At 42.9% G+C, this 72,089-nt stretch overlaps 1 protein-coding gene across 4 annotated transcripts; it reads left to right on the top strand.

The window, feature by feature from the left end:
- Window positions 1–29,518: 29,518 nt before the first annotated feature.
- On the top strand, window positions 29,519–71,776 carry LOC121585064 (NMDA receptor synaptonuclear signaling and neuronal migration factor-like). 4 transcript variants are annotated; one of them, XM_045225770.1, is made up of 15 exons: window positions 29,519–29,888; window positions 40,662–40,718; window positions 41,191–41,904; window positions 42,587–42,659; window positions 43,578–43,583; window positions 61,254–61,318; window positions 62,387–62,476; window positions 63,139–63,266; window positions 63,564–63,647; window positions 64,154–64,187; window positions 64,326–64,396; window positions 64,560–64,639; window positions 64,774–64,876; window positions 67,240–67,315; window positions 67,887–71,776. In XM_045225770.1, the coding sequence occupies exons 1-15, from the start codon at window positions 29,858–29,860 to the stop codon at window positions 67,982–67,984; spliced, it is 1,710 nt and encodes a 569-aa protein (XP_045081705.1). In that variant the 5' UTR covers window positions 29,519–29,857; the 3' UTR covers window positions 67,985–71,776. The 4 variants fall into 4 exon arrangements, with proteins under 4 accessions (XP_045081705.1, XP_045081704.1, XP_045081703.1 ...); XM_045225769.1 differs by having other exon boundaries at window positions 40,657–40,718; window positions 61,254–61,306; XM_045225768.1 differs by having other exon boundaries at window positions 40,657–40,718.
- The last annotated feature ends 313 nt before the right edge of the window (window positions 71,777–72,089 follow it).

Genomic DNA, 72,089 nt, shown 5'->3' with positions numbered 1-72,089 from the left:
AGGCTGGTTGAAGCCGTTTATTGGAGATGATACACAGGGATACTTCCTGTATTGTAAAGCTGATTTAGTCTACGCCAAACTTAGTGATGTAAAAAAACACACTCAAAAACATACTCAAAAGGCAAAGCCTTATAACAGTTCCACCCAAAAGAAGCTGCCATTTATGGTTAAAAAAATTGACTCTGCAAAAAAGGCTGAGGCCACCATGGCATTAGCTATCGCTGAACACTGTTCCATGCTGGCATGTGATCACATTGGAGAAACATGTAGAGCTGCTTTCTCAGACTCCACTGCTGCTACCCACTTCAAAATGCACAGGACAAAGTGCACAGAAATGAATGGTGTTCTAGCACCATACTTTCTGAAAAAGTTGGTCGCAGATGTGGGTGACCAGCGTTTCAGCCTCCTCCTCGATGAGTCCATGGATGTAAGTGTTTCTAAGTACCTGGGGGTTGTGATAAGGTACTTTAGTGACACCAAGCAGACAATTGTATCAATATTTCTGGGGCTTGTTGAGTTGGAGGGAGGAGATGCCAAATCTATAGCCCGTGCTATTGTGGCTTTCCTCGAGAAGTGGTCTTAAAAAAGAGAAACTCCTGGGGATATGGACTGACAATGCCTCTATTATGACGGTGATTAACAATGGGGTCTGTAAAGTGCTGAAGGAGGAGTATGGCCTCAAAGATCTGGTTCTTATTCGCTGTGTGTGCCACTCTCTGCAGCTTGCTGTAAGTCATGCTTCCAATGACACCATCCCCCGTAGTGTGGAGTACTCGGTACGAGAGACTTATAACTGGTTTTCAGTGTCTCCAAAGCGCAGGGAGGCCTACAAGGCCATATATGAGACCATCAACTGTGGGGAGAAACCTTTACAGATAACCAAGGTGTGTGCCACATGTTGGCTCTCCATTGAACCCACGGTTTCACACATTTTGGACCAGTGGGAGGAGCTTAGGCTGCATTTCGCAGTCACCAAGTCCAGTGAACACTGCTACACGGCTGAGGTTTTATACTCCATGTACAGTGATCCTCAAAACATATTGTATCGGACTTTTTTGAAGTCAGTGCTGGGTGAGGTACAGTTGGCCATCAAGGCTTTTGAGGGAGAGCAAGTAGATCCTCTTAAGCTACTTGACAGCTTGGTTAGCCTGATCAAGTCTGTGAGCAGCAGGGTGCTGAATCCACTGGCAAATGTTGATGTACTCAAAGGGCCAATAGATGGATACAACAGTCCCAAACCATACCTTGGTTACCTTTTTGAGTCAAAGGCAGCTTGTGCCTGAGGATGAAAACAATGTCCAAAAGTGGTGTGTAGCCTTCACCATCTCCCTCACTAATGAGTTGAGGGTGAGACTGCCGGACAACATCGAAGCATTGCAGTACATGTCCATTTTCAATGTGGAGGAAACTCTAAAGCACAATAAGAGCCCTGGAGAAATAGAAAAAATTGCCAAGCTCCTTGGCTACTCCCCTGCAGAGATAGACAAGATTGTACAGCAATGGCGTGCCATCCATCTTAGTAAATGGAATGAGACAAAAAACACACTGGGCTTATGGAGTGAGATTTGGAAGTTCAGGGATGCAGCTGATATCAACCCGTTTCAAGAACTTGCCATGGCTGCTGTGTCTGTGTTGTCCTTGTCACACTCGAATGCTGAAGTCGAGAGAGTTTTCAGCCAGAAGAGTGTGGTAAAAAGCAAACTTAGAAATCGGATGTCCTTGCAGACCCTTAACTCCATCCTGTACATTCGATATGGACTGAAGCTGTCTAGTGAGGCTTGCTATGAGCATCAGCTGCCTGAAAATGTTTTACAGCTTTTTGGCACAACAGCTGCATACTCATTTAAGTCAGCTCCCTCAGTTGCTGAACCTGCCATAGAGAGCCTTGACCAAAATGACGATGACCCACTCTTTCTGTGAGCCAGCACAGCCTGTGTGTGTGTGGAGGGGGGTCTGAATTTTTATTTTTTTTACCTGAATTAGGGCCAGACTAGTTACCATAATTTTCTCACATTGCCATTGTCTCTTTTTGGTCCATTTAGATTGTTAATGTAGTTTGTATACAAAAAAACTTTTAAAATGTTCATGTTTTACTGTGACTTGTTGCAGGCTCCTAAGTGGACCATAAGGTTAAAAACTAAACCAAACTTAAGAAAACTAAAATATATATATATATATATATATATATATAGACACCCTATAACCCACACCTACACACTCGTGTGTCAATCTGATTAATGGATTGTGTTGTGCAGTAAGCAGTCTCAGGTGTATAACTGTGGCTCCTTCCACCTTCAAAGAATAGACAAGAGGACCAACCATGGAGAATAGTAAGACACTTCATTATTTCTATTTATATAACTACGCTATATTGTTTGTCCTCGTGTGTCTGTGCATGTTTTTCAGTATAAAGTACTCTGCAGCCACTTAGTGTGGACACCAGGTGAGGCCACACACACAGATTCCTGTTGAACACTGTCTCTTCAACTACCTTATTTTCTCAATAACAGTCTCTCTCCTTCACTTCATCCCTCTCCCCCCTTCTCCCTAAATCCTCTAGGTTATATCAGCTGTGTCGGTGAACCCCTTTCTTATATGAACTGGCTACATAGAGGGCACAGCATGATCAGAGGTGAGAGGTCACTTGGTCGGGTCAACAGGAAGTATTATTAAAGAGATGCTTGACATTCAAATACAGATAGAGATGTAGTAGTCCCAGAGTTAATGATCCAAGGTCAGTTTTGCATTTCACCTCCTGATGATTATGATGACTGACAGTGTTAGAATACAAAAACACAAGGCTTAATCTTGCTATCTCTCTCGCCATCCGTCTCTCGTTTGCAGGTATGTTTTGATGTGAGAGAGGATGCCAACCCCCAGTGTTTAGTAGCACTGTAATTAATTAATCACATGCTGTCTTCCCTGCTCCTCTGTTCTTCCCTCTTTCCTTTTCTGTCTTTTATACTCTTTCTCACACCTCTCTCCCCACCTCCTCTTTCTCACACCTCTCTCCCCACCACCTCTTTCTCACACCTCTCTCCCCACCTCCTCTTTCTCACACCTCTCTCCCCACCTCCTCTTTCTCACACCTCTCTCACCACCACCTCTTTCTCACACCTCTCTCCCTACCTCCTCTTTCTCACACCTCTCTCCCCACCTCCTCTTTCTCACACCTCTCTCCCCACCACCTCTTTCTTCCTCTGTTTTTATAATGCACACCAGATGTGCATTGAAGTACAGATTGAACTTGTATTTATAATATATTACAATTATAATATTTATAATGCATGTATTATGTATTTATAACACTTGGATAATGAACTTCTTTCAAAAAAGTGTTTCACATTCTCTACTGGTTGAAGTTAAGTCTGTCATTTTATGAAATACTACACCTATCCTGTGTCCTCAGATCAGTGCAGATGAAGGAAATTAGATATTGAGATTAACCGGTTTAGATTATTTACATGATGCATAGAAAGTGTAGTGCACTGATTTTTTAATTCTGTTTCTGTATATATGAATTACAAATCAGCCTTTAACTAGTTAAATCATGTTTATAGTCTATTGCATAGTTACAGTGTGTAACCATTGATGTCCCAGGACCAGGATTGGTAAACATTGTTGAAGTGTATAATTGTAATACATACATGCAGCATCATTCAAAGACTGGAGTTTGATAATTCTGGTATTGGAAATTACAGAAAAAAAAATGTCTCACAGGCATTCATACCTGAACCGCACCTTTATTTTCCAAGGTAGAGTACATGATCAGTGAATATATTCAATGAACAGGCTACAATGTGGGGATCGCATGCTTGGTAATAATTACATGTATATACGACTTGCATCCTTGCCACAATAAAGTTATATTATATTGTACTCAATCCATTTGCTTCATTAATGCCATTCAGATAGTTTTGAAGTCGATGCAACCAGCTATGATAGCTGAGGTTCATAGCTAGGTTCTGAACTAATATTTATACCAAACGTTTTAGGTTCCATACACAGATCGGCTACATAGCTGGCTACATAGCTAACTACACATCCATAGGCATACAGGTATTTTTATCCTCCATTACACAATAAGAAATAAACTAGTTACTTCAGCTGCATTGCATGGCAAATATCAGCAAGGAAGGCTTCCAATATTGTACATTCAATTTGCAGTAAATGCTTTAGCTAGCTAATATCTTTACATCCACTGTTTCACAAGACGACAGGTTTTCCCTAAAACATTAAACAACACGAATTACAATTTCATACTCATGTCACAATGCCCATGAAGCTAGCTAGTTAGCTGGCTGGCTAATGTTAGCTAGTCACTAGTGTCGTAGTAAATATATAATGTTATAGCTTGGTCTGACTAAAATCTTGTGCATGACCCATTTTGTGTTGGGCGTTTGTTTTCAATACAATGGACAAAAGGGTCCTATCTTGTCAGCCTTGTCAGCAGGTGGCCAAGGACAACACCCACGCCATAGGTCTCTCAGTTCTTCCAACTCACGAGTTCTTGCTCTGAGGACACACACACACACACACACACACACACACACACACACACACACACACACACACACACACACACACACACACACACACTCATCACTGATAACACACACACACACACACACACACACATCATCACTGTTAAACACACACACACACACACACACACACACACACACACACACACACACACACACACACACACACACACACACACACACACATCATCACTGTTAAACACACACACACACACACACACACACACACAAAAATCCCCTTCTCTTAGGCTGAACATTTGAAGACAGAGAACCCGACTCAGAGCCAAATGCAACAGTGACACTAGCCTGAAGGGGACCTCGCCCAACTCATCAGGACCAATCAGAAGATCAGAACTACTAGATTCAACCTACTTCATTTATTGCATAAAATGTCTGCACACAATGTTTCGGGGCTCTCTTCTGATAAACTCCCTACGAGTTTGACGAACGAGTCCGTGCACGCTATTCCAGATATCTTTACCTCTGAATAAACTGCCTTATATTATACAATTATCCACCTTGTCCAAAAGTCTCTACTTGGTCTCGGTTCTCCAGTAAACTTGTGATCATCAACACTAGCTTGCTAAATACCGATTTTCGTAAATTAACTTCCTGACAAAAAATATGCATAATCGTTTGTCTCTACATTAACCAACATATTCCTCTCAACTGTAATTTTTTTTGCATGATTCGTTATGACGTTGAGGACAGCGCTCCTTATGTGGAATTCGCAATGGTCTTAGTAAGTGGTGTGCCAATCGCTGTGTTCAGAACAACTGGGAACTGGGAACTCGTAAATCTCCGACTTCTGACTTCAGTGCATTCAAGACAACTGGGAAAAAACGAGCTCCGACTGGGAAAAATTGTTTACAATGGTCATCCAATTCGGAATTTCAAGTCGGAAACTCAAGCATCTTTCTAGAGTTCCGACTTTCCGATCATGATTTGACCTCGTTTTTTTCCCAAGTTCCCATTTTGCATGATGCTTCCTTGACTAGACTACTGACATTACACAACATTCTAAAGGCATTAAGGCACATTTCTGCATTTGTCCCAAATTCAAAGTTTTTACTTACCGTTTCATACACATCTACAGTGGGGAGAACAAGTATTTGATACAAAATCGGCAGTGTATCAAATACTTGTTCTCCCCACTGTATGTGCTTTTACGAAGAAAAAAAACATGTAGGCTATGAGGATTATACGTTTATATTCGTAGCTACATCCATCGTAACAGGAAATAGATGACAATGGTGGTCATGTCAACTAGTTGTATTTTTTCCCCAAGTGCTATGACTACTTAGTGGTGCAGTACACTAAAACAGTTGGTTTATAGATCAATGGTTAAGAGTGCTAATCCTACATGGGGCAGATATCCCTTTTTTTCAAATCCTTTATTTACAATATTCATCCACACAGCCGCATGAAGTAGGGGTGCTGAGGGTGCTGCAGCACCCCCTGAGAAATCTCAGCACCCCCACACCCAAACATCTTCCCGCGGCTATGTTCATCCCGTGCCCACACACTTCTAATTCTGAAAAGTGAATGCATACCTGTGAGAGGGGTCGCCCTGGTATTAGTTGTAGGTTTTTATACAGTACCCAAGACCAATCTGTGAGTTAATTTGACCATTGAAGAAAGAGCTAATGCGTAAATACTGCAATGCGGGTTGGATTGAATTGAGCATCTAATCTTCACCTAGCTACCTAGCTAACGTTAGCCACAACAAATTGGAATTCGTAACATATACGTTTTGCTAATTCGCAACATATTGTATGTTTTGCAAATTCGATACATGTACGATTTGTAATTCGTAACATATCATACGACATGGATGATGGGCATCCACAAATTAATACATACCATAAGAAACGTAACATATCATACTAAATGGAATGTCCCGGATTTACGTAAAGAATAACTTGAAATGCTCTCACACCAAATCAAATCAAATCAAATGTATTGGTCACATACACATGGTTAGCAGATGTTATTGCGAGTGGAGCGAAATGCTTGTGCTTCTAGTTCCAACAGTGCAACAAGATCTAGCAAGTAATATCTAACAGTTTCACAACAAAAACCTAATACACACAAATCTAAGTAAAGGAATGGAATAAGAATATATAAATATATGGATGAGCAATGTCATTATCAGAGTGGCATAGGCTAAGATGCAATAGATAATATAGAATACAGTATATACATATGAGATGGGTAATGCAAGATATGTAAACATTATTCAAGTGGCAATATTAAATTGACTAGTGTTCCATTTATTAAAGTGGCCAGTGATTTTCAAGTCTGTATGTAGGCAGCAGCCTCTCTGTGCTAGTGATGGCTGTTTAACAGTCTGATGGCCTTGAGATAGAAGCTGTTTTTCAGTCTCTCGGTCCCAGCTTTGATGCACCTGTACTGACCTCCCCTTCTGGATGATAGCAGGGTGAACAGGCAGTGGCTCGGGTGGTAGTTGTCCTTGATTATCTTTTTGGCCTTCCTGTGACATCGGGTGCTGTAGTTGTCCTGGAGGGCAGGTAGTTTGCCCCCAGTGATGCGTTGTGCAGACCGCACCACCCTCTGGAGAGCCCTGCGGTTGTGGGCGGTGCAGTTGCCGTACCAGGCGGTGATACAGCCCGACAGGATGCTATCAATTGTCCATCTGTAAAAGTTTTTGAGGGTTTTAGGTGACAGGCCAAATTTCTTCAGCCTCCTGAGGTTGAAGAGACGCTGTTGCGCCTTCTTCACCACACTGTCTGTGTGGGTGGACCATTTAAGTTTGTCAGTGATATGTACGCTGAGGAACTTAAAACTTTCCACCTTCTCCACTGCTGTCCCATCGATGTGGATAGGGGGGTGTTCCCTCTGCTGTTTCCTGAAGTCCATGATCATCTCCTTTGTTTTGTTTTACGTTGAGTGAGAGGTTATTTTCCTGACACCACACTCCCAAAGCCCTCACCTCCTCCCTGTAGGCTGTCTCATAATTGTTGGTAAGCAAGCCTACTACTGTTGTGTCATCTGCAAACTTGATGATTGAGTTGGATGTGTGCATGGCTACACAGTCATGGGTGAACAGGAGGGGGCTGAGCACAAACCCTTGTGGGGCCCCAGTGTTGAGGATCAGCGAAGTGGAGATGTTTCCTACCTTCACCACCTAGGGGCGGCCTGTCAGGAAGTCCAGGACCCAATTGCACAGGGCGGGGTTGAGACCCAGGACCTCAAGCTTGATGATGAGCTTGGAGGGTACTATGGTGTTGAATGCTGAGCTATAGTCAATGAACAGCATTCATACATAGGTGTTCCTCTTGTCCAGATGGGATAGGGCAGTGTGCAGTGTGATTGCGATTGCATCGTCTGTGGACCTATTGGGGCGGTATGCAAATTGAAGTGGGTCTAGGGTGACAGGTAAGGTGGAGGTGATATGATCCTTGACCAAGGGTAGGTTACGAATCTATGTTGTGCCTTTAGATTTCGAGAAAATTAACAACTTAGGAAGATTTTTTCACTTCTCTCGTTGACTTGTCAAACCTCAAACCCCAGCCTGGTCTGTTTGGTTTGTTGCCGGAAGTCCTCCTGTAGCTCAGTTGGTAGAGCTTGGCACTTGCAACGCCAGGGTTGTGGGTTCAATTCCCACGGGGGGCCAGTATGAAAAATGTATGCACTCACTAACTGTAAGTCGCTCTGGATAAGAGCGTCTGCTAAATGACTAAAATGTAAACGTAAGTCTCACGATGTTGCGCCTCTGGTTTTAGAAACTCAGTGATACCGCAATAAATGTGAGTCCACATTTCAAAATAATTATTTTTTAAATTTACAACACAAGTGGCAATAGATGTCAGAACTAGGCACCTTACCACTGTGAGCTAACTGTCTAAAACAGTATTTAATCGTACTGCACATCATTTTATTATCAGAGCGTGCTAGTAGACTTCTGGTAAGTGATGGGACCCTGATTTGCATACTGCTTCTTCTGCTTTTTAGGCTTAAAACAAACTTTTTCTGCAGATAAGTTACAAAATAATTATTTAAAGAGGGTGAATCCTTACTGCAGAAACAATACATAGTGGGGAGAGTGTATTATTCTGGTCCAAACTAATTATTTCAGTGCGGAAAAAAAAGGCAAATTTGACCAGGTAAAAATATATTTGAACGCACATTTCACGATCAGACATAATGGTAGCCTACCTTTTGGGCTTTACATTGGAGATTTGCAAAGAAAAATGATGGTTCTAGGTCGATTTTTAAGCATTTTGAACAAAGAGCTGTTTGCGAAACAAATTAGCCAGCTCTTTTACATGAACAGAGCCAAATGAGAGCCGGTTCACCAAAAAGACTCGGAATGCCCATCACTACTTCTGGTAAGTATGCTTTATTGAGAAAGTGTTGGGATCAGGTACAACTACGTTTACCCACCCCCAAATGTTTTATTTATGAGCAACTCCCCCAACCCACAACTTCTCACCTGAATTATTATAATTTTTTAATTTGAAGTGGTTGGGCAAAGGCTGAAATTAGGGTTGAGAGTTACCCTTTAAAACTGCTAAATGTTTTCTCCACTGCCAAGATGATGACTGACCACGCCCATTGCCACGCCCACCAGCTAAGCCCCTTTTTGAACCAGAAAAAAACCCTAATAATTTCATAATTATACAGTACATTTCTTTAAATTGTTCACAAGAAGCCATACTCAAATCTACATTCAGTTACATTTTTGAAGAAGAGGGTATTATTAATCCATTTTTGACTTATTCTTAGGTCTGCAGTGGGGAACCGTGAGGGTCTTCTATGCCTTCAGAGAAGGCCTAAGGATTTATAAAAAAAATTGTTGTAGTTTTAAAATATACATTTCGTTTTAATTTCTATTTAATCTTTTCAATAATATTTAAATGGTATTCTAATTATATTATTATTTTCAATGATTCAATCAGGTATTTTCTTTGGTGGTCTCTGGGGAGATAAATCTAGCTAGCTAAGCTAAGTCAGCAATTGGCTAGGCCCTCAGAAGCTAGATAGAACTGTATTAAACTGTATTAGGGCAGAATTTATGCCCTCCTAGTTTTGTATCCCCATAAACATAACAAATGGTATATGAATTACCCTGCCCGGGCCTGCCAATAGCAAAGAGGATATGTGCGGGGTGTGCGCTCATGAACTGAGGAGGGGTGAGGGGGGATATAATAATGTAATATTTAGTAGTTCAAATCCAAAAATGCATTCTGATTGGGCACCTAGCCATGCAATGTCATAAGGTACCGCCTTCATTATCATGTTTAGGAAGCTCATTGGGTACCAGGGCGCTTTTTTTCTCTCACTGTAGCTAGGTTTCCATCCAATTTGTGACCGATTTTCATGCGAATTTACTAAAATCTGCATAAAACAATATGCACATTTTCCATCAAACAGACTTTTTGTGGATAAAAGGCTGTGCGTGATGACATAGTGCACATAAAAATTACTTTTACCGTAAAATGTACCAAATGGTAAATACAAGTTAAATGGGTTTCCATCGCATTTTCAACTCTACAGATTTTTTTGTCACAAACACTGTTGCGTTATATAGCAAATGTGCACACTCTGGTCTCAGCACATGTGCTCTAGCCAACAGCTCGCGGATACAGTGCGGGTAGGCTACCTAGACTATGAGATTATTATGGATAAGAGCGATATTATTTGTATTTGTCAAACAGCAGCCAAGCATTGATCATCATGTCACCAGAATAAGACCCTCAATATTTATTGGAAAGGAGTGTCGTGGAAATTCTACATGATGTCGTGGAAATTACCACTAGGGACACTCAAAGTCAATCTTAAATGAATAATTGTTTATTGTCAGCATGCTGGAGAGGTTCCAACCAACTCAATGCACCATATGTACACATGTCGACCAGGAGCTCTGCTGCAGCCGTCGCAGCAGTTGTCTTATATACGGCTATACACAGACAAGTTATATTTGCATGATTTAGCATAATAAATTCATCATTACTGTTTTGTTTCATTAATGTGACCGACCAATACTGGTTCATAACATGTGACAGACCAATACCTCATGAGGCTTCTTCTCTCTAAGCTGAGACCTTGAAACTGAGATATCGTTCATTCTCAAAACAAGGTCTGGGCGTACTGCCAAATACTGATAAGTGAGGATTCATCCGATCAGTCACTTGCATGAAGACAGAAATTGGTTATTAGAACAGCACATTAATAGAACATAGAAATGTATAGAATAGAAAAGCACCAACATTAACATTTCCATCACATTCCATCCTCTTATCACTTGTGTGATAATAATCATTACATTTTAATGTAAGCATTTAGATTTTAGCTTCTATATCAAAATATTCTATACTCCTATTAAAGTAAGGGAAATCAACACAGAAAAAAACCAGACACTTCATAATTTCAAGCCTTTCATTCTGGGTTGTACAATCCAATTAGTATGGTAATACAATAATCATAATAAAGGTTATACTTATATTAATGGGAGTAAGTATCAAAAATACACACACATACTCAAGGGATCGGTAGATTCAGAGGTGAATAAATCTCTCAATGTTAACCATTGTTTCCATATCTCTTACCACAATCGGGTTAGATTGATGTATGTTTTTCACTAACTTTCCCTGTGACATCAACTTAGTCAAAATATAAAACCCTGTTGTTTAACAATTCTACTAAGACCTTCAAAAGGTTGGTGCTGGCTCACCAGCTCAGTGTTCCACATAATGTAAACAGGTTAAAGGTTCAGATGACATTACCCTCAACTTGTTATACGAAAACAACCTTCAATCATTACTCATCGTCCGTATCTACAGGGGGAAATGGGAGCTCATCCAGAGTTAGCAGCTCATTAGTTTCACCATCCTCTGGAGGAGCAGAAAACATGATAGCTGCTGAAATCTTATCAGCCAGAGAGGCACAGATCGCCTTACAGCATGTTAATAACATTTCACAGGGAAGAGAGAGAGAACACATGTTATAACAGTTTCACACCAACCTTGATAAGAATGAGATTCGGGCAAGGTTAGCCGAAGTTACAATCTAGTGGCTCTCCACACAATTTAGGGGCATAGAAGCCTCGCCTTTCCAAATCATAATTATAACTATTGATAAATTATCCAACCCAAATTTAGAATGACAGTCCTTAGTGCTTCACGTTGGTTCTATCACTTTAATTTAAGACCCTCAATTTAGCACACACTGATACTGGCAGAATGTACATTTACATTGTCATACAGTATATCCATCTCATCATTTCTAGCATTAACTTTTCTCATCACTTGTGGAAATGACAGATTGGTATCTCAACGCATTCTTACTCTAAATTACTATATATTTCACAGTGTGCAGACCTCCACAATCAACCTGCTACCCCAAATAAACAATTTTGGATAAGCCTAAATCAATTATGGGCACGGTTGACCACCCTCCTCCGTCCCGGCACTGATCCTTCTGGCGTTTCTTCATGTTCTTCTTCAGATAGTGTTTCAGTTCGTCTTTTTAATGGCACATGTTCAAAGTGGATGGCCTCTGATAATGTCTCTCACCTGAGCCGCCACTGTCCTTTACAGTCCATTATGTCTTTGTCCATTTTCCTACCAGTATACCAGCAGCAAGAGAGAAGCTTGGATGGGATCTCTCTCCATGCTCCCTCCATGTGGACTCCTGTCGCACTCCTGAGAGAAAAAGGCATGAGAGAAAAGGCAGTTGATAGCTTCGACTGGATGCTGTGTACTTTTTGCTGGCTCGGACTCAGGTCCGAGCCATACTGAACGCCATTTTTGCCATTCTTCAGCCGGTTAGAGGGGGTGAGGTTCACACTGTTCTGGGCCGAATGATCTTCCATTCATCTAGATACCATCTGTGGTCACCTTCGCCATAATCTCGAGAGAGGACAGACCAGAAAAACAGTTTAGTTTAGGGCATTTCTGATTCAGGAAATCCAGATTTCTAAAACAAATGTCAAAGAGAATAACAACACACAGTTGAAACCATTTATTTTTTCCCCAAATTGGCTTATACTCCCCTATCATCTTGGCGATCTCACTGCAGAGTTACAGGTCAGGGAGTTAGAGGGCTAATCCTTAGGGAGAAATCCTGACCATCCAGCAGACCCAATCTGGTGAGATTTGTTATTGAAGCAAGACAAAAACAAACAAACAAACAAACAACACAACAACAGCAATACTAATTCATATAAAACTAGAGGTGGGGAAAACTTCAATCCATTTGTAGTAACTATCAACCATTACCAACATATCTTTCTTCTTTTATAGGCTGGCATGTGAACAAAATCTATTTGCTTATTTACCAAAGGGCAAAGGGCCCCAGAGGACTGGTAATTCCCCCTTTGGACACACAAAAAAACAACAACACTGTCTGTTAAATCAAAAATAAACAAATGTGAATAACACATCAAATTAGAATTACAACTCTTGATAACTCCATAAGGAAATGATTGTATCCCATAAGGTAATGGTAAAATATACTAGAGACAGGTGTCCCTCCAGGGCCAGCGCTCTCTCTCTGTCCTTCTCGTGGTCCGATTCACACATAGGACTATTGATAAATTATAAACGTATTCTAATTATTAGTGTTTACATAACCCATTTAAATCTCACCCAATGTCTCTAGGCTCTCTAGTGAAGGAGATCAGGCCTCACCAGAAAGTCAGAACAGAGGTCAGAGGTCATTCAACCCCATTAAGTGAGTGTCTCTTTCCCTTTTCTTCCCCTGTCCCTCAGACATTATTTAAAGACATTTCAAACATTTCAAACATTTTGTGTACCAGGTTTACATTGGGTTTTTCAGTACATTTCTTATCAGGATCATTTACATGTGTGCATCCAAAACTCTGACAATAGAAACGTCAAAACATTTCATTTGTGTACAGCATCCTTTCTAACCCGTGAAAACCCTACTAAAAAAGACACCTCTACATCAAACAGAGTATTAAACACTAACAAATATTCATTAACAGGTGGGTTGTGTGTGGGTGCTGGCGTGTGTGTGGCAAAAATCATAGAGTAAACACAAACAAAATGGCCTTGCTTAATTTGGGAGGTCCCTTAACAGCTGGATCCAGATACTTTTGACTGCTCTCCTAAGGCACTTGCCTTAGGAAGCCTTTCAAAGGGAGAGATGCAGAATCATTGATAAACATGTAAAAACAAACTTGGTAGCGGACATGCATCAGTCCTGGAAGAAAGAAAATAAACATGATCGAGTTTACTGCATCTTGGGCAGGGAGTCTTAATAAACCCATGCGTATACAGAATTATACTTCAGACACATCAGATGATACGGTGTCCCTTAAAGCTGAATTAGGCACCTTCCAAAGTAAACAATCCCAGAGCCCCTCTTAAATCCCTGGTGCTACCCAAACTATAGAATTGAGAAATAAATAGTGTCTTATTCAAAAAAACGTGTCTTATTCAATTATTCACCTCTGTCCCAAATTTCCCACTGAGTTATATTGAGTTATTTAATGAGATGTAAGGACAAATATCAAATTAGACAATGACATGGTGCTATGATTCAAAACAGGGTGTGTTCAGAGTAATGAATAAAAACAACAGAGGATAAACGAGTGGGTGCAGGAATTCCCTTAATGTGTAAGGCATTATAAAGAGTGAGTGGGGTTTATTCCATTAATGTTTAAAGTACATTATAAAAAGATTGGGCGCAGGCATCCCTTAGTGTATAGAGACATTATTACGAGATAGGTTACGGGCCTTTGATGAGTAGTATCATCATAAAAGGAATAGGTTACGGGCCTTTGATGTGGTAAATCATCACAAAAAGAAGTACAGAATTAGTCCTTTGTGAATTACTCAAAATGGTCAGGAGAGAGAGAAAACAATAACTCACATGGTATAAAGAATCAAGCAGATGAAATGTAACATATTGAAACATGGCACCATGACTAAATAGAAAAGCGTAATTTAAAAAAAGATCAAGGTGGGGATTTGATTAAAGTATTTATTTACTAACATTGCATGAACTAATAATACAAAACAATGTGCAACCACATCTCAGTGATGTATCAGCATGGACAGATAATGAGTATCCTCAAGAAGTTATTTTTAAAAGGGATAAGTTACAGATAGCGCGATAATATATCATTGACTATATCGCCGTAGGAAACACGAAATGCGATTTAATGAGCGCAGGATGGCCTGGAAATATAATGAATAAGGAGAAAAGGTCAGCTAACGACGTTAAGTAATTGAATGGAACAACATAGGCTATCTTATGAACAAAGAGCAGAAAGTAATTTTAATTTGAAGTGTGCATAATAAGTCATAGAAATGTGTATGATAATTTGATATAAGTTTGGATAATAAGTTACGATATATAACAGACTTAGGTCATAGAAGATCAAGGAGTGGTATTGAGAGCGGAATGGTGTTTTACAAAGTAGTAGAAAGTCGGTCTTTTCTGGGAGGATCCCATGACAGGCAGGGTAGTGTCCGGAAAACTAAAGTCTGTTTTTTGGTTCTGCTGGGAGTATGTTTGAAGAAGCTGATGTGTGGCAATGGAGAATCATTAAACACGCGAATTGATTGGTTGATGTGAATATATGACGATATGGTGAATTTTATGTGCGTGTAATCGATTACTAGAGATTTGATAAAGTTAAGCATTATATGACTGTCTCTCATTGCGGAGCTTAGGTGATGAAGTGAAGGAATTTCATTATGGATCAGATGTTAAGACGACAAACCATTGTAATTGTGCTATTTGCGGGATTTCTTTGTCATTTCAATAGCATTGGGTCAATGGCATAGGAGAATCTGGGTTTCTGAGTGTAATTCAACTGTGGGTATGTGTTGCTTAGACAGATACTGCAGCCAGTGTTTGTTTTGTGATGTAGACTGGACGATTTAGTCAATTTTTGTGTGGCCTAATAGTTTGCTAGCTTAAACGACTGAGAATGGGGTAGTAATGTCAATCAATAGATTTAATATTAATAATATGGATATAAATTGAATGTTTGATTGTCCAAAAACAGTAGATGTTTATTTTACTACCTGTAGCCTAATTAGATGGGACAGTTACAGTGAGGGAAAAAAGTATTTGATCCCCTGCTGATTTTGTACATTTGCCCACTGACAAAGACATGATCAGTCTATAATTTTAATGGTAGGTTTATTTAAACAGTGAGAGACAGAATAACAACAAAGAAATCCAGAAAAACGCATGTCAAAAATGTTATAAATTGATTTGCATTTTAATGAGGGAAATAAGTATTTGACCCCTCTGCAAAACAATAGTACTTGGTGGCAAAACCCTTGTTGGCAATCACAGAGGTCAGACGTTTCTTGTAGTTGGCCACCAGGTTTGCACACATCTCAGGAGGGATTTTGTTCCACTCCTTTTTGCAGATCTTCTCCAAGTCATTAAGGTTTCGAGGCTGACGTTTGGCAACTCGAACCTTCAGCTCCCTCCACATATTTTCTATAGGATTAAGGTCTGGAGACTGGCTAGGCCACTCCAGGACCTTAATGTGCTTCTTCTTGAGCCACTCCTTTGTTGCCTTGGCCGTGTGTTTTGGGTCATTGTCATGCTGGAATACCCATCCACGACCCATTTTCAATGCCCTGGCTGAGGGAAGGAGGTTCTCACCCAAGATTTGACGGTACATGGCCCCGTCCATCGTCCCTTTGATGCGGTGAAGTTGTCCTGTCCCCTTAGCAGAAAAACACCCCCAAATCATAATGTTTCCACCTCCATGTTTGACGGTGGGGATGGTGTTCTTGGGGTCATAGGCAGCATTCCTCCTCCTCCAAACACGGCGAGTTGAGTTGATGCCGAAGAGCTCCATTTTGGTCTCATCTGACCACAACACTTTCACCCAGTTCTCCTCTGAATCATTCAGATGTTCATTGGCAAACTTCAGATGGCCCTGTATATGTGCTTTCTTGAGCAGGGGGACCTTGTGGGCGCTGCAGGATTTCAGTCCTTCACGGCGTAGTGTGTTACCAATTGACAAGATCCTCCCGTGTAGTTCTGGGCTGATTCCTCACCGTTCTCATGATCATTGCAACTCCACGAGGTGAGATCTTGCATGGAGCCCCAGGCCGAGGGAGATTGACAGTTCTTTTGTGTTTCTTCCATTTGCGAATAATCGCACCAACTGTTGTCCTCTGTAGCTCAGCTGGTAGAGCACGGCGCTTCTAACGCCAAGGTAGTGGGTTCGATCCCCGGGACCACCCATACACAAAAAAAAATGTATGCACGCATGACTGTAAGTCGCTTTGGATAAAAGCGTCTGCTAAATGGCATATTATATTATTATTATATTATTGTCACCTTCTCACCAAGCTGCTTGGCGATGGTCTTGTAGCCCATTCCAGTCTTTTGTAGGTCTACAATCTTGTCCCTGACATCCTTGGAGAGCTCTTTGGTCTTGGCCATGGTGGAGAGTTTGGAATCTGATTGATTGATTGTTTCTGTGGACAGGTGTCTTTTATACAGGTAACAAGCTGAGATTAGGAGCACTCCCTTTAAGAGTGTGCTCCTAATCTCAGCTCGTTACCTGTGTAAAAGACACCTGGGAGCAAGAAATCTTTCTGATTGAGAGGGGGTCAAATACTTATTTCCCTCATTAAAATGCAAATCAATTTATAACATTTTTGACATGCGTTTTTCTGGATTTGTTTGTTGTTATTCTGTCTCTCACTGTTCAAATAAACCTACCAAATTATAGACTGATCATTTCTTTGTCAGTGGGCAAACATACAAAATCAGCAGGGGATCAAATACTTTTTTCCCTCACTGTACATACAGTTGAAGTCGGAAGTTTACATACACTTAGGTTGGAGTCATTAAAACTCGTTTTTCAACCACTCCACAAATTTCTTGTTAACAAGCTTCAGTTCTTCCCACAAATGTTCTATAGGATTGTGGTCAGGGCTTTGTGATGGCCACTCCAATTCCTTGACTTTGTTGTGCTTAAGTAATTTTGCCACAACTTTGGAAGTATGCTTGGAGTCATTGTCCATTTGGAAGACCCATTTGCGACCAAGCTTTAACTTCCTGACTGATGTCTTGAGATGTTGCTTCAATATATCCACATAATTTTCCTTCCTCATGATGCCATCTATTTTGTGAAGTGCACCAGTCCCTCCTGCAGCAAAGCACCCCCACAGCATGATGCTGCCACCCCCGTGCTTCACGGTTGGGATGGTGTTCTTCGGCTTGCAAGCGTCCCCCTTTTTCCTTCAAACATAACGATGGTCATTATGGCCAAACAGTTCTAATTTTGTTTCATCAGACCAGAGGACATTTCTCCAAAAAGTACGATCTTTGTCCCCATGTGCAGTTGCAAACCGTAGTCTGGCTTTTTTATGGCGGTTTTTCAGCAGTGGCTTCTTCCTTGCTGAGCGGCCTTTCAGGTTATGTCGATATAGGACTCGTTTTACTGTGGATATAGATACTTTGGTACCTGTTTCCTCCAGCATCTTTAGAAGGTCCTTTGCTGTTGTTCTGGGATTGATTTGCACTTTTCACACCAAAGTACGTTCATCTCTAGGAGACAGAACACGTTTCCTTCCTGAGTGGTATGACGGCTGCATGATCCCGTGGTGTTTATACTTGCGTACTATTGTTTGTACAGATGAACGTGGTACCTTCAGGCGTTTGGAAATTGCTCCCAAGGATGAACCAGACTTGTGGAGGTCTACAATGTTTTTCTGAGGTCTTGCCTGATTTCTTTTGATTTTCCCATGATGTCAAGCAAAGAGGCACTGAGTTTGAAGGTCTTGAAATACATCCACAGGTACAACTCCAATTGACTCAAATTATGTCAATTAGCCTACCAGAAGCTTCTAAAGCCATGCCATAATTTTCTGGAATTTTCCAAGCTGTTTAAAGGCACAGTCAACTGTATGTAAACTTCTGACCCACTGGAATTGTGATACAGTGAATTGTAAGTTAAATAATCTGTCTGTAAACAATTGTTGGAAAAATGACTTGTGTCATGCACAAAGTAGATGTCCTAACCGACTTGCCAAAACTTTAGTTTGTTAACAAGAAATTTGTGGAGTGGTTGAAAAACGAGTTTTAATGACTCCAACCTAAGTGTATGTAAACTTCCGACTTCAATTGTATCTATACTACTGATTGGAGAACATTTTAGTTGATATGAAGTTTTATGTGGCTCACACATTCTTGCAAAGTGAAATTGCCACCACAGCCAGCAACAACAAATGGATCCCACTCAGTGCTCTTCACTACAGCGGGCCTTTGTAAGCAATGCCGACTGTGCTGTTGGCACTGAAACATGATTAACATTTTGGGGGCATCTACAGCAATGTGCAAAAATTCGTTCTCTACCCTGAATAACATATTCAGTGAACACAGACTCTGAACACAGAGCATATTACATCAACAAAAAGTCCAGCTTGTCCAGCTGGCATTTGAGATGGACCTGACAAGTATATTTCACCAGGAAGGAGAATGGAATCAGATACTTCTCATGAGGTTCAAAACAGCATCGAGAAGCCTGCAACTCTTTGGTAAGCTACAAGCTTTTATGGACATGGATGCCGTGCCAGAATGATTTATTCATAGTTTTTTTCAAATGTAAGCCTACCGGTTGTTTGGCTCTTTTTTTAAATGTAATGTACACTTAGTGTACAAAACATTAGGAACACCTTCCTAATATTGAGTTTCACCCCCTTTTCCCCTCAAATCAGCCTCAATTCGTCGGGGCATGGACTACAAGGTATCGAAAGCGTTTCACAGGGATGCTGGCCTATGTTGACTCCAATGCGTCCCACAGTTGTGTCAAGTTGGCTGGATGTCCTTTGGGTCGTGGACCATTCTTGATACACACGGGAAACTGTTGAGTATGAAAAGCCCAGCAGCGTTGCAGTTCTTGACACACTTAAATCAGTGCGCCTGGCACATACTACCATATCCTGTTCAAAGGCACAAATCTCTTGTCTGAGAGGCAGGTAGCCTAGCAGTTAAGAGCATTGGGCCAGTAACTGAAAGGTTGCTGGTTCGAATCCCTGAGATGACTAGGTGAAAAATATGTTGATGAGCCCTTGAGTAAGGCACTTAACCTTAAATGCTCTGGATAAGAGTGTTTGCTAAAATGTCCAGTGGCGAACCGGCAGCCCCACCTGTTTAGCTAAAAAAACGAAGAAATAAAACCATATTTTTGCCTGTTTTGCATGTTATTTTGGCATTAATACGTGTCACATATCAGTTTGCAAACAAGTAAAAAATAAATATTTGAGTTAATAAAGCCGCATACAAGCATGGTCTCTTTTTTGCTTTCTTGGGTAAGGCAGCTCCAAAATGCAGGTGTTTCAGCCTAGCTCAGTGCTTTCTGTGGTGGTGGGGCAGCCAGCCGAAAATACGGAGCGTAGGGGTTGGTAATGTTCTCTAGTTGTGCCGTGATTGGCTTAGTGTTCTGTCACTCATGGGGATACTACGTCACCGCAGAATCTTCGGGGAGAGCTCGAAAATTCAAGCCCCTTGGATGCTACCATAGAGTTACATTAGAAGTGCACATCCAAGAATTGGCCACAGATTAAATGATGTCAAATCATGTTATATGTCCAGTAGCTTTGATTGGACTGATCATGTCAACATCATACTTTCAAAATCTTAGCTAGCAAGCTAGCAGTCATCATCATGAATCAAGTCGACAATCTACTGGCAAATCCTTTTCAATCCTTGTCATATGAAGAGAAATTATAGATAAAATGTATCGGCCATTGGACATAAACATTACACAACAAGTTGGAAATCGCAAATTCAACAATGAGCGGTTTGGAAGGAATGAGTGGCTAACTGCAAGCATTGCAAAGCAATCACTAGCCTGCTATTCAGTGGAGTGGAAGTGTGGTCCAAGTCTGGGTTTAAGGGTCTCTTTTCCAAGCTTAAAATGATAAATATTCAACATTGGCCATGCTGTCAATCCAGCATGACTTCTGCTGCTTTCAAAACAACTGGAAACTTGGAACTGGGAAATCTCAGACTTCAGTGAGTTCAAGACAACTGGGAACTCAGGCAAAAACGAGTTCCGGCTTGGAAAATAAGTTTTGAACGATCATCCAACTCGGAATTCCAAGTTGGGAACTCTGTCCTCTTTCTAGAGTGACCTGAAGATCACTAACGTCATCATTCGACCATGTTTTTTTCAGAGTTCCCAGTTGTCTTGAAAGCACAATAAATCCAGAGAATGCCAGACTTTGATGACAAATTTTGATGACAAAATTTGCCCACGAAGGACCGCCGCGCCACCTGTTCAAGTGAGTACAGCACAACGAGGTGAGTCCAAAAATGTATTGTATTCTGCTGCATAAATGATGTAATATGCCAGGGAGATATGTATACTGTGGCTAAGAAATGTATACTAAGTGTATGTTGTATAGCAAGCTATTAGTAGCCCATGTGCCTCACCCTAATAATTTGTTCCCTTTTTCCCCTCATAATTTAGCCTACTGTTCTGACTTGGTGGTGCACATGTAGCTTATAGCCTGTTTTAGAGAAATGTCATCACCAAATATTGTAAAAGCTTTCATTCACTGCTTATATGCCCCCTTTATTTACCCTACGGTTCTGACTTGGTGTACAGAGAGAATACTGTAAGAACGGCCCATGTTCTGAATTCTGTCGCTGTACATTTCAAAAGTGCTGAACAAATCGTTATATTGACTACGTCCGTCCTAGCTTGCTCATTAATGTCTTAATCGAAATGACGGATTGCCTCTTATCCGCTCGTCGTCCCCTTATGCCATAGTTTGTACATCTCAATTGTCAGTAGAAACCACATGTGTTTAAGCAAGTCAGCCATATCAGACATGTTTTTTTTAAAGGCAGTAAATTAGGCTGAATTAACTGTTCCGCTGCCAGATAAGGCTCCTCTGAAAGCCAGGTGTAACAGTGGTAAGGTGTTGGGACTGCTGTTGGGACTCTGCTGTTGGGACAGCGTTATGTACTGTAAGCCCTAACAGTTTGTGGACACCGTTTGTCACCGTTATAGTCCAATTAATGTATTATTTAGTGTTGTGTTGTGTGGTGGCTTTGCTGGCATGCATTGTATATATATATATATATATATATATATATATATATATATATATATATATATATATATTGTTTTGCCCCACCAACATTTACATGCTAAAATCGCCACTGAAAAGGTCTTGGCCATTCACCCTCTGAATAGCATACATACACAGTCCATGTCTCAAGGATTGAAAAACCTTCTTTAACCTGTCTCCTCCCCATTCATCTACACTGATTGCAGTGGATTTAACAGGTGACATCAATAAGGGATCATAGCTTTCACCTGGTCAGTCTATGTCATGGAAAGAGCAGGTGTTCCTAATGTTTTGTATAGTTTAGGCCTTTGCTTTTTACTTCAATGCATCTTTTAGATTTATCTACGATTCTTCATGTCATTAAGCTACTTGCTTTTGCGTGTCTAATTGCTATTGATAGATATACAACTTTGTGTGATTTGATGGGCATAGGGCAGTGGAGGCTGCTGAGGGGAGGACGGCTCATAATAATGGCTGGAACGGAGCGAATGGAATGGCATCACACACGGAAACCATGTGTTTGATGTATTCGATACCATTGCACTGATTCCAATCCAGCCATTACCACGAGCCCGTCCTCCCCAATTAAGGTGCCACCGACCTCCTGTCGTATAGGGACAATGACCAATGAAGCCTAATTGGTTGTGCTCTGAGGTGAGCCCTGGCACAGTGCTCCTGTTGTCCTGGCTGTCTACTCCGGTGGTGCTGAAATTGGCAGGCATCTAACGTTATCCTTTCATCGCGATGACTGGCGGTAGCCTTCTGTCCATAGTCCTGATTCGATGGTTACGGTGTGTGGTGTGTGTTGTTTTAATGAGCGCATCTTGGGCTATCAGTCTTCGTGGGCCTTCTCTTCAACATCACATGCTTTCTTGTGTGCAAAATGACAGTTGTTGTGTATATGGCTGCATTGTACTGTGTGTCGCAGTAGTAGGACCAATCCCGTATGTAGCTTACTAAAAGAAGTAAACATTCACTCTGTCATCATTAATAGCAATGTAGCCTATAGTTGTAATTATTGAAGTTGAAGCTATCAAGCCTGTAAGAATATTTGATAGCCTAGTGGTGCTCATTCTGTCAAGCTGATCTGTTTGTGTTGGTAGGCGCAAATTATGTGTAGGGTTACTGCAGCTACAGCTGCATTTCAGATGTTGTATGTTGTTAGTGGAGAGCTTTCTTGTGTTATTCTATAAAACTACGGTTGTTGATGTGTACGCTACATTTCAGATACATGTTTGTACATTTGAACAGTAGTAGGACCAATCTACCTTGTTCTATTAGGGCTCTAACGCAATAATAGTTGTGCCCCACCATGGATTTAAAATACCCCCTCAGGCATGTCATCCTGGAGCCGGGCCTGCCTGGGAGGGACAGAGCACTTGTGCTGAGAGCTGCTCCTAACTTTATGACACATCCCTCTGTCTTCACTTGTTCACTTCTCAACTCAGCCTTCTTCTTTGTGTAGGGTTGCAAAATTCCAGTAACTCGCAAAATTCCCAGGTTTTCCAAAAATCCTGGTTGGAGGATTCCAGAGTTCCTAATTATTCCCTTCTCATTCTGGGAATATTACAACTGGGATTTCTGGAAAACTAGGAAAATGTGGGGAAATTACCATAATTTGCCAACCCTATCTCTGTGCTAGCATAGTGTAGTGTTTCTGCTGGAGTAACCTAACGTAGCAGGCATAAAAGAAACGCCTGAGTGGTGTTTCTTCTTTCTTGTTCTGATGAGAAAAAATAACTGTTGGGGGAGGTTCTCTTCTGCACTGTTGAACCAATCCAGTAAATGTGGAGGAGGAGTTAAGACGGCGTGTCACCTTGTTAACGTCCAAAAGCGGAAGTCATGTCATAGACTTTTATTTCCCCTGAAAACCGGCACCAATAATATTAGAATGAAACCGTTAGAGGTCACCATGCGCAACATAACTTCCGCGTGTAACTTAGCTAGAAAGATGCGTTGGCATCGAGTAATTGTCTCTGGCCCCCTCCCAGTTAGGGGGAGTAATGAGTTCTACAGCAGACTCGCAACAACTCAATCGCTGTTTTCTGCCCCTCCCAAAAGATAACATTTGTAGATAACTGGCCCTCTTTCTGGGATTTACCCACAAACAGGACCAAGCCTGGCCTGCTGAGGAGTGATGAACTCCATCCAAGCTGGAGGGGTGCGCTCATCTTATCTATCAACATCGACAGGGCTCTAACTCCTCTAGCTCTACAATGAGATAGGGTGCAGACCAGGCAGCAGGCTGTTAGCCAGCCTGCCAGCTTTGTGGAGTCTGCCACTAGCACAGTAAGTGTAGTCAGCTCAGCTTTCCCCATTGAGACCGTGTCTGTGCCTCGATCTAGGTCAGACATTATAGTCATGGCAGATAATATAAAATGTTTTGGTGACTTCAATATTCACATGGAGAAGTCCACAGACCCACTCCAAAAGGCTTTCAGAGCCATCATCGACTCAGTGGGTTTTGTCCAACATGTCTCGGGACCTACGCATTGCCACAATCATACCCTAGATCTAGTTTTGTCCTGTGGAGTAGATATTGTGGATCTAAATCTTTTTCCTCATAATCCTGGACTATTCTTATTATGTTTTCAATCGCAACAAATAATTTGCTCAGACCCCAAACCAAAGATTCCTAGATGCCCTTCCAGACACCCTCCACCTACCCAAGGACGCCGGAGTACAAACATCAGTTAACCACTTAACCGAGGATCTAAATGTAACCTTGCGTAATACCCTAGATGCAGTCGCACTGCTGGAAAGACAGTACTGTGCAATATCGAAAAGCCCTCACAGCTGCTTGATCAGCCTACTTTTCCAACCTGATTGAGGAGAATAAAAACAATATATTTTTGAAAGCTAACTAAAAAGCAGCATTCCTCAAGTGAGGATGGCCTTCACTTCAGCAGTGATGAATTCATGTACTTCTTCGACGAAAAGATCATGATCATTAGAAAGCAAATTACGGACTTGTTGAATATGCGTATTTCAACAAAACTCAGTTGTCCTGAGTCTGCACAGAACTGCCAGGACCTCGGATCAATGGAGACACTATTTCCCCCCCCTGTATCTTTGAATGATGTCAGACCAAGGCTCTGCTTCTGTCCTCGTGCTCCTAGACCATAGTGCCGCTTTCAACACCATCGATCACCACATTCTTTTGGAAAGAATGGAAACTGTAATTGGTCTACACGGACAGGTTTTTGCCTGGTTTACATATTTTCTGTGGGAAAGATATCAGTTCGTCTCTGTGGATGGTTTGTCCTCTGAAAAATAAATGGTACGTTTCGGTGTTCCTCAAGGTTCTGTTTTAGGACCACTATTGTTTTCACTGTACACTGAGTATACAAAACATTAAGAACACCTGATCCTTCCATGACATAGACTGACCAGGTGAATCAAGGTGAAAGCTATGATCCCTTATTGATGTCACTTGATCAATCCACTTCAATCAGTGTAGATGAAGGGAAGGAGACAGGTTAACAAAGTTTTTTTAAGCCTTGAGACAATTGAGACATGGATTATGTATGTGTGCCATTCAGACGGTGAATGGGTAAGACAAAAGATTTAAGTGCATTTGAACAGGCAACAATATGTTAATGAACAAGAAACAACAATACCATGCATTCACTAGTGGTCAAAAATGGTTTTTGGCACTCCATAAATACAGTATGGTACTGTATTCTGTGGGATGGAATTACAGATACCTGCATGATCGAAATGAAGAGCCCCGCACTCTTGGCCTAGCACGCTAGCAGTGAAAATGTAGCAGAAACATAACGCTATGTTGCATATCTCACTGTTTTCTTCCATGCGCTGTGGTCTCCTGACAACAAATAATCAACACTACTTAATATTTATTCAATGAATTGTGGTCAGTAAGCCCATGGAATATTGTGTTAGGTAATTGCGTAGCTACTGTTGCAATAATATTTATAAAACTATATTAGCAAGTACAAATTACAAGTGCATACCTAGATTATAATTTTACATGCAGAGAAATTGTTGGAAAAATTATTTTTTTATCATTATTTTGTTGCAATGTTTTCATAAACATTTTAGGTTTGGAATATCATTTGATGTTAAGAGTTAATGCTAAAAAAACGCTTGAACACCCTCTGGAGTCACATACCTAACACAGACTGCCAGCCGTTCAAGGATTTGCCCTTGTGTTCACGGAAAGTGTCCAGAGCTCTCTTCCAATTTTGGCATCTGGTGGTTATCAAACCACCAGATGCCAAACCGGTTCTGTGTTCTCTCTCCCTCTGTTCTCCTGAACACTCCTCTGTCTGTCTTGTGTGTGCCTCCCATCTCTCTCCCTATGTTTTCCTGTGTTCTCCTCTCTCTGTCCTGTCTGCTCCACTCTCTCACTCCCCTCTCTTCCTTGCTGTCTGAAGTTCTGCTTTCCTGGATCCCCTATATTATTACAGAGACAGAATAGTATCAGTGCCGTAGCAATATGGAATATTCTAAACACACACACACACACACACACACACACACACACACACACACACACACACACAGAAGCAATATGAACAACAGGCAAATAATATGTTTACCTGAAGTAAAGGTCAAATCTGGGATCATTTCTGTTCCTTAAAATAATAGCAGTTCACTCAATCTTAAGCCTGAATAACATTCAACTCTCATATTTGGAGAGCAGTTGGATTCAGTGTCCAGATAGCTAATTAATTACTGTTACAACCGTGCTCATAAAATTTGCTGGGTAGTCCCTAGTTAGCTAGCTAGCTAGCTTAACGTTATATGTCAGTGCAGCTTTTGAGTCAACATGTAAGTTACTCAAATCTGGCTTATCATGGGCTAACAAAACATATCGTTTTTAAAATCAAAATTAGCTATAGTAGTAGCAAGCTAACAAAGAATACCTCCGGTTCTCCTTCTCATCTTTGCGCGCTCTCCCTCTGAGAAAGAACAGTCGCCTGCGCACGCCAAAATAGAATTTCTCTGGAGGAATCAAAAATGACTTTGGAAAACCGCTTTGACTCTGCCTCCTAAAGTGCCACCGTACACAGAAATACTGGTTTTAGGCAGCACTAAAAAGGCAGGTCGGGGCTCATGATTGGAGTATATATTGCAGTGTGTAATGCAGTGTAGCCTAGTTTGTTTTACACCATCCCAGCAGCACAAAAGACTTGAGGCTGAGCTAAAATAATTTGTGGCTAAAGCCCTGAAAGCCCGGGTCTGGTGACGCCACTGCCTGTAGGTCTGGGCAGACAGACAAGTACCCACCATGCTTACCAAGGCACATTTTACTAAAGCAATAGAGGGGTCTCTTCTCTCTGATGATCTAGCAACCATTTTGATAATTTATAAAGGGCTAAAAACTCTCAAAAATACCTAAACCTCTCCAACAAAGCCAATTCTGTCCCTGGCTAATTTTGGGGTCTGAAACTCTCCCACTATCTGCCCATTGCACTCACAGACACACCCACAGGCCACTGTCTTAACTACTCATATTTTGGCTGCAAATCTGAAGAGAACTCGCTAGTGCTCTAAGCATTTTTTTTGTTCTCTAGCATCTCCACATGGAACTGTGAAAAAACATTGACAAAACTTAATGGGAAACAAATCACACAGACGTTTCAGCGTCAACCTCCTTCAGAGTGTGTAACTGAACCATACTTCCCCTGCTTCTCTACCCATCTCCACATCCCTTGGTCTCTGTCCGAGATAATGAAGCAGGTGGGAAGTCATTCAGTCCTGTGGATCCAAAGATAAAGGTTGCATCCCAAATGGCACCCTATCCCCTAGTGCATTACTTACCCTATGGGCCCTGGTCAGAAGTAGTACACTATATAGGGAATAGGGTGCCATTTAGGATTCAGCCACATATATTTTTTTACGTTGCTCAGATGGTGGTGGAGAATAGTCTGCTCCATGCTTACAATGCTGTATACTGTATGTATAGATGCTGCAGCTTTTTGCCAGGGGACTCTATTGGAGTCATGTGTGGCAAGTGAACTGAAGCTCTGAACTGAAGCAATAACGCTATGTACCAATCCCATTGTCTCAAAGGATACACTGAAGGCACACTGAAGAACACTTATCTTTTTCTCCAAAATGTCTTCATATTTGTCCATATCAAACCAATTATAACCCTTTATCCAGGTCCTCCTATCTCTTTCTCTCCATCTCTTTCAGTTCAACTCTTTTTACCCAACACCTCTTTGGCCTACCTACGATGTCTTCCTAAGGTGTGTGCCCCAAATGGCACCCTATTCCCTATATAGTGCACTACTATTGACCAGATCCCTATGAGCCCTAGTCAAAAGTAGTGCACTATATTGGGAATAGGGTGCCATTTGGGACACAATGTGTCAAAAGAGACACAGTCAGGCAAGAATGTTATCTGGTGTGAACTTTACCATATAGCAGCCATTCAGGTCCTGTCTGAGTCAGTCAGCTGTACCCCTGCTGCTAATGTGTCGAAGACTCTGGACATCCATCCTAACAAAGGTTCTGGGCTGCATGCCAAATGGCACCCTATTCCCTATATTCCCTACACTGACCAGGGCCCCTTTATAGTGGACTACTTTTGACCAGGGCCCCTAAGGTGCCATTTGGGACACAGACCATGACAAAAGTTCTGGATTCTTATTGAGAATCTCAACTTCGTATTGTTTGGGGTGAAAAGATTGTAAATGGATTGCACTGCAGTTGACACGGTCTGCATTTCTGTCATAGACGCTGTCCGTGGTGCTGAAAGAGCTGTTTTTGTGGCGAGAGGAGTAGGAGTTGTCCATGGTACTGAAATAGCTGTTGGCGCTTGGGATGTTGTCCACAGCACTAAACCACATCTGTCAATAGAATTTGATCAGATGGATGGTATGCTTGGTCAATGATGTCACCTCGGTATATAATGTGTTGATGATGATGACAAGCTGACCAAGATGGGTGATTCAGGCTTTGCTTTGAGACAAGGGCTGACTTACTTCATCTTTACAAATAAATGTTTTGCTAGTAGCCTACCCACAGTTTACTGGTACACTGTAAAGGGGTTACCATGAATTTGACAGTAGCATACAGGCAGCTCAGTGGCAAGTAAAATTCAGTACTTCACATTACAGTACACCTACTGTAATGTAAATATGGTATCAAAGCACGTACTGTGTAATGACACACAGTACAATACCGTAAAATTGACTGTATTTTACTGTAAAAAAGTAAATACTACCGTAACCGGAATGAATGAATGGATGAATGAAATTCATTGCAGGGTTGGGTTTGCATTTCAGAGTATTATACTGTAATTACAATGGATTGGTGCAAGCAGGTTGGCTTCTATGTAAATGTTTACACATTATAGCATATTAATGAAAATGAGTTGTTTTATATCGCTTGCACTTCTAATGACCTTAACAAAGGCTTCCAAACTAGCAGCGACTACAGGGCAAAACAGACCAAAAGGACATGGCAAAATGCTCAACCATTTAATGTTCAAGACTTGCTATCACTCCAATCTCTCCCCTATACATTTTTTATTGATGGGGCACTATAACACCATATGAGTTAAATTGGTACAGCAACAAATATTGCTTCTTACAAGGCAGGCCTCAAAATACTGTATGTTAAGAAACTAATTGATTCAAAAGAAGCGGGGTCGTCACTAGTTACCACAGCCACAAAGTCATAAACCCCGCCTATTTCTACAATTTATCTTCTTAAAATCAGATTTTAAACCTAACCCTAACCTTAACCCTAATTTTAACCACACTGCTAACCTTATGTCTAACCCAAATCTAAATTAAGATAAAAAAGCAAAACAATTTTTGTGGAATTTTTACGATATAGCCAATTTTGACTTTGTCGTTGTATTAACTAGTGGAAGCCTTTTGACCACTAGTGGGTGCATGGTATAGGAGTTCAGCGCAAGGGGCATGCAGGAAACCTAGCGATACGAGCCTGGCATGTTTTCTGCTCTCAGAGTCACCAGTGCTGTTGCTGCGCTCGCAGTCACACACTACAAGCTTTCCATAGTTACCAAGAGCTTTTTAGATTGAACGTAATTGAGTAGGCTATAAAATTACAAAACTGGTTCTATTTTTTCTACAACTCAAGAAAAAGGGGGAGTTTTCCCAGTTGCCGTGGTTCCGCTTTACCTCCGTGTTTTTGACGAGCTTTTATTTCCTTCATATCTGATCGCCCATCAGTGTAATGATCTGGCTTTTTTCTTGTGTCGTTTCCACTTCAGCATGGGAACTGCTGTGTCCAAAAGGAAGACTTTAAGGAACGATGCAATATCTTCTGTGGCCGCAAAAGTTAGGTGAGTGCCCGGCCGGGGGCTCCTCCGTAGCTGGCAGGTATAGTGATCAGATGCTGGGTGTAAGCAGGTGCATGTTGCGGCGCTGATAACTGTTGGAAACGCGTTTAAGGGTGAATAGCGACTCGGCTTTATTGTTCAATCAGTAATTCCAAACTAACTAAAACCTTAAATCTATATTACAATGATATATCAATGATAGCCTGTGGGGTTGTTTGATCAAATATCTGCTTTGCAAAAGTATTTGCAATTATTTATTTCATTTTATGGATAAATCTGCTATCATATCAGCCCATAATTTATATTCCTCGAATGTATTTTATTTTTATTGGGCTAGCTACAATGATAATGCATCTTTTCAATTCATTGGACAGCCATGGGAATTTATAACAGCTATTTTGGAAACAGAACAGCTGTTATGGATTTTGGCATCATGCTTTGAGCAATAAGAGTTAGTAAAACCACTCAGATATTTATTTGTATGCTATACTCCTTATATGGGCGATTTTGCAATTATGTTAAGAAAAAAAGTTTTTTCTTTTACACATATAAGTTGACACTAAAATAAGCTTAAACGTTTTGTTCATTTTTCAAATATGTTTTTTTAATCATTTTCAAAAGTATTTTATTTCTGGATTTCACTGTTTTGCATTGAGAAGGCAATTGTCCCACACCCATACTTTTTATCTTCTGCTATGTATTTCAACATGAAAATGATCATTTTAGAATATTTAAAGCACTTGGTTAGAAAAGGTGTCAAATAAATGAAAGCTATATAGATTTTGAATGTGTCATAAGTCCCACAGTTTTACATCATTACCATTACACTGAACAAAATGATAAATTATAGTGTTTTTATCATAAGTCACACAAGAACTGGGAACTGACCGTGGAGAACAAGGATATGCCATGGAGAGTGTATTATATTATATCTCTTCAAGAAAAGTCACTTTGAATATGTCAAGATCAGAGAATATTCTGAGTCATTACAGCAAAGGCTCTAACTCATTTAGATTGTCCTCTATTTGAAAGAAAACATTTCATTATGTTATGGTTGGAATTTATCAAATGATAGCTGGTCATATTAACCAAGTAAACTTTATGGCCTGGCAGGTAAATCCATACATTTTGCATATTGTCATTACCAACACGGTCATTACAGCACAAAATGTGTTGGTAATGACGATTTCCAGATTATTACCATTACAAAGTAGCAACTATTTGTATAAATGTTGTACAAAATGGGTATACCCCTGCTCAACACTTCTTATCAAATGATATTTTCCTGTCTTTGTAGCAATCAATGATATTGTAAATATCTATTTCCACTCACTTATTTTAAACAACTAATGCACCACAATGTACACATATTTCTTAAGAAAAAATAAATGTAACCGTTAAATATCACACGTCTGTCTACTTCAAGTGTAAAGCACTTACTTGTTCCCAATATAACTAATGTAAAAATTATAAATATCTAAATATATTAATTACATTGTTGATGGTAGCCTCCGTGCAGGTATACACGCACAGCCAGCAATGGCCCATATTTATGGATTAAGGAATTAAAATAATTATTTATAAATGTGGTGGTACCAAATCCTATAGACAGATAAACCAAATAATCAAAAAACCCATTGTGTTTTTCAATCAGTTTTAAACTAAAATCGAATGTTTTATGATTCAAAGGTAATGAGTTGTTCAGAAGGTGTTTTGGGGAAATGTAGTATAATCCATGTATTGTCAAATAAAATGGTCACAGGCATTACCAGTTTATGGTTCCTGATAAAATGAGAAAAGTATTTCTGTTAATACATTTATTTTTCTAAAAACATGTACAAAAAAAATAAAATAACAAAAGTTCCCATAGTTGCAAAATCACCCATTTATGTACTGTAGGCTATTGTATTGTTCCTCAAGCAGTACCCTTTGTACTATCAAGCTTCTTAATGCCCAGTAGCCAAGAGGGGGTAATGATTTTTAACATATTTGATCAAATGATCAATTATTTACACTCTTAGAAAAAAGGGTTCCAAAAGGGCTTTTTGCGCAGGGATAGGCTTCTACCAATAACCGTTTTGATCTGAAGAACCCCTTTTGGAAGACAAGGGTTCTTTGTAAGGGAAAGGGTTCTACCTAGAACCTTTAACGTCCTAAGAACCGTTTTTAGAAGAAAGGGTTCTTTGATGATTCTTTGGAAGGCAAGAAGGGTTCTACATAGAACCATATACAGTGGGGAGAACAAGTATTTGATACACTGCCGATTTTACAGGTTTTCCTACTTACAAAGCATGTAGAGGTCTGTAATTTTTATCATAGGTACACTTCAACTGCGAGAGACGGAATCTAAAACAAAAATCCAGAAAATCACATTGTATGATTTTTAAGTAATTAATTTGCATTTTATTGCATGACATAAGTATTTGATACATCAGAAAATCAGAACTTAATATTTGGTACAGAAACCTTTGTTTGCAATTACAGAGATCATACGTTTCCTGTAGGTCTTGACCAGGTTTGCACACACTGCAGCAGGGATTTTGGCCCACTCCTCCATACAGACCTTCTCCAGATCCTTCAGGTTTCGGGGCTGTTGCTGGGCAATACGGACTTTCAGCTCCCTCCAAAGATTTTCTATTGGGTTCAGGTCTGGAGACTGGCTAGGCCACTCCAGGACCTTGAGATGCTTCTTACAGAGCCACTCCTTAGTTGCCCTGGCTGTGTGTTTCGGGTCGTTGTCATGCTGGAAGACCCAGCCACGACCCATCTTCAATGCACTTACTGAGGGAAGGAGGTTGTTGGCCAAGATCTCGCGATACATGGCCCCATCCATCCTCCCCTCAATACGGTGCAGTCGTCCTGTCCCCTTTGCAGAAAAGCATCCCCAAAGAATGATGTTTCCACCTCCATGCTTCACGGTTGGGATGGTGTTCTTGGGGTTGTGCTCATCCTTCTTCTTCCTCCAAACACGGCGAGTGGAGTTTAGACCAAAAAGCTCTATTTTTGTCTCATCAGACCACATGACCTTCTCCCATTCCTCCTCTGGATCATCCAGATGATCATTGGTAAACTTCAGACGGGCCTGGACATGCGCTGGCTTGAGCAGGGGGACCTTGCGTGCGCTGCAGGCTTTTAATCCATGACGGCGTAGTGTGTTACTAATGGTTTTCTTTGAGACTGTGGTCCCAGCTCTCTTCAGGTCATTGACCAGGTCCTGCCGTGTAGTTCTGGGCTGATCCCTCACCTTCCTCATGATCATTGATGCCCCACGAGGTGAGATCTTGCATGGCGCCCCAGACCGAGGGTGATTGACCGTCATCTTGAACTTCTTCAATTTTCTAATAATTGCGCCAACAGTTGTTGCCTTCTCACCAAGCTGCTTGTCTATTGTCCTGTAGCCCATCCCAGCCTTGTGCAGGTCTACAATTTTATCCCTGATGTCCTTACACAGCTCTCTGGTCTTGGCCATTGTGGAGAGGTTGGAGTCTGTTTGATTGAGTGTGTGGACAGGTGTGTTTTATACAGGTAACGAGTTCAAACAGGTGCAGTTAATACAGGTAATGAGTGGAGAACAGGAGGGCTTCTTAAAGAATAACTAAAGGTCTGTGAGAGCCGGAATTCTTACTGGTTGGTAGGTGATCAAATACTTATGTCATGCAATAAAATGCAAATTAATTACTTAAAAATCATAAAATGTGATTTTCTGGATTTTTGTTTTAGATTCTGTCTCTCACAGTTGAAGTGTACCTATTATAAAAATTACAGACCTCTACATGCTTTGTAAGTAGGAAAACCTGCAAAATCGGCAGTGTATCAAATACTTGTTCTCCCCACTGTATCATATTTCCCAGCATGCTCTATTGCAGGGTGATTTTCAGAATTGTTTTTAAAATCTGTGTTTTTGCATGATTAATTTTATGCTACACAAAGTTAAATATCTTCTTTCTAAACAAATCAAATTGTTAGTAGTAGTTTAGATGATTGTGGTAGTCTCAGTATTCAGTCTTCTCTACCCTGGCAGTCATTCTGACTGCAGGTTGTGGGTGATTAAAAATAACACTTGCTGGATATCCTAACTCTAGCTAGATTCCAATAGGAATTAAACATCACTTTGCAAGCCAGCATAATGTGACTTGCAGGCCTGATGTGGCCTCTAAACCAGGAGTTTCCTAATACCACTGTGTTATGGTTATAACTAGGCCCTCAAAGAAAGGCATTAGGATATATGTAATATGTATTGTCATAAATAATTGTATTTTAGAGGCTAATAACGCTGGTGGAACCGTTCATAGAGGGTTCTAGGAAGAACCTTTAGATGATAAATGGTTATTGGTAGAACCCTTCATAGAGGGTTCTAGGTAGAACCATATACAGGGGGTTCTATGAAGGACCCTACATAAAGGGCTCTAGGGAGAACCCTCTGCAAAGGGTTCTACCTAGCACCAAAAAGGGTTCCCCTATGGGAACAAACCGAAGAACCCTATATGTGTGAATGTGTGATCTGAAATGAAAAGGCATATGAAATGCCACCAATCGACTGCACACAAAATTGAATCCTAAACCCTTGATTGTAAATGGCATGTAGCACGTAGGCAACAACACATTTCTAAAAAGTTTCAATCATTTTAAGCTTTCCAACCAACAGGCTCTGGCATCTACGGTGTGTCAGAAAATGTATTACACTCTCGCTTTCTCTCTCTCTCTCCTCTCTTTCTATCTCGCTCTTTCCTCTCTTTCTCTCTCTCTCCTCTCACACATCACAGAGGAGTGAAACATGCTGACCTTTACATCCACTTACACAGACTCAACCACATACACACACACACTCTTTTTATCTCTTTCTGTTACACTCTGTCATACACAGACTCACTCTCTCTATCCCCCCTCTTTCTACCTCTTTCTCTCTCACTCACTCACTCACTCACTCACTCACTCACTCACTCACTCACTCACTCACTCACTCACTCACACATACACACACACAATCTCTTTCTGTATTACACACTCTCATTCTCCTCTCCTCTGTTTCTCATTTTAGTCTTTCTGTCTCTCTAACACACACCATCAATCAAACTGATCACATTATCAAAGACACATATTATTGGACTGAAGCCCAAGAGCTGTGTTTTCCACTTTTTCTATGACAGATTTTGAGACATATTCTGGTATTTTCTATTATTTATCTTGCTTGGCTAGACTGGACGGTCGCTGTAATATCAGGTTTCATCAGTAGAATGGGGTATCTAGGAGTGTTGTACATCCGAGCAGACACAGGACTGAGGCTGGTTTCAGCCAAGAGGTCTATCCATGCCCTCAAAGTAAATGGACTTATCTGTGTATCTGAAAATGCACTGGAACAAAATATTGATGCATTTGGCCTGGTAACATTGGAATAAGTGTATACTTGGCTACACTGGGTCTTTAGTAGAATTAGGAGGAATATTATTGCAGGTGGATTGAAGTTAGCTTTCTCCCCAAAATATATATATTTTAGTTTATAGTTTTTTTGTATTCTGAATCCTCTCACTGTATTTCTCATGAGACCGAATTTGTCTGTTTAATATCTCCCAGTGCAGTGTGAGTTTAGGGTGCATGGGGGAGAAAGCACCGTCTGATGGGCCCACTGATCTGCTGCCTGTTGACAACTGCAGCATAATTAAATATAAATCATTCTGGTTTGATTTGTATACATATATTTATCAAGTACTTTTTCATGTTTACATTCCAAATGCAACATTAATTGTCATACCATAAATGTTTAAAGATGTTTGATTTGTAAGGAAACTAATACATCATGACATTCAATGTAGCCTTCTAATGTTGGAATCCTAAGTCTAGAACAGTTGGCTATACAACTCAATAGAACTCCTGAAGTGTTGACGAAACTGTTTAATCTGTTGTACAATGTCATTTCATGGCTATCATACCAGGCATAATGTATTGTGTGGCCACTTGCAGAACAGTGCTGACCAGTGACTGTATTGCTGAACACAGCAGAGAGAGCACAGTGGAGGTTAGCACCATTACAGTCACGATTCGCCCTTTCTGGTTATTACTGCACATCTTGGCTTCTCTCCTAATTATTCTACATCCACATTACAGGCCTGAAACACATCTGGTACCATGACATTGATATGAGGAATAGCTGGTTCAACAGCCTCTTGGTGTATTCCATTAGGATATTGTACATTGGCGTTGGGGTGGGTGCGTCCGAACTGGCACCCTATTCCCTATATAGTGCACTACTTTTGACCAGAGCCCTCTGGTCAAAAGTAGTGCACTATATAGGGAGTAGGGTGCCATTTGGGACGCAACCTTGGTATCACACACTGCCCTAGTGCTGAACCTACAGCCACTTCTGACAGAGGTAATTGTCTGCCTGACACCTAGTATTTATTGTCTGAATCTCAGGCCATCTCAGTACTAATGTATCTTAATTAAGCCACCAGCCTTTTCACCCAACCGGTGTTCAATTTTCTCGCTGTGCTCTCAGGCAGTCAGAGTGACACAGAGACATATCCAGGGAGGACAAATACTTCAGATTAGGGCTTCCAGATTATAATAGAGTGGGTGCTCTCCCCCCCCCACCCCCACCCCCTCCCTCTGTATGGCAAGGATTACAGTGCAGAGGGGAGGTAGCCTATCTGTGGTATCTAGCTGCTGTAATTACTGATTACAGCCTGTAGAGCGAGCCTGGACTGGAATGATACAGGGAGGCAGTGAAACAGGGGCGGCTGCCTGGCCCTCATTGATCTGAGTAATTACGCCTGTGTCACTGTTGGACCAACGGCAGACGGAACAGCCGAATGGAAAGCAGGATACAGTGGGTCAGAAACTAACACTGCACACTCAACGGCTGGGTGGCTACGGTGGTCACGCTTAGCATAACTCATCATGTTATGCAAAGTAGGTCTAAGGTTGCGTCCCAAATGGCACCCTGTTCCCAATAGAGGCCCTGGTCAAAAGTAGTGCACTATGTAGGGAATATGGTGCCATAGGCTGAGACTGTCTGCATGTGGTCAAAATACTGATTAAGCTTACTTGGCGTTAACTACCCAGTGATATCCTACATTTTTTTACATTTTAGTCATTTAGCAGACGCTCTTATCCAGAGCGACTTACAGTTAGTGAGTGCATACTTTTTTCATATTACATCTGGTATTGTTGTTGTTGTTTAATCCAACTACAAAGCAATAATTCTTACGGACTCTGATAAACATAAATTTAATCACCTAAGTACCACAGTGTAGAGAGTGAAACTGAGAAAGCAGCCAGCAGGGATTTGGGAGGCCTGCTAAATTAGAGATTTCCATTTGACCTCCAGAGAGAGAGAGCAATTGAGGACAAGAAATTAAGACGCTAAGTGGCCACTTTGATGTTTGCTGTGTCATCTTGTCATTTCACTCAATTTGAAATATTTGTATTGGAGAGAGAACAGAGTCGAGAGGAGAAGGCGAGAGAGAGAGAGGGACTGTTTGAGACAGAGAGGGAGAGAGGAAGACAGAGAGGAGAGAGGGAAGGTGAAAAAGATGGGGAGAGGGAGATATATGGGGTGTCTCAGAAAGAGGTCATCCTCTCAGTTAGGAGATCTGAGTGATGAGATTCAGTGGCTGAGGAGGAACACTCTGTGCCCTTCTTTCCCAAATTACTCTGACACATTATAAAAGAGCCCGGTTTGGTGTCAATGAGACACCCAGTAACTGGGCTACACTCATGCTTTTCACTAACACACCCAGGGCCAGAACACAGAATACTGTCTTTTTGACACAGGTAGGAGAAAGAGGCTTCAGACAGTCACTTCAGGCACTACCTCATTGAGCTGAACTCTACTACCTTTCTTTCTTCATGTTTAACGGCCAGGATTCCTTCCTGATTACCTGAAGAGGAACAACTCTAGTTTTTCCTGGTCAGGTTACCCTACTCATGTCCTCTATTAAGGCCCCTAATGCATTTTGTCGTCACAGCCGCACACACATCAGTATAATGCCTTTACATTGCACCACACTGTATGCATATGTCCCCAGACACAGCAGCTTAATGTATAGGCTTGACTACATTATTCATGCCTGACGACACCACTGTATACATGAGTGTGTTTACTTCCCTATACATTACAGCACCACTGACAAAAGCGAAGGCATTTGCTCTGCTTTCACAGAACATGCAGTTCTGGTTTACATCTCCTTTCTTCAATCCTTTTCTCATCTTTCTTTCTTTAATACGCCTCCCTCATCCTCTCTTCTTTCTATTTTTGTTGTTTAAACACATCTCCCCCCTGTCATTGTCTTTCCGTTTCCCCGGCCCACTCTTCTTACACTCTTTCTCTCCATACCCCCCCCTTTCCCTCGCTTCATATCAGCCCCCACCTCTTCTCCCCCTCCTCTTCCTCCCCATCACATGGCTGAAAACATGCAGGATGCTTTGCGGCCAAAAAGCACAATACAACCTGCCAGACAGTAGAGCAGGCAGCATGAGGTCAGTCAGAGCAAGCAAGGCAAATGAAAGTAGGAAGCCACCGACGTGAGTGGAGACATAGAGATCCTATAATTGAGGATTCTATAAGTAATTCTATGAGTTGGGGGAGGTACATGTTGAAATGGGTTTACTGCTGCTGGGCATGATTGCAATCCAGGCAGAGCTAGGAACAGGGAGATATCAGTTGGTGTTGTATCGGACCGTTGTAGTTCCACAAAGAGATTGGCTCCATGCCAGTAGCTAGTTTGTCCTCTGGAAGTGGTTGTTGTGAATGTGTTTTGTCATCCCCATGGCCTTTTACACACATCCCTTTAGAATGTGTATAGGAAGGAGTGGAGAGCCAGAGAGATGAGGGATGATAACGTCCTCTCCTCTCCTCTCCTCTCCTCTCCCTCTCTCTATCAGTTACTGGGACTTTTCAGGGCAGGTTGTCGTTTATTGGGATGAAGCGATTTCCACTAGCTTGGCCAGCTGCAGAGTCAAAATTAGCTAAACAATGGTTTATGAAAACACAAATTAGCTTTTTGGTCTTAATTTAAGGTTAGGGTTAGGCATACGGTTAGCAGTGTGGTTAAGGTTAGGGTTTGGTTTAAAATCGGATTGTATGACTTTGTGGCTGTGCCAGCTAGTGACTACAGAGCTGCCTCCAGTACAGGAGTCATCCCAATAAATGCCAACCTGCGTTTTCAGGGAGAGAGCTGCTGCACGTGTTGTCTCATATTTAATGAGTTTGAGTGTGTGTGTCGTAGCAGGGAGAGGGTCATGGCTGCAACAACACAGCAATCCCATTTCATAGCAGCATCCCCCAGAGATGTGTACAGACTGTACAACGCCAGCCAGCACCACTGACTGGGGGGAGGATTATAGCCCTGTGTTTCTATGTAGGTGTGTGTGCGCGCGCGCATGCGTGTCATATGTGTGTAAATATGTGCGTACGTGCTCTGCTTGTGTTAGCCTATATCCTCTGTGTCTCTAGCCTATATTATGTGCAGTCTGCATAGCTATATGGGTGTGCTTAGAAATGTGTTTCTAGAAATGTGTTTGTATTGGAGAGTTTATCTAATTACCAGTATTACACCACTTAGTACTGCTGACCATGATATTTTCTGTTGCCATTTAAGAGAGCAAGTACAATAGCTCTAGCTACTAAATAAAATTGGGAAAAGGATCCATTTTTGCCTTATAAAATATTATCCTTTTTGATGTTGAATAATTAAAATGTAATTGATGATAATATTTCATAACCCACCCTATTAGGTTTTAAGTATTCATAAAGATGTTCTGTATGAAATCCTTTGTCAGAGGATTGGTCATGGGAGCCGCAGATTGTGCAGGCTTTTGTTCCTGCCCAGCACTTAAAACCTATTTCAACAAGGGTCTTGATTGTTAGTTCAATCTGGTATTTCAGCACTGAGTTCGAACAAAAAGTCTGCACAGCTTACAGCCTTCACATGACCATGTCTGAAGCACTGTACACATTCCAAGTTGGCCAGTTGTAAGGGAAATGTAAGCCTCTGATTGTGTCCCAAATGGCACCCTATGCCCTATATAGTGCACTACTTCTGACAAAAGCCCCATGGGCCCTGGTCAAAGTTAGTGCACTATTAGGAAATACTGTAGGGTGCCATTTGGGAGACACATTTCTCACAAAAGTCTAAAAGCTATTGAAATTACCCTGCTACTGTGTGTAGTACAGCACATGTAGGATTCAACCTGGAGAAGAGAATTGCACACGTCTTTTGTTTCATTTTGCAAATCTATCCTCAGACCTCCGCGAGTAAACCATAGGGGAGATTGAATTTGCGTGAAGAATCATATCAAACCTGTCTGGAACACGCTGCATATTGGATTTCACCTTCTGTAGGAGAGAACGATGGTCAATGTGTAGGACACTTGAAAATGTTTGCGATGTATAGATTGACTAGCAACGTGAAGTGACCTTCTCGAGTAGTTTAGGCTTAAGAAGATAGTTTCTTAGAGAAATCAGAGTAAAGCCAAGTCAATGAGACAAATGTTCAGGTTAATCAATGATTCTGCGAGACAATCATAAAACATTGCTTGCGTCCCAAATGGAACCCTATTTCCTATATAGTGCACTACTTTTAACCAGAACCCTATCGGCCCTGGTCAAAAGTAGGACACTATAGGGAATCGGATGCTATTTGGGACGTAGGTAGCTACTGATTAGGAGAAGCCTTGAAATGGTGAGTGGTGAGTCACTCTCAGTTGGAGTCAGCAGGAAGGCAGGCAGCCAGTGGTCCAGTGCTAATCAGTGTTGTTGTGCTTCTTTTTGCAGAGCAGCCAGAGCTTTTGGAGATTACCTGTCTCACACACACCCTGAGAACCGTGCCGGCTCAGGTAGGTAACCTCTTCACCTGTGCCCAGCCTCATCTGGTAGCCTACATCCCAACCTCATCTAGTACATTACATAGCTTTCCTTATCACATGGCTTCACATTTCCTATAACTTTCCACATCACACGGCCTTCCTCTCATCCCACTGTATAGCAGTTAGAAGCAGAGAATGCTCTGAAAACTTGATATCTGGCATATTTTACTGTGAGAGGGTGTATCTTCCCGAGGCCCAGGACCAAGTAAGAATGCCAAACCCCTTTTATCCTCCAACTCATCCTCTCAAAATCCCTCCTAATTCTCCTACCCTCACTCATTCCCCTTCTCCGTCATCCATCCCTTCACATCTCTTTCCCCCTCTCATCTCCCAAAAGCTTTGTTGGCTCCCTGATGTTTGCTCAAATGTTGCCAAGGCCTTGAGAGCACAAGACGAACAGCTCATCTCTTTGTACCCCCCCCCCCTCTCTCTCTCTCTCCAGATCACCTGCTGTCTGATACCTTTATCGGCCAAGACACAGACTCCCCTGACATCAGTCGTCTCCACAACAACCTGCACCCTCAGAACCAGGCACACAGTCTCCAGCCCCAGCCCAGCACCCTGCAGCCAGGCACTCTGCAGCCCACAGGCCCCTCCAAGAGCAGGCTCTCAGCAGGGCTCTTAGTGGAGCACAGTTTCTCCTCTGAGGAGCAGCAGCCGCCTCCCAGGTCTGCTGAGGGAAGCCTGACCGGCCTGAAGCCAGCTGCCCAGCGGGTCTACACCATCACCAGGGAGGGAGGCATGCTAGGGGGCCGAGGCAGTGAGGAGAGCCTGGAGCTGGAGGTGCTGAAGCAGCCCCTGTCCCCTCCTCCCTCCGCCAACCAGCCCTCGTTCACCAATCAACAACCACCAGGCAGCAAACACCACCGTGGCGATGGCAACCATCACCGTGGCAACCATAACCATGGCCCACAGAACCACAGGTCCCAGCCCCTGCAGAGCTCGGGGAGCGCCCATAACATCCGGGACTGGGGGGTGCGGAGAGGGGGCTCGCGGGAGGACTGCACCCCAGAGTGTGTGACCTGCATCAGGGCCCCGTGTCAGAGCCAGCGCTCCCTGGATCTGGAGACGTCCCCGCGAGACGGAGGCAAACCGAGGAAGAAGCTGGAGAGGATGTACAGCGAGGACCGAGACAGAGACAGAGGAGAGGAGAGAGGTGAGGAGGAGGAGGGGGAGGATGGAGTGGGGTGGAGAGGTGTCTCTTTATCTCCATCCCTTCTCCACTATGATACGATTAATTTGCAACAGAATGTTTTTCTCAAACGCAAAGCACTTAAAGTTGGAATCCGTATCGGTGAAACTGCCATGTCCGTTTGCAATATTACAACAACAAAGATGTTACTTCAAACAATGAACACTGTTGTTTGTATTTATTTATCTGACATTATTGCACGCGCGATAGAACAGCAGAGTATGTACTACTTATCTTTTACCATGATGATGGAGCACCTCGCAGTCATTTAATACAGAGTTTCTTAAAATGGGGCCTGCTGAGGTACTGCAGGGGGTCCGCGGCTAGATCTCTCTCTCGCTCTCTCTCTCTCTTTTCTTTTCTTTTCTTTTATTTTCTCTTATTTATATATATACAGTACCAGTCAAAAGTTTGGACACCTACTCATTCCAGGGTTTTTCTTTATTTTTACTATTTTCTACATTGTAGAATAATGGTGAAGACATCAAAACTATGGAATCATGTAATAACCAAAAAAGTGTTAAACAAAATATATTTTATATTTGAGATTCTTCAAATAGCCACCCTTTGCCTTGATGACAGCTTTGCACACAGTTGAATTATTATGTTGTGGGCTAAACTGCCGCTTTGTTTCCTTGGTATGTAGAGGACAACCCTAATAGCTGGTTCCCCAAAGAGAATATGTTCAGCTTCCAGACGGCAACCACAACAATGCAGGCGTGAGTATAGGATACGTCCAGCCCAGATATAACACACTCCTACTGAACATGACATGGCTTCCTCAAGTTCTTTGTTCTCAACACGGATCTAAAGATAGATGAGAGTTTAGAGTGCCTCCCAAATATGCACCTTATTCCCTACAGTATATAGTGCTCTATAAAGGGAAAAGAGTGCCATTTGGGACGTAGCCTTAGACTCCTTTACATGGCTCTGCCCTGGACACAGTTGGAGGCCAGTAGTTTGAGAGAGACTCTGTCATACTGTACAGAAGGGCTAATGACTGTGCAGGGCCTTCGGACCTTGGGGACTCTGTGTTCCTTGAGCAGGTTCATTATTCTCCACACATACGCACACAAGGCACACACTAACACACACACACACACACACAAACACACACTCTGCTGACTGATTAATTATCACCTGTCTGGTTGAACTAGTAATTACGGCCCACACACACCCTGCCCTCCCAGCGGGCCACTGTCATTCTCCCTGCTCCCTCTCTCGCTCCACTCATCTCTCCACTCCTCTCCTATCTGGCCGTCCCCCTAGATCCCACGCTCTCTCTCTCCCTCGCTCCCTCTCTGTGCACATCTGTCAATGTCTTTGTTTATTTTTCTTCTCCATCTGTCTCTGTCCCTCCATCCCTCTGCGTCATCTGTCCTCCCCTCATACTCCTCATGGATCCACACCACGTGGCAGAGGCCCTGCGCTATATTCCCTATATAGTGCACTACTTTTGACCAGGGCCCATAGGGCTCAATTTGTCCTTGACTGGAATATCATATGATTGACAGCTAGCTCTCCCAACTGTATATCTCTCTGTCAAGTTCTTTATTTATTACTAAAGTGTCTAACTGGTTTCTCCTCTCTTTCCTTACCTTCCTCCACACGGCCTGCACCAACTCCTGCGCCTACAGAATATCGTGAGTAACTCTCTCTTTCTCTCACTCCTTCTCTGTGCCCCTCCGACAACTCACTATTCAACTCTTGGCCATCACTCCCTGTGTGCTATTAGCCACTGTCTCCTGTGTCCGTATTAACCTCCCTGCTGGACTGAGTGTTTGAAGTTATGGAAAAACATTACTGACTATTCAAAGCTCCAATGAATAAACAATACATATTCTACACAATAGGTCTAAGTTGTAAATAAGTACAGATTGCATTCTCACTATAACAGTACAGCTAGTATTATATTGTATTAATCTATGGATCAACAATGCAGAACATAACAGACAGAGTACTGTAGCACAATGAGTCACACTAGAAATGGTAGTGTAGTGTTCTGTTCCTCTGTAGCCAGGGTCATAACTCACACACATACACACACACACACACCCCTCTCCACACTGATATTGTTTTAAGTTTGGCTTCGTCAGTTCATTCGGTGCAACAAAAGGACGACTGACTCTTCAAAAGGACGCATTCGGAAGGAACATAGAATTGCCTAGAGCAATATAGGCTTACTGTAGTTACGCAATATTGTAAGTGCATAAGTGTAATGAAAAGTACGCATTGTAGGTGGTTTCAAGAAAAGGTCATTATGCCACTCATTGTTTTAGTGGTCCCTGTCTAGATAGAAGTAGAGGCCGCATCCCAAATGACACCCTATTCCTTATATAGTGCACTACCTTGGTCAAAAGTAGAGTACTATAAAGGAAATAGGTTCCCATTTGGGACGCTTTGAGAGTGAATAGATTATATGTAATAATTAAGCAATAAGGCACAAGAGACTGTGTTATGTGCTGAATACAGTCACAGGTAAATGCCGTTGTTCAGCCAGTCAACCCATTTCACTTTGACTGTATTCCGCACATAGCACAGTCTCGAGTGCCTTATTGCTTCTATAAAACGGTTACCAACATATTAAAATTGTAATAAATGACACATTTTCATTAACTTTATTTTGATAATTCAATTCATACTATTTAATTCTGACTTCAGAGGAAAGAGTCCGGACAGAACCTGGTCATCAATTCTATTGACAATGTTGTTAGGGTTGTTCTTTCAATGCTGAAACTGGTTGTTCTGTCTATACTTCTAAAAAACAATTGTTGCTATGCTAGCTAAACTAGCTAGCTAGCCTACAGTTTATGTAGTTACTGTATGTCTGCTAACTTTTAAGATGTTTTGTTCACATTAATCTGTACATTGTCATTTATTGTGGATCCACTATAAAAGTGTCCCATGTCATCTGGTACATTGTCTCCATTCTCTGGTGCTGATGTTATGCAGGCTGACTAAAGCCTGTCGCATGGTTCCCAGTCTAAACAGTTATATATTATGATGACATTTTGTGACGTTTTTGTTCGTTTTGGTGTTCAGCAGTTTTTTCCCCCGGCTGTTCGTGCAAACTAAAAATAATTCACTTGAGAAATACTGCATCAAACATTTTAGTTAGTTAGATAGTAAAATTGCACAACTAAGACCTCTTTGGCAAAAACGTCAAAATGACAGATTTTTTAATTTATCTTAGATTAATGGACTATTTTGAGGAAGCGTTTCTGGCTATGATGTTGCTACGGTGGCTCAAGAGGGACAACAGGAATATTGCCGCATTTTTCTCGTTTTTCAAGCAAAGGTCTTTAGGGAGTATGCACAGACGTTTGCTTCGCCTAGCCGAGTTCTGCTAAGAGCAAACCGAACCTATGTATACAGACGTCTTAACATTCTTGTCACTTGCTAGCTAGCTAGACAACTTCAGCTAACTCAGTCACGTCAAGCATTGCACCTGGAATGACAGCTTTTTTTCTATTTGCATTTACTATATACAGTACATATCCATAACAATGACATTGATGCGTGATTTCGTCTGGCTCAGAAAAAGCTGAGTCTCGTCTGGACACCCATTCTCTCTCACAGGGGAGTTCGCATTTCAAAAGTGAAAGATTGTTTCCGAGGTTGGATATGCAGGAAACTAGGCATATATAAACCCCCACTGTACCAAACCAAATGCTAAGCTAAAAGCATGTGGAGATAATGTGCGAGTTGAAATGATTCAGACAGCAACACAACATGATGATATTATGACATGTTGGCTGACAACGTCACGAAAACAAAGCATGCGCATCAATGGTGCCAGAAACCGTGCGTTGTTAAGATTCATGACGGTGCTGCACTGTAAGTGAGTGCTAGCTAGCTACCGACCGGCACATTAAGCTAGCCAAGACCAACACGAACAAACAGACTATACTAAAGAAGTTAAATGTATTGTTATTTTAATGTTGGTAACCGTTTTATAAGAGCAATAAGGCACTCGAGACCGTGCTATGTGCTGAATTCAGTCACAGGTAAATAGGTTGACAGGCCATTCGCTTCGGGCCGAACAACGCCATTTACCTGTGACTGTATTCAGCACATAGCACGGTCTCTTGTGCCTTATTTCTTAACATAGAACAGGTTGTGAAGTCATTTGTTTTGTAATGATCATTAGTAGTTATTAGTTTATACCACAGCATACAGCAGTCTAGTTTATGCACAGTAGGCCCCACACACACACACACACACACACAGACAGCTCTCATCATCTGTCTGACAGGCAGTGATTGACCCCAGTGCGTAGAACATGGATAGCATCTGTCAAACATGATGGTTATGTTATGATTTAACTGGATAGAACCCAAATGCAGACAAGTACACCAAGCCAGAGAAGTTTTAACAGGTTTATTATAATGTTCAATAGTCCAGGTTTCCAATAAATGGGGAAGAGCAAGTCCAGGTTACAGGGAGGGTACAGATCCAGGTCAGGGCAGGTGTGGTACCGTAATGTCCTAGTGTCCGTGGTGAGTCCAAAGGAGAGGCCCGATAGTGGAGAGCAGGATGGTGGTGGCAGGAGTGAAGCGGAGGCAGGAGTCAGGTTCCAAATATCTGTGGCACAGGAGAAAAAGTAAATAAACAGTCCAAAAAAACACAAGAGCGAAAACAGACAGGTTGAGTCGGCAGCGAGACTAACATGGTTGTCTTGACTATGATCTGACGATGAGTGGAAAGTTTGACCGGGTCTTAAAGGCTGAGGTGATTATGGTGAATGAGCTGCAGCTGGAACCCTGACTCCCGCACACCAGACTTCACTCCTGCAATCAAGGACAGACAGAGGGGAGGGGAGAGCAGAGAGAGAGCTACCTAGCAGCAGTAGGCCTAACAGTACCCCCCTCTACGGACGCCACCTGGCGGCCGACAGGGTTTATCAGGATGTAACCTATGAAACTCACGAACCAGAGCAGGATCCACAATGAAGCTCCTGGGCACCCAGGAACGTTCCTCAGGACCATAACCCTCCCAATCCACCAGGTACTGGAAACCACGACCCCGGCGGCGAACATCCAGAAGTCGCCGGACAGTGTAGACCGGACCCCCACCCACGATCTTGGGCGGAGGAGGGGACGAGAGGGCGGGCACAAAGGGCTAACCGACACAGGCTTAATCTGGGAAACATGAAAGGTGGAATGAACCCGTAGGGAGGCAGGAAGCTGTAGCTTAACCGCGCAGGGGTTAACAATAGACAGTATCTTGAACGGTCCTATAAAACCGAGGCGCCATCTTCTTCGACTCCACCTTCAATGGAAGGTCCCGTGACTTCAGCCATACCTCTTGACCAGGAGAGTAACCGGGAGCCTGGGACCGGTGACGGTTGGCTTGCCTCTGCATGTACGCCGAATCTCGGGACAGAGCTACCCTGGCCTTCCTCCAGACCTTGCAGCAGCGGCGCATGTGAGACTGCACCGAGGGTACCGCAAGTTCCCTCTCTTGGGAAGGGAACAGGGGAGGTTGATAACCCAGAGCACACAGAAAAGGAGACAAACCAGAGGAAGCGTTAGTCAAGGTGTTATGAGCATATTCCACCCAGGGGAGCATGGAGCTCCATGACCCAGGGTTAGACCCAGTGACACAGCGAAGTGCGGTCTCCATCTCCTGGTTCGCTCTCTCGGCTTGCCCGTTGGTCTGGGGGTGATATCCAGAGGACAGGCTGGATGTAATGCCCAAAGCTTTACAGAAAGCTTTCCACACCTGGGAGACAAACTGGGGACCCCTGTCAGAGACAATATCCGTGGGTAGACCATGAGAGCGGAACACATGTTCAACCAAAATATCAGCCGTCTCTCTGGCAGTGGGCAGTTTAGGTAGGGCCAAAAATGAGCGAACTTAGAAAAACGATCAATCACCGTAAGAATGACAGTCTTACCAGATGAGGGGGAAGTCCAGTGACAAAATCCATAGCGATATGCGACCAGGGCCGGCTGGGTATAGGTAGAGGTCGTAGATGACCAGCGCTGGCCTGGGTGGAGTTTTTACTTCGTGCACATACCGTACAAGCAGCAATGAAGGCTCGAGTGTCCGCCTCCATCGTGGCCCACCAGAACTTCCGTCGCACAAAGTCAAGGGTCCGCGAAACTCCAGGGTGACAGGTAAGGGGGAGGCGAGTGAGCCCACTGAAGTACCTGGGAGCGAGCAGACTCAGGGACAAACATCCGGTTAGGAGGACCCCTCCCAGGGTCAGCTTGATGATGTTGAGCCTGTCTAACAATCCCCTCGATGTCACATGTGATGACTGCAATACTGCAGGTAGGAGGCAAAATGGGTTCAGGGTTACTACCAGTATCAACAGCCGAATGAACACGAGACAGGGCGTCAGGCTTGACGTTGCGTGACCCAGGACGGTAAGACAGAGAAAAATTGAATCTCCCAAAAAATAGTGCCCACCTGGCTTGACGGGGGTTGAGCTGCTTCAGCTGACTGGAGGTAAGCCAGATTCTTATGATCCGTCCAAACGATGAAGGGTTGTTCCGCCCCCTTCAACCAATGTCGCCACTCCTCGAGAGCCAGCTTAACGGCGAGCAGTTCACGATTTCCAACATCATAATTCCTCTCTGCCTGAGAAAGTTTCCTTGAGAGAAAAGCACAGGGATGCAGTTTGTTATCTTCAGGAGAACGTTGTGACAACACTGCACCTACCCCAGTGTCGGATGCATCCACCTCCACGACAAACTGGCGGTCGGGGTCCGGCTGCATCAGAATGGGAGCCGAGGCGAAGCGATGTTTCAGTTCTTCGAACGCTGATTCGGCCCCTTCATTCCAAGCGAACGGTCGTGAGATGGAGGTGAGAGCGGTGAGTGGCGCCGCAATGCGGCTGTAGTCCTTGATGAACCTCCTATAGAAGTTCGCAAACCCCAGGAATCGTTGAAGTTGTTTGCGGGTAGAGGGAGCTGGCCAGTCCGTGACAGCAGAGATCTTAGCTGGGTCCATCCGCAGCTCCCCCTGAGCTATGATGTAACCCAAAAAGAGGTCTCAGACACATGAAATTCACATTTCTCCATCTTCACAAACAGTTTGTTCTCCAACAACCTTTGCAACACCTGGCGCACATGCAGTTCATGTTCCTGGGAGGACTCTGAGAAAATCAAGATATCATCCAGATAGACAAAAACAAACCGATTCAACATGTCCCGAAGGACATCATTGACTAGTGCCTGAAAAACAGCAGGGGCATTAGACAACCCAAAAGGCATAACCCGATACTCAAAATGTCCCAAGGGTGTGTTGAAGGCAGTCTTCCATTCATCACCCTTACGAATGCGCACCAGGTGATACGCATTTCGTAGATCCAGTTTCGTAAAGATGGTAGCACCATGAAGGAGGGGAAAAGCAGAATTAATCAAAGGCAGAGAATACTTGTTCTTAATGGTGATGTTGTTAAGTCCACGGTAATCAATACAGGGTCTGAGGGTCTTATCCTTCTTAGCAACAAAAAGAATCCCGCTCCTACAGGTGACGAGGAAGGACGCATAATACCTGCCGCCAAGGAGTCCCGAATGTAGTTCTCCATAGCCTCCGTCTCCGGCCGGGAGAGATTGTACAGGCGACTGCTGGGAGCGGGGCTCCTGGCTGGAGGTCAATGGCGCAGTCGTAAGGCCGGTGAGGAGGAAGAGAAGTAGCTCTGTGTTTGCAGAAAACGGATGCCAGGTCATGATACACGTCAGGAACAGCAGAAAGATCCATGGACTCCAGTGGAGGTTGAGGCACAGTACTGGCAGGAGTCTGAGCAGAACACAAACAATTCACATGACAAAATGTGCTCCATGAAACAATGTTACCTGTCACCCAATCAATGTGTGGATTGTGTTTTATGAGCCAGGGGATACCAAGGACCAGGGGAGTCTGTGGGCAGTCGATAATATGGAATTGAATGTTCTCCTGATGATTTCCCGACACTCTAAGACAAACAGGAACAGTCTGATGGGTAATGCGGGTCAACAATTGTCCATTTAGACCCTTAGCCTGCAGCGGACAGTCCATAGGAACAGTCTCCAAATCCATTTGTTGAGCCCACTCTCTATCCAAAAAGCTTTCGTCGGCACCAGAGTCAATCAGCGCACTAACAGAGAAATTCTGGGACTGCCACTGGAGGGATGCCTGGAGCAGAATGCGGGGAGAAGAGGAAGAATCCGCTGCTCGGCTCACCAAAACTTCTCCCATAAATGATGAGCCGGCCCTTTTCCCCGGACGAACTGGGCAGGAAGGAACGAAATGACCAGCTTCTCCACAATACAGGCAGACCCGAGCCTGAATACGGCGTGCACGCTCCTCTGAGGACAACCGTGCACGACCCACCTCCATGGCTTCGGGTTCAGTGCTCCTCGTATCGACTCGGGAAGACACGGCTCTCTCCATAGGGACGATGCAGGGAGGAGTTTGTTGATGACAGACAGGTTGCTTGGAACTAACACTCCTCTCCCGGCGGCGCTCCCGAATCCGATTATCCAACCTGATAGTGAGTGAAATAAGATTATCCAGCGTAGGCGATTCATCATATGACACCAATTCATCTTTTAAAGTCTCAGACAAAGCATTGATGAACACTCCTTGTAATGCCTCGTCATTCCAACCACTCACTGCTGCTAAAGTCCGAAACTCCACTGCCATCTCCGCCACACTACGAGCCCCCTGCCGAAGAGAAAACAACCGTTTCGCAGCCTCCTTGCCTCGTACGGGGTGGTCAAAAACCTTCCTCATCTCCGTGGTGAAGGCCACGTAAGCGTTGCAAATGTCCGACTGACTCTCCCAGACCGCGGATCCCCAGGCACGAGCGGAACCGCTAGTAGAGTTGATAAGGTAGGCAATACGGGCTCTTTCTGAGGCGTAGGTGAGGGGCTGTTGTTCAAACACTAACGAGCATTGAGTCAAAAAAATCGCCACAGGTTCCCATGTTCCCGTCATAGCGCTCTGGAGCAGGAACAAAAGGCTCTCTGATCTGGGCTGAAGGGGGTAGTAAGGGCAGACACTTGATTGGTGAGTAATTGAACCTGATTAAGCAGCACCTGACTGTCCTCAGCAATCGTCTTAAACAGGGTATCATGTTGGCCAAGTAGAATGCCCTGATTGGCTATGGCAGTCCAAATTTGAGTGCACTCTGGGGTGGTATCCGAGCTACTGTCTGCTGGGTTCATGTTGGTCAGATCATACTGTTATGATTTAACTGGATAGAACCCAAATGCAGACAAGTACACCAAGCCAGAGAAGTTTTAACAGGTTTATTATAATGTTCAATAGTCCAGGTTTCCAATAAATGGGGGAAGAGCAAGTCCAGGTTACAGGGAGGGTACAGATCCAGGTCAGGGCAGGTGTGGTACCGTAATGTCCTAGTGTCCGTGGTGAGTCCAAAGGAGAGGCCCGATAGTGGAGAGCAGGATGGTGGTGGCAGGAGTGAAGCGGAGGCAGGAGTCAGGTTCCAAATATCTGTGGCACAGGAGAAAAAGTAAATAAACAGTCCAAAAAACACAAGCGCGAAAACAGACAGGTTGAGTCGGCAGCGAGACTAACATGGTTGTCTTGACTATGATCTGACGATGAGTGGAAAGTTTGACCGGGTCTTAAAGGCTGAGGTGATTATGGTGAATGAGCTGCAGCTGGAACCCTGACTCCCGCACACCAGACTTCACTCCTGCAATCAAGGACAGACAGAGGGGAGGGGGAGAGCAGAGAGAGAGCTACCTAGCAGCAGTAGGCCTAACAGGTTACTCCTTTTGGCACCCTGTCACAACATATATCCATTTAGGAGGTACACACACAAACACAATGGCTTGTTTCCTGTGTCCTTTACCTCTGTGGCTCCGTGTCTGTCTGAGCTCTCCTCCTCTTGGTCTCTGATTGGTGGCTTGGTGGTATCCTTATGTGTGTGTTTGCAGTGTGTGTGTGTGTGTGTGTGTGTGTGTGGTGTACAACAAGCACCTGTGCTGCTGGCTCTAACCCACTAGCCACTAACCAGTGCTAATCCTCTGTGGCGTGGATCCCCTCTCACTAACGCCCTCTAACCCTGCACTCACAACCCTCAGCCCCTCACTTCTGACCTCTGAGCCCTGACGCTGTTAACACTGTGACGTCCCAGCAGGGCATTCCGATGCATTGCTGAGAGAAAGAGGAGAAAAGGAGAACAGGAGGCAACTGCTACTATAACGGAGACTGAGAGGTACCTTCCATGTCTGACCTGGCTGTCCTGTACGTGGTGCTGTAGTGTGGTGTGGCCCCTGCCCCAACAACCCCTGCACAGACACACGTGCGCACACACAGAAACACACAGACGCAGACACACGCAGACGCACAGGCACTCGTACACGCACACACACACCGTACCTTCTAACATTGTTGTTGTGTCCCCCGCCCCCCCCCCCTCACACTCACACTCACACCCTGCCCGTCAGACCAACTCTAATGATCAACCATGTCTCAGTAGCCTCTCACTGTTCCAAGTAGCGTGATCATACAACACTTTGTTTAAGGGCCAGACAGTTAACTGCAGAAGTCAATTGTCATTGGTGTGCGTGAGTGTCTGGGTTGCTGTCTGTGCATGGATGGGCTGGCGGTAAAGGAGGAAAGCTATTGTAGCAGTGTGTCTCACCAACTCAAACCCAGCTCAAAAGTTTCACACTATATAGGGAATAGGGTTCCATTTGGGACACAGCCTAGCTGTACCACTGTAGATGGGACCAGGAGCTGGGTTTGAGTTGGTGAGACTGACACTGCTACAATAGCTTGTCAACATTTTAGTTCGCAGGCCTGACGGCTGTGCAACAATGGGCAGTGCTGTGTAACCGTGGCAATGAATCAATGTGTGAACATTTACAGCATGGTGTTGGCATGACAGTTTTAATCAGTGTTAAACAGAGAGCTGCTGCAGTGCACACTGTGTGACTGTGTTCATGGAGACTGTACTATAACTCACTTCTCTGCCGGACAGTGTTGTGTGGCTGTGACTGTATGAATCATGTGTCACAGTGTAGCTCTTACAGGATAAAGGGTACAATAAATTGTCAGTGTATCCAGTGCACCAGAGTTCTCATGTGTATAAGATGAGTATGGACAGTGTTTCATTTTATCGATTTGGTTAGATTTATTATATTCAGATTAAAGGAACACATATGGATGGGTGGCGATTGGACTAAGAAGTTTGGATATGAAGAGTAATGCACGCACGCTAATACACACACGCACGTGCACACACACACACACCAAAACTTTCCTAATTAATTTAGGTCTGGAGAAGGTGCTCTCGCTCGCTCGCTCTCTCTCTCGCTCTCTTTCATCACAGTCATTTCAGGCAGCACATCGTGCTGTCACAGGCATCCAGTTGATTTGTGTAAGAAACCTTCACAATATTTCATTTGAAAACCAGCTGTCTAGAAAACACACATTAGCTTTAGCTTGCTATCTAACACACAAACCATGAGGCTGCCATTACACGATGCAACTTGCACACAATTTTAGTTGCTTGCAACTGAGTTGGTCCCTTGATTGCTTCGTGAAGCACCCCTCTGCAACTAATTTGTAAATTGGTTGCATCCAGTTAAAACTTTACAACTTTGTGCAACTAGTTGCAAGCAACAGCCAATCAAAACAAACACTTTTGTCACATGATCCATTCGAAGGTTCGGAATTCTGACCCAGTTTTCATGTCAACACACAGCTGTCAGTGCTGCGCAGCACAACCTGCGATCAGGGTTGACAGAACAAAGACTAGCACAGCAGGAGATGTTTAAGTGATCATGCCTAAGAAGCCGGTGTTTGCAGGATATATTGGCACGGGTGTTGTTAGCAAACCGTGCCAATATATTCTCCAAACACCGGCTTCGAGGGCATTATCACTTTTATACAAAGTTACCAACATATTCAAAAAATTACTGACATTTTTTTTTTATTCATACTATTTCATCTTTCCACAAGATACAAATCTAGGGTTGCTACCCAAGCCGGCTGGTCGTTCGTTCGATCGGTTCGGTTGCTAGAGACGCAACCCAGTCGTTCAGTCTTTTTGTTCCGTATCTTTGGACGCGACCTAGTCGTTCGTTCTAAATCTTCCATTGCCATACTGGCTGGCAGCGTTCTTATCCCTTGCTTGCTAGCTAGCCGGATAACTTAGTCACGTCAAAAAGTGCAGCCAGAATAACAGCAAAGTAGCTGCATTTGCATTTGTTTAAGCTGTTTTCTAGTAACATTTATTTGGACACAATCACTTCAAACTGAAGCTGGAAAGACTGCATACTAGCTGCACTTCGTTTCGTTTTACCTTTTTTCAATTGACATTTCTTTATATATATCCATAAAAATGATGCCAGCTGATTCATGGTTTCGACTGGCTGAGAAACGCTGCCTGCCTGTCTGTCTCGTCTAGAGTCCCGATACATTCATTACTATGGGACAGCTGGAGATCGAATTTGAATATTGAAACAATGTTGCAAATGTTGGAGAGACAGACAGCAAGGTTTATACAAATCTCCGCTGTTGAAAATTAAATATTAGTCTAAAAGAAATGTCAGATATTGTCTAGATGCTTTTTATAGTGGAGGTCAAGTTTATAAATTGCCTGGCTGAGCTGATGAGACAGTGGATTGCGAAGTCGGATGGAACAGAGTAAATAGGCATTTTAACATCATAGATTTAGCCGGTGGTAACTTGTGGAATAGACACCGGCTGGAATGCAGTTTTAACCAATCAGCATTCAGGATTAGACCCACCGTTGTATAAATACAAATGATTGTACATGGTTTAGCAGTTAATAAATGCAATTTCAAAGTGAACCCAAAGCAAGTTTGTTGCTAGCTTGGTTAGCTTGTTGCTAGATAGCTAGCTAGCTTGATCAAACAGTGCTGGCAATTCATTTGGTCTAGCTATCTAACTTGTACTGCCAGCATTTTGTCTTAATCGATCCTTATACAATAACGAAACGCTTGGATAAACCAATAATAATTTGTGAAATCACGATGTAATGCAGCAGATGACATGGGGTGAGTTTAGAATTCTCAAACAATATGACAGAAGCATCTTCAATTTGATTGGCTGTTGCATGCAATTTTTATCGCATTTGAGTTACTTCATGTAACAGCAAAGTTACTTGAAATGATGTCACTTGCAACCTGCAACTGCAACAAAAATTGCATGATAGTTGCTTCGTGGAACCCCAGCCTTAGGCAGTCTCAAAAAAATAGTTTGAAATGTATTACCGTTATAAATTGGAAACATCAGAATGCACAACATGAGGTATAATTTATGACTGTTTCTTCCAACAAGTTTAGCTAACTATGGTATTAACACTACAATAGTATAGATAGAGATTCAGTATTGCATGCTGGACAACACGTGGGAACAAATACCTAAGCGACGACAGCGCTAAAAGCGTCTAACAGAGACATGCATGCACAATAGCACCACGTGTCAAACAAGCCTTCATGAATGATAAAAAACACTGTTTTAGGCTTGTTTCACTTCTCCCACTCTGTTCCACTTAAATTTAGGGCTGTTTCTTTCCTCTGTTTCCCCTTATCATTTTCCCTCTCTACCTCCTCCTTTAAGGCAGGCATGGTTTGTGGGTAACCTGACGACAACAACTCACACACACACCGCCCACACACACATACACATGCATAATGCCTGTGTTTGATCCACAACATGAATCATAACCATGGATACGTGGATACCAGACACCTAGCTGTGTAGAGCGAGAGACAAGGGAACAAGGGATGAAGTAGGTTGAAGAGAGGAGGAGAAGTAGTGCAGGATGACAGGGAGGGCAGTATTCAAATTCAAATCCAAAGTCTAATTTCAATTTCTAAGTTAGAGAGAAAAAGGAGGTTAAGCACACATGAATTGCACCTTAAGCCGTACCAGTGACGATTTTAGCATGTCAATCTTGGTAGGGCAAACTCTGGAAAAAAATATATATATGCATGCCAGCAAAGCCACCACACAACACAACACTAAACACTTCAACACCATAGCACCCTCAAAGCTCATCACTAAGCTAAGGACCCTGGGATTAAACACCTCCCTCTGCAACTGGATCCTGGACTTCCTGACGGGCCGCCCCCAGGTGGTAAGGGTAGGTAACAACACATCTGCCACGCTGATCCTCAACACGGGAGCCCCTCAGGGGTGTGTGCTCAGTCCCCTCCTGTACTCCCTGTTCACCCATGACTGCATGGCCAGGTACGACTCCAACACCGTCATTAAGTTTGCCGACGACACAACAGTGGTAGGCCTGATCACCGACAACGAAGAGACAGCCTATAGGGAGGAGGTCAGAGACCTGGCCGTGTGGTGCCAGGATAACAATAACCTCTCCCTCAACGTGATCAAGACAAAGGAGATGATTGTGGACTACAGGAAAAAAAAGAGGACTGAGCACGCCCCCATTCTCATCGACGGGGCTGTAGTGGAACAGGTTGAGAACTTCAAGTTCCTTGGTGTCGACATCACCAATAAACTATCATGGTCCAAACACACCAAGACAGTCGTGAAGAGGGCACGACAAAGCACATTCCCCCTCAGGAGACTGAAAGGATTTGGCATGGGTCCTCAGATCCTCAAAAAGTTATACAGCTGCACCATCGAGAGCATCCTGACTGGTTGCATCACCGCCTGGTATGGCAACTGCTCAGCCTCCGACCGCAAGGCACTACAGAGGGTAGTGCCTACGGCCCAGTACATCACTGGGGCCAAGCTTCCTGCCATCCAGGATCTCTATTCTAGGCGGTGTCAGAGAAAGGCCCTAAAAATTATCAAAGACTCCAGCCACCCTAGTCATAGACTGTTCTCTCTGCTACCGCACGGCAAGCGGTACCGGAACGCTCTAGGTCCAAAAGGCTACTTAACAGCTTCTACCCCCAAGCCATAAGACTCCTGAACAGCTAATCATGGCTACCCAGACTATTTGCATTGCCCCCCCCCTCAATACATTAATTGCACTATAACGGTGACAAACGGTGCCCACAAACTGTTAGGCACATAAAGCTGTCCCAACAGCAGAGCTTTCTTTTCAGCACCATGGAGTGAATCCTTACCACTGCTACACCTGACTATCAGCGGAGCCTTGTCTGGCAGCGAAACCGTTCATTCAGCATCATTTACTGCATAAAGAAATAAATAGCTGATATGGCTGACTTGCTTAAACAAATGTGGTTTCTACTGACAATTGAGATGTACAAACTATGGCATAAGGGGACGGTGAGTGGATAAGAGGCAATCCATAATTTCGATTAAGACAATGAGTGAGCTAGGACGGACATAGTCAATATAACTATTTGTTCAGCACTTTTGAAATGTACAGCGACAGAATTCAGAACATGGGCCATTCTTACAGTATTCTCCCTGTACACAATGTCAGAACCGTAGGATAAATAAAGGGGGCATATAAGCAGACAATGAAAGCTCTTACAATATTCAATGATTATATTTCTCTAAAACAGGCTATTGGCTACATGTGCACCACCAAGTCAGAACAGTAGGCTAAGTTGTGAAGGGGAAAGGGACCAAATTATTAGGGTGAGGTACATGGGCTACTAACAGCTTACTACACCACATACACTTAGTGTTACTTTCTTAGCTACAGTATACATATCTCCCTGGCATATTACATAATTTATGCAGCAGCATACAATACATTTCTGGACTCACCTTGTTGTGCTGTGTTCACTTGAACAGGAAGGTGGAGCAGCGTTCCTTCTTGTGGGTAAATTTTGTCATCAAAGTCTGGCATTCTCTGGATTGATGGTGCTTTCAAGACAACTGGGAACTCAGAAAAAAAACAAGGTTGAATCATGACATCAGTGATCTTCAGGTCGGCGCTCTAGAAAGAGGCTTGAGTTCCCGACTTGGAATTCCGAGTTGGAAGACCGTTCAAAACGTATTTTCCCAGTCGGAACTCGTTTTTTTCAGAGTTCCCAGTTGTCTTGAAATCACTGAAGTCTGAGATTTCCCAGTTCTGAGTTTCCAGTTGTTTTGAACGCGGAAGACGTCACGCTGGATTGACAGCATGGCCAATGTATTCAACCTTTTAGGCTAATAATAGCCTAAACAAACCGTTATAGCTCTTTTAGTGTTTGCGCCAACATTATCTTAGCCTATATTGATAAACATTTGACACGATAGAAAACTCGCTACAATGCAAAACCCAAACTCACCTCTTTTACCAAACTAATTTGATCCAAATCAACCCCCGCCACAGTGCTGACCTCTGTCATGTGTTTTACCCGGTGTTGAAATGGCCAGCTGTCTTATTCCCTGTCCTCAAGCTGATGTAATAACTGCGGTGCTCACCAGTGGTGCATCAAAAGAGATTCCCTTTCAAACAGGGAGCCCATCCACACTGAATAAAAACGGTTTTACGGTAAATTAACAAAGATCTAAACAACTCATTCACTTGAGCTGTATTCAACATTTTCTGGCCAATGGTGTTGCATGTGAATGTTTTTATCCTTTTAAGCTTGGAAAAGAGATGCTCAAACCCAGAGTTGGACCACACACCCACTCCACTGAATAGCAGGCTAGTGATTGCTTTGCAACGCTTGCAGTTAGCCACTGATTCCTTCCAAACCACTCATTGTTGAATTTGCAATTTCCAACTTGTCGTGTAATGTTTATGTCCAATGGCTGATGAGCACCGATACGTTTTATCTATAATTTCTCTTCAAATGACAGATAGAAAAGGATTTGCCAGTAGATTGACTTGATTCATGATGATGACTGCGTATCAAGTTTGCTAGCTAAGATTTTGAAAGTATGATGTTGACATAATCAGTCCAATCAAAGCTACGGTAGCTAAAACGTGATTTGACATCATTTTATCTGTGGCCAATGAGCTTAAGCCTTGTTGGATGGACACTTCTAATGTAACTCTATGGCAGCACCCAAGGGGCTTGAATTTTCGGGCTATCCCCGTAGATTTTGCAGTGACGTAGTGTCCCCATGAGTGACGAACACTGAGCCAATCACGGCGTAACTATAGAACATTCTTTTTTTCTCCATTGTTTGCAAATTGATATGTGACAAGTTTTAATGCCAAAATAACATTCAAAACATGCAAAAAATATATAAACAATATATACAGTGCCTTCGGAAAGTATTTTTTCACATTTTGCTACATTACAGCTTTATTCTAAAATTGATTAATTTGTTTTTTTTTTCCCTCATCAATCAACACACAATACCCCATAATGACAAAGCAAAAACAGGTTTTTAGAAATTCTTGCTAATTTATAAAAAATAAAGAAAAAAAACGGAAATATCACATTTACATAAGTATTCAGACCCTTTACTCAGTACTTTGTTGAAGCACCTTTGGCAGCGATTACAGCATCAAGTATTCTTGGGTATGACGTTACAAGCTTGGCCCACCTGTATTTGGGGAGTTTCTCCCATTCTTCTCTGCCGATCCTCTCAAGCTCTGTCAGGTTGGATGGGGAGCGTTGCTGCACAGCTATTTTCAGGTCTCTCCAGAGATGTTCGATCGGGTTCATGTCTGGGCTCTGGCTGGGCCACTCAAGGACATTCAGAGACTTGTCCCGAAGCCACTGCTGCATTGTCTTGGCTGTGTTCTTAGGGTCGTTGTCCTGTTGGAAGGTGAACCTTCGCCCCAGTCTGAGGTCCTGAGCGCTCTGGAGCAGGTTTTCATCAAGGTTAATCTTTCACTCAATCCTGACTAGTCTCCCAGTCCCTGCCGCTGAAAACATCCCCACAGCATGATGCTGCCACCACCATGCTTCACCGTAGGGATGGTGCCAGGTTTCCTCCAGATGTGACGCTTGGCATTCAGGCCAAAGAGTTTAATCTTGGTTTCATCAGACCAGAGAATCTTGTTTCTCATGGTCTGAGAGTGTTTAGGTGCCTTTTGGCAAACTCCAAGCTGGCTGTCATGTGCCTTTTTACTGAGGAGTGGCTTCCGTCTGGCCACTCTACCTTAAAGGCCTGATTGGTGGAGTGCTGCAGAGATGGTTGTCCTTCTGGAAGGTTCTCCCATCTCCACAGAGGAACTATAGAGCTCTGACAGAGTGACCATCGGGTTCTTGGTCACCTTCCTGACCAAGGCCCTTCTCACCTGGCTCTAGAAAGTCTTGGTGGTTCCAAACTTCCATTTAAGAATGATGGAGGCCACTGTCTTCTTGGGGGCCTTCAATGCTGCAGACATTTTTTGGGACCCTTCCCCAGATCTGTGCCTCGACACAATCCTGTCTTGGAGCTCAACAGACAATTCCTTCAACCTCATGGCTTGGTTTTTGCTCTGGCATGCACTTTCAACTGTGGGACCTTATATAGACAGGTGTGTGCCTTTTCAAAACCAATCAAGTTGTAGAAACATCTCAAGGATGATCAATGGAAACAGGATGCACCTGAGCTCAATTTCGAGTCTCATAGCAAAGGGTCTGAATACTTATGTAAATAAGGTATTTCTGTTTTTATTTTAAATACATTGACAAACATTTATAAAAACCTGTTTTCGCTTTGTCATTATGGAGTATTGTGTGTAGATTGCTGAAGAGAAAAAAGATGTAATCAATTTTAGAATAAGGCTGTAACGTAACATAATGTGGAAAAAGTCAAGGGATCTGAATACTATCCGAAGGCACTGCATACATTTTTAGCTAAACAGCTGGGGCTCAAAACAGGTGGGGCTCTGCCACACCTGTCCTGAATCACGGTTCGCCACTGAGCCATACCATTGCATCTGTTTCCTTAAGAAAGGGCTTTAGTAATTGCCTCTGTTTTACTCAAATGGTTATGAGGAGGCAATGTACCAGGCTCCGGTAACAAGGTTATCGCTACGCATTACTGAATCTAGTCAGTATTTACATTCTGTGTAACTAAGATTACATGTATACATTTTGTTTTAGCTTATACACTGTCAGTGGATGACAGCTTAATCACATAAACTTATTTCACAAGCTTGGACATTATTTTTTCACAGATCCAGAATGTTTTTGATCTTTTTTTCTGAGAAGGTTTTTGGATGAGTCAGACTGACCAAACTTGGAAAGGAGTTCCTCTCTTTTGATCCAGTTGAATCAGGTTGTGGTTGAATCAGGAGTTTGAACGGAATCAGATATGACTGAATAACTTCAAACACTCAATCCCCCCCCCCCCCCATCCATGAACAGGCATTGATTGACAAGCTGTTTCACTTTCCTGTCCAGGTAAGTTACTAAACTCTTACTCTTCTTCGTCCCTTTTCCCTCCTTGTCTGTGGCTTTGCCCTCTATGCTCTCTCTCCCTCTCTTCTCCCTCTCTCTCCTCCCTCTTTCTTCTCCCTGCTACTCCTCTGTTCTTTTCTACGACAGGAACTTCCGGAAGCACCTGAGAATGGTGGGCAGCCACAGAATGAAGGCTCAGAGTGAGTTCCCCAGTGAGTGTGGCCGTTGTGCCTGTGCCGTCGTAGCTTTTTACTATGTGTTCTACTTTCGTCAGTGTGGTTGTGCTATATGCATGCAGCCTATACAGTACGTGTCAGTGTGTGCTGGATAAAATGCACTGCATGGTACATTTATGCATTCATAAATAAGTGTGGCATGGCTCAATATGAACTAGTTGAAGCTATAGTAAATGGAACCAACACTTTGAAAGTGGTGCAGCTGTAGTAATATAGTCTCCCAAGCACATCAAATCCCACTTCACCCACCACTTTCCACCTGTTCTCCCCTCTAAATTCTGTGTCCCTCTCTACATTTCAACCTGTCTGAAAAATAGACATCGAACTCCCAGGAGAAAGTGGTCCAAGAGTCAAGATAATCAACATTATGGCAGAAAAGCTTTCAAGTTGGGGTTTTATAGTAGGATGCCTGGTTAGAAGAAGCTGGTAGAGGTATTGACTTTATTAGCGGCTGTTAAGTGACTGGGTGGTTTGGATACAACAGTCCCAGCTGTGTGCTGGAGTACCAGATGCTCACCTACTCAGTATCACCATGTCGTGATGATGACTCAGTCAGAGCAATACAACAAATGTTTTCAGCCAGGCTGTTTTGTATGAGCCGGGATGTGTTGTACATATGGGAAGTGTGTGTGTGTGTTGGCATCTGTGTAGAGGACTAAATTCCACTTCATGGTGAAGGAAGTTTCTGATGAGTTTCTAGCGTCTGTGTTGAGTGGCTTCATCCCAATTATCTCTCCTTTTTTCCCAAAGTGTGCGCTTGTTCACTTCCCTTCACTGATTTGAAAGGAAATTACTGTTATAAGAAATATGGTGGAAACTCCCTCTAGCCTCCACCAATCCAATACTTTTAGATTTGTGGGAAGTAGTGAACAAGTGTACACTTCAGAAGAAAATTGATATTATTGGGACACACCCAGTGGGTTTTGGGGTTGATTAGGGAAAGTGTGTGTGGCACTCTCTCCCCCGGCCTCCTCCTCCTCCTCCTCCTCCTCCTCCTCCTCCTCCTCCTCATCCTCCACTCATTCTCCTCCACTCCTTCATCAGCATATGCCGAACGCCGAGCCAAGAGTTTCAACCGCTCCTGGAGTGACCCCACCCCCATGAAGCCTAACTCTCTCCATGGCTCCAGAGACAGTGAGTCCACACACATACTATACACACACTCACTCATGCAAGCTGATGTGCCCAGGAGACATACGCAAACACACTTTTTCACTCAAGCATACTCGGCACAAGCATGTACAATTAAAAATAACTTTACTGAGGCACAAACGTGCACTATACCTACACTATGTACATGCACACACTAACACAAACACACACACACTCATTTGAAAGAAGCTCCTCTGTACAGACTGTTTGACCCTGATTCTATTTGTCCTCGTCCTATTCACGTCTGACTCTTGACGGTGACGGTCTACTGTACCTTGCGTCTGTACGTCTGTCCTTTACGCCTGTACTGTGCGTCTCTGCCGTCCTCCCTATGTGTCCAGGGTCTGTCTGAGCCTGTGCTTGTATGTTGCAAGCTTTGTCTTTCATCTAAATGTTTGTGTCCGTGTCTCTCTGCAACCTATTGTCTATGTATCTGATGGCTTTACGTGCCTATGATTTCTTGTTCTATGTTTAGGGAAGGGATAATGTCTTCCATTTCCTCGACGTGTGTCTCTATGATTCCTGTCTTCTTTCTCTTTGCAAACAGCCAGGTGTGCTTCTTCTGTTTGCATACTCTCCTCTAATCAGCTCTGTTTGTGATCCTTTCATCTCTCCCCAACCGTGTGTGTGTTTGCTTGTGTCAGGTGGGGACCTGCCGTCCTCGTCAAGGGCTCTAGACGAAGGGTCACAGGAGGATGCCGACTGGGAGGAGGAGAGAGAGCTGGAGAGAGCAGCCTGCGAGGGAGAGGACTTAATCCCACCCAAAATCATAGTGAGATTCTCAGCTCACCTAAGAGACCAGTTAGCCATCTCATAGCAGTGCAAAGAGAATAGGGGAGTGTGTTGTTAATAGCTAAGTGTAAACTGTAGTTGAATACCTCTGTAGCTCTATTCTATATGACCTTAAACAGATATCATACCACTCAGTGGAGATAATGTAGAGTCATTTCTGACTAATTTATTTGTCTGTTTTCATTGTTATTATGATATTACTTACAGTATATAATGTACCCATTGTAGACAGTTTTTCGTTGATATTTGTATAGATGTTGAGTCTGTCTTCTTCCAGCTGATATCTTCTAAGGTCCCGAAGGCTGAATATGTCCCTAACATCATCCGTAGGGACGACCCCTCGATCATCCCCATCCTTTATGTGAGTCCCTCTCATCCACTGGTCCATTGTACTACTCCTACCTGTTATTTATTTATTTATTTATTTATTTATTTAACCTTTATTTAACTAGGCAAGTCAGTTAAGAACAAATTCTTATTTACAATGACGGCCTACCCCGGCCAAACCCGGACAACGCTGGGCCAATTGTGCAGCGCCCTGTGGGACTCCCAATCACGGCCGGTTGTGATACAGCCTGGAATCAAACCAGGGTCTGTAGTGACGCCTCAAGCACTGAGATGCAGTGCCTTAGACCACTGCGCCACTCGGGAGCCCAATGATAATATGATAATACCTGGATATTCTGATGACTGTCATATTGATTTAGGAGAGTCTCTTTTTCCTAATGATTAAAGTACTGATTGATTAATGTAAAATATATACTTTTTAAATGCTACGTTATAACGTGCATACCACCCCGTTCACACAGTAGTTGGAATTGTCTTATTGTCTTATCTTATTGTGTCCTATTTTACATTTTTCTGTAGGATCATGAACATGCCACATTCGATGACATCATTGGTGAGTAGATTATGTTTGTTTTTCATTCATAGTATGCCCTGAATAATAATGATCATAGTACAGTATGTGGCCTCTCTCCCCTGCCAGCAGAAAAGTAGCATTTATACTTTCCTCCCTCATCTTTCCCTCCAATCACAGAGGAGATAGAGAAGAAGCTGACGGCCTATAGGAAAGGCTGTAAGATCTGGAACATGCTCATCTTTTGTCAGGTGAGAGAGAGGAAGGGGAGATGGTTGAGACAATATCGTGTGTTTGCGTGCGTGTGTGAGTGGGAGAATGGGTTCTTATTGTCTAAAGCTCAGTGTTTAAGTCAGCTTATTGTTGCTGCAGTTATTATTGCATGCACATAACTGAAATGAACCTGTTCTCCAGGGAGGTCCGGGGCATCTGTACCTGCTCAAGAACAAAGTGGCCACGTTTGCCAAGGTGGAGAAGGAAGAGGACATGATCCAGTAAGATCACTCACTTCTGACAACAATATCACCATGATAACTGTCACTGGATTGCAGAAACATAGACTAAAGTCATACACTATTATAAAAATGCAGATTCATTTAATCTCTGCCCCTCTTATTTATATGGACAGATTTTGGAAGAAGTTGTGTCGGTTTATGAGCAAGCTAAACCCTGAGCCCAACGTCATTCACATAATGGGCTGCTATGTTCTGGGGAGCGTCAATGGAGAAAAGGTATGGATTTATAGTTTCCCCTATTATAGTTGCAAAATTCTGGTAATTTTCCCAAAGTTCCCTGGTTTTCTAGAAATCCCAGTTGGAGGTTCCTGGATTTCCTGCCCCCCCTGATTCCAGGAATTTCTGCCAAAACTTTTAGGATTTTGTGAAAGTGACTGAAATGTTACAACCCTAGTCTGGGTACCAGTCTGTTTAGATATCATTCCACTCCTTGACACTCCTTGTCATTAACTTATGTAAAGACCTGTTTCCTATTCTGTCACTGTAAACATTTATTACCACAACCGTACTGCTTCTTTATAGATTACTGCACAGTATATAGGTCTATCCCTCTCTTTTTATTCATGTAGTCAGTATAGAGCCGCCCACCACCCACCCACACACCACTGGTACATAATTTACACACTGTGAATCTACTGAATGTGTCAGTATGATGTAGCTAGCCCTGGGCTACCTAGCTGGCTCTTAAGCTCCTAAACTGACACTGCTAAACTGTCATGCTGTCATATAGACAGACAGAGTGCAGGAGGCAGGTTTAGAGACAGAGACACAGACCCATCCACACTGACACTCTGAGCAGCAGAGTGACCCCCCCCACGTGCGCTCACGCACGCACACACACACACCCCTGCCCTGGCCCTCCTCACCCACAGAGACGTACTGGCAGACACTGCAGGGAACAAGCAGCTATGCACACAAACAGTTTCATGTACACACACACACACACTCACTCAGGCACGCACACACACAGGCACTTAGTTCAGATGGTCTTGAATATGCATGCACTCTCACACAGAAATTCCGTACACATGCTACAGTATATGTGTTTACTCATTTAAATAATTGAACGTATAGTTCAACACATGCATGCATTTTGTACTTTAGCACGCTGTACAGTGTGCCCACACTCTGACACAGACAGCAGTGTTGTTCCAGTCTATCTGATATTTTCCTACCCTGGAGTGTCTGTGTGTGTGTGTGTGTGGCAGTCTGGAGGCTGGACAAGTCGCAGAAATGAAACAGGGAAGTATTTTTCAGTGCATTTATCAATGTTCTCCTCTGCTATCTGTAATCCCCTGCTACCTCAGCTGGATAGAAAGCTTTAGTCATCCGTCTAATAAAAGTCTGCTAGTTTCAGAGAGACCTACGTACCGGTACACACCCAGCCTACCTAACTGCAACTCAACTCTAACATCTCCTTGATTGATTTTGGGTGTCTCCCAAATGGCAGCCTTTAACATATATAGTGCACTACTTTCACCAGAGCCTATAGGGAATGGAGTGCCGTTTGGGACGCAAACCTTAACTTTGTTATACAGCTCCTTTCCACTCCTTTAGTTTTATTCACTCCCTGTACAGTCTTCTTTTGGGGAGCAGTCACCTCTAGCCTAAAAAGGACAAGACATAAACATCAATAGTTCCTCCTCTGAATTCTGTTAATCCTTGGGTCTGCTGATTTATGGCGATATAATCTACCACCAAATCCTTCTGTTGTACAGTATTCCCCTCTTGAATTAAAACAGTGACCCGGCTTTAAGGGTTCAGACTATTGTTGTTAATCTCTGTCAACACAGTCAGGGGAGTTGAGGTTAAGCGCTGTAACACTGTAGCACGCTATATTAGCAGGTTCAGAGTCCCGCTAGGGGTCGTGAACCCTGACCTCTCCCATAGACACACACAAACTCTCCAGAGGTTCCGTGCATTGATTTAGTTCCTGAGCATGCTGCTACTGCTACTGCTGTGTGAATGGCGTCAGCAGAGAGGAAACTGGCTTCTGGAAAAACATGTTAATTGGTTGCGAGGCTCCATGGGGCAGTGGCACTGGCTGGTCCAGACCGCAGGGAGTGGAGGAGGAGAGCAGGAGAGGAGAAGAGGTGCAGGGAAAGGGGAGGTGCAGAGAGAGAGAGGAGAGGGGAGGTGCAGGGAGTGAGTGGAGAAGTGGGCAGGAGAAGGGTGATGTAAGGTAATGTGCTCTGACAGGCTCTCTCCAGCAATGAGCACTCTCCTCGTACACAACAGCCCCCGAACAACAGATACTCAGTGAGACAAACACAGGTTAACACTTCAGTGTCACTTCCCATTCTGCTGTATGCACAAGACACACCCATCGTTCACTCTGACCCCATCATTCCCACTATGAAGGGCTCTTTTCAGTTGATGTTATGACATATTTACCTTTGCAGTTAGTTGTATTGCTTTTGGAGGTACAACTGAGTGTTAATTTCCTTTGGAAAAATAATGAGTGACAATATGTTTGCAATTGTTTTTGTTGTGAACAGAAAACAATTTTCACTCCTCTCAAGAGGTTTGTCTGTTTTGCCAGATGGGTGTTTTGAAATGTAAAATGTTCTCCTTCACAGCTAATCCAGAATCTGAAGCAGCTAATGAGACCTCATGTCATCGAATTCAAGTCCCCACTAGAGCTATCTGCGCAGGGTGAGTGTACGACCACACACACAATTTCACATATGTATAGATTTTCCAATATCTGCTACATGCTGTGCAGTACACGTTCCCTGAATCCTAGCAAGGCAGACCAAGTTAATCAGGACATTAGGGAACACGCTGACAGACGTCTGAACTTCCTGAGATCTGAACTCACCCCTCATCAATCATTTCCCCCTGACACTTATTGATGTCATGCTAATTATTTCTCAATTAATATCTCATTACCTCCACTGAGTGTTTTCCTCTCCTCTCTCTCTCTCTCTCTCTCTCTCTCTCTCTCTCTCTGTCTCTCTCTCTCTCTCTCTCTCTCTCTCTCTCCCCTCCATTATTTCTACCAGTTTATAGCTTGATCAAGCTTTACAGTACATAAACACTTCAATCAACTGTATATTACAATCAACGTTTGAGAGTAGTTGTTGGGATAAAAAACAACAACACGTTAATTATTTTCCTTTCTGAGAACAGATTAGCTAGTGGAGAGGGGTGAAGAGAAATCAACTGTACTTAACTGGTGCCCCTCGACCCAACCCACCCTCTCTCGCTCTCTCTCTCTCTCTAGGCAAGGAGATGATCGAGATGTACTTTGACTTCCGTCTCTTCCGCCTGTGGAAAACCCGCCAGCACTCCAAGCTGCTCGACTATGACAACCTTTTGTGACATTGCTCACCTTTCACCTTTGTCAGCCTACTGGCTGTGTATCTCATCACCGATAGCCTATAGTGACGGCTTTCCTTGAGAGGTCCTGGAAGGGAACGCTCTGTAGAAGAGGTGCAACAGGAAGACTGGGTTCAGGTGGTTTTACTCACGGAGGAGGCTTCAATCCTCAGCTCTCAGACAAATTGAAGGCATTAAGTGAAATCCAGTAGCAGCTACTGTCAAGAGGTGAACTGTATATTTCCCCTCATCCATTTTCACTGTCACAACTAATGCCTCTACTGAGAGAGAACCAGAGCGGGAGAGAGAAGGTTAAAGAGAGAAGTGGATAGATCATCCTTTAGTCTCAAGAGAAACATAGAGTTAGATTTTTAGCCCGGGAGCCAAGAAAGTCTTCTTGGAAAGAGAGAGAGAGAGAGAGAGATGCAGCACCTGCAGGGAAAATAAAGACTCTTTGTGAAAAGGGAGAAGAGATGGCGACAGATTCTCACCTTTGTCTACCTGTCAGCTGTGTGAACTCAGAGATGAAAGCAATTTTTTTCAGGAAGTACGTAGATCTCCCTAAGGACCTAAATGTATTTATAAAGTGCTTAGGTTGTTTTCTGACCATTAGAGAATAGATTTCCATTACCTATACATGTACCACAAATAGAAAGGATGATACTCAAGTAGTCTTACTAATAATTCAAAGTATCTATATATCGTATAACACAGCTTTTATTTTTTACTTATTGTATTAGTATTTCTTATGGACTGTTTGACTTGAATAACTCAGGGTTACTGCTATCCCTCGTATGATACTTGGCGTCAGTCGTCACCTCACGTACCGTCATAACGGAATAGGACGGAGATGTCTGTCGACTAGTTCCGATCCTCTCCACCCGCACATGTGCGTGTTTGAACAAGGGAGGTCGTTTTTTTAGATTCTTCATAGACTAGGTCAATTGTAGCTTATTACTCATTACGAATGTAATAGTGACACTGTACCAGAACCCTTCCATGTTTATGTTTTACCCTGCTGAACTACGGACACAAACTTTTCTTTCTTGTAGTGTTCAGTTCACTCCCAGGGAATGAAACCCTTATGCTGTGAGCTCTCTGTCTTACCCTGTGTGTCTGCATTGCATTGCTAACTGTGCATCACCTCATACTGCCATGAGGTTTATAGAAAGTGGACAAGGCCTAGCCTAGATGACTTTTTTCACACTGATTATGGTAATGATTCCTCTCTATATATCTACAGTATATTTACTTATATTTAACTAATATTGCTGCTTAAGTTACTCTCTGCACTGCCTGTGTTTTTCTTCATTCTTGTATGATGTATTTTCCGAGGCACAAGATCACAAACCAAAATGACAGGAATCATATCTAACTTCTGATTGGCACAAAATTGGATAGTGATGGATGGAGATGATGGCGTTTTCCCCATCCTCTCCATGTGCTCCTTCTCCTTCCTGCTTGAACATTTTAGATGGGTCCCAAATGGCACCCTATTCCCTATTTAGTGCACTACTTTTGACCAGGGCCCATAGGGATATCAGATTCAGATATCAAACCAAGATCTCAGTATTCTTGTCATGTCAATTCTTATGGCATTTACTTTCTGTGTATTGTGCTATTGACTCTTAACAAATGGGCTTTCTGTCTAGCCTATGTGATATTGTACAACACTCAGTCATGGTACAGTACATCTCATACACACGCAGAGCAGTTCTGTGAAGGAGCATGTAATGATATTGAGATTGCTTTCTAACTTTTGCTTGTGCTCAAGTGGCAAAATAACATAATTTAAGGATTTATTTCCAAATGTCCTCCTTAAACTGTTCCACCTGAGCAAATAAGTTAATGTGTGTGTAGCGCCTCAGTGTGTGTGTGTGGTTTGTGATGTGGCTCTGCAGGGGTACTGAACTGTGAGGAGTGGTCATTATCAGTGTTTTCTCTTAGCTGGTGGAGGAGGGGGGGGGGGGGATGATAATACACATCTTTATGCATCCATGTGGACAGACTCAATACAGAGAGACAAAAGAGAGAGGCCATTTTCTTTCTATTCCTTAAGATTTGCTATTATTCAGTAATGGTGGTACAGAGTGTACACTTCTAACAATTCTTTGTTGACCTTCCTAGAATGAGGGAGGCACACCATGTATTTTACTCACTCATAGTTTTTCACATTTAACTCTTTCTCAATAACATACGAGTATTACTGTACATGCATTGTATTGATGTGCAATCAACATTCAGTTTATGTGCCACATGGGTACTGTATCTCTCCCCACTCCTCTGTTTAATGTGTACCTTTACAAAAGTGTTAACCAAGGATACAAACCCTCTATCATGTAGCAATAGACTTTGTAACATTTCCTACACTGTTATTAGAAAATATGTTTTGCCTTGTTTTGGTTCCAACTGGAGACTGTTTACTTTACTTGTCCCCAATGCACCGCAATCTCCAACATTACTGACTTTGAGAGAGAGAGAGAGAGAATTACATTTTTTTTTAAATGAATCATTGATGTATGTTTCTGCTTTAAAACAGGATTATGACGCTGGAGATAACCATCCTTTAAATACCATGGATAGAGGAATATTTATTATCTGGTATTTGAGGGTGATTTCAAACCAATGTGCCAGCGGAGGAGGAAGTGGCGGAGCGAAAGTAGTGCACTATATAGGGAATAGGATGCCATTTACGTAAGAAGAGTACTGTACGAGGGCTATAGCAATCTTTCTTGGATAGTTGACAGTTGGCACAGTAGAACTGATTTGTGATGGTAGTTAAGATGACAAGCATGGATAGACATTAAAACTTTGACATTGCAAAAGAGAGACGTGTAAATTAAAAGTTGATCTGGCCCATATTTAGATGAGAGCTACTGGCTTTGTCCCAAATGGCAACCTATTCCCTATTTAGTGCACTACTTTTGACCAGGGCTCTGTTCAAAAGTAGTGCACTCTCTATAGTGAATGCATTGACTGTAATGTTTATACTGGAGCCAGAACCAGCGAAGCGAGCACTGACTGGTCGTCGTGGTTTGACTTATCATCCTGGCCAACGAAGCAGCCATTTCCATTTCTGTGAGGAGAAATATAATTACACAAATCAAGACATATATCTTCAACGCCTCACACGTCCTATTAATTCAAAATGAAACCTTCTGTCATCACCAATGAGAAAATAAGACATTTCCATGAACTTTCATCCTATTTTTAATGTATGAGTTTCTCCCACGTTGGCTGCATCCCAAATGGCACCATATTCCCTATATAGTGCACTACTTTTGACCAGAACCCTATGGAGAAAGGGTGGTATTTGGGACTGAGCCATTGCCTGGTTCTCTGCTCTGTGTGCTCTGCTCTGTGTTGGGGATGCTGATTGAGTTATGATGATTGATTGATGCTGCTGTGATTGCTCTGACGCCTCATGTTGTGAAGTGATTGTATTTTGGGACGAGGGGGAGTGCACAAAGCTCTCATAGTGTAACCTCGATCTTAACTTTTCACAAAGTAATGTATGGGCCAGGGCATTGCATTTTCAGTAGATTTCTTTAGGTAGATTTACAAAGCATACTACTTTTAGAAGTGATAACTATCACTACTGTAAGTCTTTAGTCAGGTTGAATATCCAAATGTCTTGATAAAAGTATTGTTTAATATGCTAATTATGATAGTGATAATGATTGTCTCTGGTGATTTTAATACTAGGAGATACTAAAGAAAATAGACTGGGTAGTGTACAGTGGCTTGCGAAAGTATTCACCCCCCTTGGCATTTTTCCTATTTTGTTGCCTTACAACCTGGAATTAAAATGAATTTTTGGGGGGTTTGTGTCATTTGATTTACAAAACACGCCTACCACTTTGAAGATGCGAAATATTTTTTATTGTGAAACAAACAAGAAATAAGACAAAAAAAAACAGAACTTGAGCATGCATAACTATTCAACCCCCCAAAGTCAATACTTTGTAGAGCCACCTTTTGCAGCAATTACAGCTGCAAGTCTCATCGGGTATATCTCTATAAGCTTGGCACATCTAGCCACTGGGAATTTTTCCCACTCTTCAAGGCAAAACTGCTCCAGCTCCTTCAAGTTGGATGGGTTCCGCTG

This window comes from Coregonus clupeaformis, chromosome 16 (assembly GCF_020615455.1).
Source record: "Coregonus clupeaformis isolate EN_2021a chromosome 16, ASM2061545v1, whole genome shotgun sequence".
NCBI classification, from domain to species: Eukaryota; Metazoa; Chordata; class Actinopteri; order Salmoniformes; family Salmonidae; genus Coregonus; species Coregonus clupeaformis.
Note: the sequence above shows the minus strand (reverse complement) of the source record. Positions and strands in the feature narration are given on the sequence as shown.

Bases quoted from the DNA above. Each gene is read 5' to 3' on its own strand.
- LOC121585064 (XM_045225768.1), top strand. From the start codon at position 29,818: ATGGGAACTGCTGTGTCCAAAAGGAAGACTTTAAGGAACGATGCAATA. The intron at 62,477-63,138 runs GTGAGTCCACAC...TGCTTGTGTCAG, and splicing joins TCTCCATGGCTCCAGAGACA to GTGGGGACCTGCCGTCCTCG. The intron at 64,397-64,559 runs GTGAGAGAGAGG...CCTGTTCTCCAG, and splicing joins ACATGCTCATCTTTTGTCAG to GGAGGTCCGGGGCATCTGTA.